We start from the raw sequence: 72,089 nt of genomic DNA, 5'->3' as shown, positions 1-72,089 counted from the left end.
CAGTAGTCGTTTATCTCTCTTTTTCTCAGCTTCTTTATTTTCCATCATTTGGTCTTCTATATCACTGATTCTCTCTTCTGCCTTATTTATCCTAGCAGTTAGCGCCCCCATTTTTGATTGCACCTCATTAATAGCCTTTTTGATTTCGACTTGGTTAGATTTTAGTTCTTTTACTTCTCCAGAAAGGGTTTCTCTAATAACTTCCATATTTTTTTCAAGCCCAGCTAGTATCTTTAAAGTGATGATTCTGAACTCTAGATCTGACATCATACTAATGTCCGTATTGAGTAGGTCCCTGGCAGTCGGTACTACCTCTTGTTCTTTTTGTTGAGGTGATTTTTTCCATCTTGTCATTTTGTGCAGAGGAGAATAGATTAATGAGAGAACAAAATGCTAGCAGAGTAACAACGTCCCCAGAAAATATACTCTAAGCAAATCAGAAAAGACCTGAAGCAGTGGAAAAAGAAATAGAAAGAGAGAGAAAAGAAAAAGAAAAAAAAGAAAAAGAAAAAGATAAAGATAAAAACAAACAAAAACAAACAAAACAAAACAACAACAACAACAAAGAAAACCAGATTGTGATCAAATATGATCAGGCTGGTATTTAGATCAGTGCCACACACTAGATTTGGGGTGTATTTTGGTCTTTTAGAAGAAAGTGCCTCCCAAAATTTTAAAGAAAGAAAAACTTATATATGTACAAAAATAAGGGTTGATATGATGAAGGGATGGAATATGACTGTAAAGATGGAAATTATAAAAAATTTTATAAAAGGAATTGATAAGAAGTTGTTTGAAAAAAAAAAAGAAGAGGATTTAAAAAAAGAAAAAAGAAAAAAAAAGGGAGAGAATGTGATCAGGCAGGGGAATAGAAAACACCATATACTAGAGATTTAGGGTATATTTTAATCTGTTAGAAAAAACTATCTCAAAATTTTAAAGAGAGAACAACTTATACATATGCCAAAAATACGGGTAACTACTATGAAGGGATAGAATATGACTCTAAAAATGAAAAATAAAAATGTTTTTTTAAAAAAGGGATTGATAAGATGCTGGTTGAAAAAGGGAAAAAGAAAAATTAAAAAAAAAAAAGACAGTTAAAAAAAATTAACTTTGAAAGACTAAAGAATCATGGTAAAAAAGCCATGAATTCTATGTGCATTATTCCCCTAGCACTGGATTTCTGCCATTCTCATTGATCGGTAAACTTGGTCTTGGCTGGCTGTTCTCGCTGATCTTCTGGGGAGGGGCCTGTTGCCGTGGTTTCCAAATGTCTTTGCCGGAGGCGGAATTGGCCCACCCTTGACCCCTCCCGGCTAAGTAATCTGCTCGGGTTTGCTCTCCGGAGCTTTCGTTCCCTGCGAGCTTTCTGTACAGCTTTGGAGGCGGAGAGTGAAAATGGCGGCCTCCCAATCTCTGCCCCGGAGGAGCCGAGAACTCGGGGCCCCGCTCCTCAGTGAGCCTCCAGAGAAACACCGTCAGTCACTCCCGTCTCCCCGGTCTCCGGCCACACTCCGTGCTCACCCAGCCTGTGACCGAGCGTTTCTGTCTCTTGCACCCGACCCCGGGTGGAGTTTCCAAACCCAGCAGATCCCTGCGGTGCACTTCCATGTGGCTCCTCCCGGGGGAGGATGGTGAGTTTCCCTGGATCTGCCGCTTGTTGGGTCCCTGCTGGAGGAGCAGGGGCCCGACTGTGCCGCGGATCACGGTTTATGGCAACCCCGAGCTGAGAGCCGCACCTGGGCTCTGCCTCTGCAGCCGGCTTCCCTGCTCCGATACCTGGGAGCTCTGCCACACTCAGGCACCCCCGGTCTTTCTGTGACCCGTGGGTCCTGAGACCACACTGTCCCGGAGGGTTCCACCCCTCGCTTAGCCACCAGAGTGACGTCCCTCAGCAGAGCAGACTTTTAAAAGTTCCGATTTTGTGCTCTGCGGCTCTATCACTTGCCAGAAGCGGCCACCGGAGGCCCCTCCCCCGCCGTCTATCCTCCCGAATATCGCCTCGGATTCACTTCTCCGCACGTCCTACCTTCCAGAAAGTGGTCGCTTTTCTGATGAGAGAGTTGTTGCTCTTCTTTTCTTTGATCTCCTGTTGAGTTTGTAGGTGTTCAGAATGGTTTGATCCCTATCCAGCTGAATTCCTGAGACCAGACGAAATCCAGGTCTCCTACTCCTCCGCCATCTTGCTCCGCCCCCGATATTTAAATTTTTAAAAACCTACTATTTCCACATGTACCTAAGTTTCTGGATGGAATTATAAAAGGGACATTTACTTTTTTTGAGAAATGACTATATTGTTGGCATAACCACATCCTTCTAAACATATCTATGTATTCTGTGTCCCTCTCTTTCATTCGTTCTCTCTCTCTCCTTGCCCCTAAACAGTGCTACTTTGAGGAGGCAATCTCTGTGAATGTCAATATGAAATATTTTTTTCAAGTTCTGTCATATGGGGGAGCTTTACAAAATCTTGTTTTGTAGTACATATATCAATGAAATTTACTGTTTAAATTGCATAATAACATTTATTTTTTTATTTATTTGTATTTTATATCAATTGACCAATATAACAAGAGTTTTGAGTGCATCAGAATCTCTTTTCTAGGGGCACCTGGGTGGCTCAGATGGTTAAGCGTCTGCCTTCAGCTCAGATCGTGATCTCAGGGTCCTGGGTTCCAGCCCCACATTGGGATCCCAGCTCAGCGGGGAGCCTACTTTTCCTTATTCCTCTGCCTCTCCCCCTGCTTGTGCTCTCTCTCTCTCAAATGAATATATAAAATCTTAAAAAAAATATCTCTTTTCTGGTCTTTCTTACTTCTGAAACTTCCATAATGCTAGTCATAGTCAACACCACTGATAAAATGCTGGAAAAGAGAAAAAGAGAGAGAAAAGTGGATTTAATCTTGAGGATTAATTGTATTTTAAATATATTGAATTTGTGATACTGTGTAGCTAAATAGCATGTCTACGATACCTAACCCTGCTTGATTCTGGCTCCAAGGAGAGTGGGTGGGGACTTAAATGCTCCCTCCTATGCAAGTAATGTGACCACATGACTACTTAGAGATTTTATCTTTTGAGTAGGCCATAGGGTATGTCCAGTATAAGAAGGAGGGAACTAGATATTAATATCAGACAGCATAACATACAGAACAGAAAGAACCACATTAATGTTAATAAGTTAAATTTACAAGGAAAACAAATTTAAAAAAAATTTTATTATGTTATGTTAGTCACCATACAATACATCATTAGTTTTTAATGTGGTGATCCATGATCCATTGTTTTCGTATAATACCCAGTGCTCCATGCAGTATGTGCCCTCCTTAAAAACCATCACTGGGCTAACCAATCCCCCTCCCCTCTAAAACCCTGTTTGTTTCTCAGAGTCCATAGTCTCTCATGGTTCATCTCTCCCTCCAATTTCCACCCCATTCATTTTTCCCTTCCTTCTCCTAATGTCCTCCATGCTATTTCTTATGTTCCACAAATAAGCGAAACCATATGATAATTGACTTTCTCTGCTTGACTTATTTCACTTAGCATAATCTCCAGTCCCATCCATGTTGATGGAAAAGTTGGGTATTCATCCTTTCTGATGGCTGAGTAATATTCCATTGTGTATATGGACCACATCTTCTTTATCCATTCATCTGTTGAAGGGCATCTCGGCTCTTTCCATAGTTGGGCTATTGCGGACATTGCTGCTATGAACATTGGGGTGCATATGGCCCTTCTTTTCACTACATCTGTGTCTTTGGGGTAAATACCCAGCAGTGCAATTGCTGGGTCATAGGGGAGCTCTATTTTTCATTTTGTGAGGCACCTCCACACTGTTTTCCAAGTGGTTGTACCAACTTGCATTCCCACCAACAGTGTAAGAGGGTTCCCCTTTCTCCACAACCTCTCCAACATTTGTTGTTTCTTTCCCTGTCCATTTTTGCCATTCTAACTGGTGGAAGGTGGTATCTCAAATGTGCTTTTGATTTGAATTTCCCTGATGGCTAATGATGATGAACATTTTTTCATGTGTCTGTTAGCCATTTGTATGTCTTCTTTGGAGAAGTGTCTGTTCATATCTTCTGCCCATTTTTTGACTTGATTATTTGTTGTTTGGGTGTTGAGTTTGAGAAGTTCTTTATAGATCTTGGATACCAGCCCTTTATCTGTAGTGTCATTTGCAAATATCTTCTGCCATTCTGTGGGTTGCCTCTTTGTTTTGTTGACTGTTTCCTTTGCTGTGCAGAAGCTTTTTATCTTGATGAAGTCTCAAAGTTCCTTTTTGCTTTTGTTTCACTAGCTTTTGGAGATGTATCCTGAAAGAAGTTGCTGTGGCCGATGTCAAAAAGGTTACTGCCTGTGTTCTCCTCTAGGATTTTGATGGATTCCTGTCTCACATTGAGGTCTTTCATCCATTTTGAGTTTATCTTCGTGTATGATGGTAGAGAATGGTCGAGTTTCATTCTTCTGCATGTGGCTATCCAATTTTCCCAGCACCATTTATTGAAGAGACTGTCTTTTTTCCATTGCATGTTTTTTCCTGCTTTGTCAAAGATTATTTGACCAGAGAGTTGAGGGTCCATTTCTGGGTTCTCTATTCTGTTCCATCAGTCCATATGTCTGTTTTTGTGCCAGTACCATGCTGTCTTGGTGATTACAGCTTTGTAATATAGCTTGAAATCAGGCAACGTGATGCCCCCAGCTTTGTTTTCCTTTTTCAACATTTCCTTGGCGATTCGGGGTCTTTTCTGATTCCATACAAATTTTAGGATTGTTTGTTCCAGCATTTTGAAAAATGTCATTGGTATTTTGATCGAGATGGCATTGAAGGTGTAGATTGCTCTGGGTAGCATAGACATTTTAACAATGTTTATTCTTCCGATCCATGTGCATGGAATATTTTTCCATCTTTTTGTGTCTTCTTCAAATTCTCTCATGAGTGTTCTGTAGTTCCTAGAGTATAGATCCTTTACCTCTTTGGTTAGCTTTATTCCAAGGTATCTTATGGTTTTTGGTGCTATTGTAAATGAATCGTTTCCCTAATTTCTCTTTCTACAGTTACGTTGTTAGTGTATAAGAAAGCAACTGATTTCTGTGCACTGATTTTTTATCCTGCCACATTACTGAATTGCTGAGTGAGTTCTAGTAATTTGGGGGTGGAGTCATTTGGGGTTTCCACATAAAGTATCATGTCATCTGTGAAAAGAGAGTTTGACTTCTTCTTTGCCAATTTGAATACCTTTTATTTCTTTTTGTTGTCTGATTGCTGTTGCTAGGACTTCTAGTACTATGTTGAACAATAGTGGTGAGAGTGGGCATCCTTGACATGTTCCTGATCTTAAGGGAAAGGCTCTCAGCTTTTCCCCATTGAGGATGATATTTGCTGTGGGTTTTTCATAGACGGATTTTAAGAAATTGAGGATTGTTCCCTCTATCCCTATACTCTGAAGAGTTTTAATCAGGAATGCATGTTGTATTTTGTCAAATGCTTTTTGTGCATCAACTGAGAGGACCATATGGTTCTTCTCCCTCCTCTTATTAATGTGTTCTATCACATTGATTGATTTGCAAATGTTGAACCACGCTTGCATCCCAGGGATAAATCCCACTTTGTCATGGTGGATGATCCTTTTAATGTATTGTTGGATTCTATTATCTAGGATTTTCTTGAGGGTTTTGGAATCCATATTCATCAGAGATATTGGTCTAAAATTCTCCTTTTTGGTGGGCTCTTTGCCTCGTTTGGGCATTAAGGTAATGCTGGCCTCATTGAATGAGTCCAGAAGCTTTCCTTCTGTTTCTATTTTTTGAAACAGCTTCAGGACAATAGGTATTATTTCTTCTTTGAATATTTGGTAGAATTCCCCAGGGAACCCATCAGGCCCTGGACTCTTGTTTTTTGGGAGGTTTTTGATCACTGCTTCCATCTCATTATGGTGATTGGCTTATTCAGGTTGTCAATTTCTTCCTGTTTCAGTCTTGGCAGCTTATTGGTTTCCAGGAAGGCATCGCCTTCATCCACATTGCTCAGTTTACTGGCCTATAGTTGTTGATAATAATTTCTAATAATTGTTTCTATTTCCTTGGTGTTAGTCGTGATCTCTCCCCTTTCTTTCATAATTTTATTAATTTGGGTCCTTTCTCTTTTCTTTTGGATAAATCTTCCAGTGATTTATTGATCTTATTAATTCTTTCAAAGAACCAACTTCTAGTTTCGTTGATCTGATCTACTGTGTTTCTGGTTTCTAATTCATTGATCTCTGCTCTAATCTTAATTATTTCTCTTCTAATGCGTGGCTTAGGCAATGTTTGTTGCTTTTTCTCTAGTTCTTTAAGGTGTAGAGTTAGTTGTTGAATTTGGGATTTTTCTATTTTTTTGAGTGAGGCTTGGATGGTTATGTATTTCCCCCTTAGGACCACCTTTGCAGTATCCCATAGGTTTTGGACTGATGTGTTTTCATTCTCATCGATTTCCATGAATTGTTTAAGTTCTTCTTTGATTTCCGGGTTGACCCAAACATTATTGAGCAGAGCAGTCTTTAGCTTCCAAGTGTTTCAATTTCTGCCAAATTTTTTCTTGTGATTGAGTTCCAGTTTTAAAGCATTGTGGTCTGAGACTATGCAGGAAATAATCTCAGTCTTTTGGTATCAATTGAGACCTGATTTGTGACCCAGTAAGTGGTCTATTCTGGAGAAAGTTCCATGTGCGCTCGAGAAGAATGAGTATTCTGTTGTTTTAGGGTGGAATGTTCTGTATATATCTATGAGGTCCATCTGGTCCAGTGTGTCCTTCAAAGCTCTTGTTCTTTGTTGATTTTCTGCTTAGATGATCTGTCCACTGCTGAGAGTGGAGTATTGAGGTCTCCTACAATTAACGTTTTGTTATCAATGACTCTATTTTGGTTAACAGTTGGCTTATGTAGATGGCTGCTCCCATGTTGGGGACATAGATACTTACAATTGTTAGATCTTCTTGTTGGATAGACCCTTTAAGAATGATATAGTGTCTTTCTGTGTCTCTAACTACAGTCTTTAGTTTAAAATCTAATTTGTCTGATATAAGAATTGCTATTCCAGCTTTCTTTTGAGGTCCGCTGGCATGGAAGATAGATCTCCATCCCTTCACTTTCAGTCTGGATGTATCTTTAGGTTCAAAATGAGTCTCTTGTAGACAGCATATTGATGGGTCCTGTCTTTTTATCCAGTCTGCAACCCTGTGCCATTTTATGGGAGCACTTAGGCCATTCACGTTGGGAGTGATTATTGAAAGATATAAATTAATTGTCATCATGTTGCCTGTGAAGACGTTGTTTTTATAGATTGTCCCTGTAAATTTCTGTTGTAGATCACTTGGGGTCTTTCTCCTTTTATCGAACCCCCCTTAATATTTCTTGCAGGGCCAGCTTAATGGTCACATATTCTTTCAGTTTCTGCCAGTCTTGGAAGCTCTGCATCTCTCCATCCATTCTAAATGACAGCCTTGCTGGATAAAGTACTCTTGGCTGCGTGTTCTTCTCATTTAGTACCCTGAATATGTCTTGCCAGGCCTTTCTGGCTTGCCAGGTCTCTGTGGATAGGTCTTACATTATTCTGATGTTCCTCCCTCTGTATGTAAGGAATCTCTTCACCCTAACTGCCCTTAAGATGGTTTCCTTGGTTCTAAGATTTGTAAGTTTTTACTATTACATGCCAGGGTGTTGGCCTATTTTCCTTGATCTTGAGAGGGTTCCTCTCTGCCTCTAGGACACGAATGTTTGTTTCATTCCCTAGATTAGGGAAATTCTCAGCTACAATTTGCTCAAATACATCTTCTAGTCCTCTCTATCTCTCCACTCCCTCCAGGATCCCAATAATTCTGACATTGAAATGCTTCATGGTGTCACTTATTTCTCTGATTTTATTTTCATGAATTCTGAGTTGTTTTTCCCTGTCCTCCTCTTTTCCCTTTTTATCTATTAAATCGTCTTCCAGGTTGCTTATTTGTTCTTCTGCCTCACTTACCCTAGCTGTTAGATTATCTAGATTGGATTAGATCTCATTGATAGCATTTTTAAGTTCTGCCAATTCACCTTTCATTTCTGCCCTTAGAGACTCTAGGTTGCCATTAATTGATTTCTCCATTCTAGCTATTGTCTTCACAGTTGCTAGCCTGAATTCCATCTCTGACATCTTGGTTATATCTGCATCCATTTGTAAATCTGTGGCATAAGTCATAATCTCTGAGTCTTTTCTATTTTGGTGGTTCCTCCTCCTAGTCATTCTGTTGATGGGTGGTTGAGGGAATGTATAGAGTCCAAATTATTGACCAGAACCCAAGCAAGATGCACCTGTTTTCTTGGGACCTTAGTGTTGTTGGCCTCTTGTTTTCCCAGCCTGTCTTCTGGGGGAGGGGCCTGCCATGCTTTTACTCAGGCAACCCTGTTTGGGCAGAGTTGCCCTGCCCTCCTGTGGTGGGGAATGGGCTCAGTGGGAACCAGTTTTTTGGGGCTTTTGTTCTCTGGCAGCTTTCCCTGGTGGCTTTCTGGCTTTCCACGTGTCTTCTGAGAGTCAGAGCAGGAGAGACCATTTCCAACCCTCTGCCTCAGAGCAGAGGGATTGCAGTCTGTTCTTCAGTGAGCTCTCCAGGCCACACTGTCTCTGTTTCTGTCTGTGTGGCTATAAACTGCAGCGCCCTGGGTTGTGCACCCCTCCACAGTGCTCCCAGTCCTGCCTCCAGGGCAGGGCACGTCTCTGCCCTTTGTGCTTCTAAAACCACCAGCCGCTCCCAGTTTGCACACGCAACCCCACCGCTCAGGGTTTCTGTCCCAGGGGCTGCCCTAAAGTCCTTTCCTTCCACTACTGGTCTGTGAGTCTGTGCCCTTTCCCCAGCGCGGGAGGCTGTTGCTCACTGTCAGTGTCGGATCCCCACAGCCAGGCTCCCTCCCGCTGCCATTTATCCTCCAATATCCTCCACAGATATCCTCCAATATCTGTGGAATTGGAAAACATAACTTATAAATAATGATGAATAGCAATGCATTAAATATAGAAGGAATATCCGTGAAACAGGAAGTACAGAAGCACAAGGAACAGAAAGAAACATACTTCTGGTAAGGGAATTTAATTCACCTCTCACATAATACATCAAGTTGACTGTAAATAAATAAGAATATAAAAAGACTAAAACGACATGATTAGTAAGATATGTCTGATCGCCTTTTACTAAATTCTGTATTTTTACATTGGAGAAAAATTTTTTTTTCAAAAACTCGAGGAACATTCACATTTACCCTCTATTAAGTCACAGAAACAAATTTCAATGTGTACAAAAAAGGACAAAAAGGAAGAAAGAAGAAAAGGTTCAGACAACACTTAAGCTACTTTTTACATTTTAATCATGATGATATTAATAAATGATTATTTAGTTAAGTAGTAAATTTTCTTCAAATTCCAACTTGATATTTTTCACTCAAAATTAAAGGAAGCTTCTGGAGCAAAATTGTTTTACATAATGCTTGTGCATTCCTTAAATGTTATTCATCATATAACCATGCAAGTCCATTTAAAGTAGGCAAGAGTGGGAGGCACAAAAATGGATCCTACATTATATGTTTTATGAGACTATTTTGGCAATCCTCTGGATGCAAGTAAGCTCTATTTTAATTCTAATTTTTTTAAGGATTTTAAAGATTTATTTATTTTGGAGAGAGAGCACACAGGAGTGGAAGGAGGAGTAAAGGGACCGAGAGAATCCTGAAGCGGACTCCCAGCTAAGCAGTGGAGCCACACTGGGCTTGACCCCGGGACCCTGAAATCATGACCAGAACCAGAATTAAGAGCCATCTGCGAAACTGATTGAGCTACCCTCGGTTTAATTATTTTTTTGTTAAGTACAACTGACAAGTAAAATTTTAAGGCATTTAAAATGCAGTATGAGAATTTGATGTACATATACATTGTGCAAGGACACCACCACACCAATTCAACACCTCCATCATCCCTTTCACCTTTTTTGTGTGTGAAAACATTTGAGTTCTACTTTCTTAGCAAGTTCAATTATAAATTACAGTGCTATCAATATGGTCATCACGTTATACCTTACATCTTCAGATACTATTCATCTTATAATTGAAAATTTGTATCTTTTACTGAAACTCCCTATTTCCCCACCTCCCAGGCCTCTGCTTGCAAGAGTTCAACTTTTTTTTTTCTTTTAAGTTCCATAGTAAGTGTGACTATACAGTATTCATCTTTTATGTCTGACTCATTTCACTGGCACAACACCTTCCATGTTATCAGAGATGGCAGGGTTTCCTTATTTCTTAAAGCTGAATAATATTCCACATTTTCTGTATTCATTTATCCATTAATGGACACTTAAAGTTATTTCCCTTCCTTGGCTATTGCAAATAATGCTGCACTGAACATATGAGTACATCTATCTCTTCAAGATAATGGTTTTATCTCCTTTGGATATATACCCAGAACTGGGATTTCTGGATCATATGGAAATCCTACTTTTAATTTCTTGAAGAACCTCCATACTGTTTACCATAAACCAATTACTGTAGCTGTAGTCATTTTTTGTTTGTTTCTTTTAGAAAAAGAGCACAAGCAGGGGGAGAAGCAGAGGGAGAGGGAAAAGCAGACTCCCTGCTGAGCAGGGAGCCCAACATGGGTGCCAGACCCCAGGACCCTGAGATCATGACCCAAGCCGAAGGCAGCCTCCTAACCAGCTGAGCCACCCAGGTGCCCCAGTTGTAGTGATTTTTAATAGTTTTTTCTTTTAACTTTCACACTAGAGTTAAAACCATTTACCCATCACCATTACAATATTAGAGTATTCTGAATTTAACTATATATTTACCTATCTCAGTGTGATTTATACTTTCATAATATGTTTTTCTGTTACTAGATAGTGTCCTATCATTTCAGTGTGAAGAACTGCCTTTAACATTTTTTTTGTAAAAACAGTCTACTGCTGTTGAATTCTTTCAACTTTTTTTTTTTTACTAGAAAACTATCTGTCCTTCAATTCTAAAGGACAACTATGCTAGGTTGAGCATTCTTGTTTGGCAGGTTTTGTTTTTTTTTTCCTTTCAGCACTTTGAATATGTCACCCCACTTTCTTCTGGTCTGCAAAGTTTCTACTAAAAAATCTTTTTATAGTCTATGGACATTCCCTTGTTTGTAAAAATTGTTTTTCTCTTGCTGCTTTTAAGAGTCCTTGCCTTTAATTTTTGACAAATTAATTATAATGTGTTTTGGTGTGGGTGTCTCAATTCATTTTGTTTACAACTTTCTGGGATTTCTTTATCTGGATGTCTATTTCTTTTTTTTTTTTAAGATTTTATTTATTTATTTGACAGAGAGACAGCGAGAGCAGGAACACAAGCAGGGGGAGTGGGAGAGGGAGAAGCAGGCTTCCTGCCGAGCAGGGAGCCCAATGTGGGACTCGATCCCAGGACTCTGGGATCATGACCTGAGCCGAAGGCAGATGCTTAACGACTGAGCCACCCAGGCGCCCTCTGGATGTCTATCTCTTTTCCCAGGTTAGAAAAATTTTCTGTCATTATTTCTTTGAATAAGCTTTCTGCTCTTTTTCTCTCTTTTCACCTTCTGGAACCCCTACAATGCGTATATTGGACCACTTCATAATATCCCTTTATCTTTATTCTTTTCTAATCTTTTTTCTTTTTGCTCCTTTAGTTGGATGAATTCTACTACCCTGTCTTCAAGTTGGCTGATCCTTTCTTCACTTGATCTAGTTTGGTATTTAACCTCTATGTTGCATTTTTCAGTTTAATTATTGTATTTGTTAGCTCTGTAATTTCTGTTTGGTATTTTTTAATATTTTCTATCTCTGTTGAAATTCTCACTTTGTTCATGCATTTTTCACACTCTGGGGTGTCTGCATGGCCTCTCCTGGAATAGCCAAGGGTAAGGCAGAAAGCATTTGTTCAGAGGTCAAAGAGTACCCCTGTTCCTAGGAAACTAGTTATTTTCCAAACTAGCAGTTCATCAGTTCCTCAATGGACAGTGCCTTTGTAAACCTACCCTAATGTCCTTGCTTGCTAATTTATGCATGATTAGTTATGTTTATTCCTGAATTAAAAACTCCTGAGCTTCTTGCTCCCCTTGAAACTCATGTTTTTATACATAAAGTGAAGCCATAAAACAATAAGATTTTTATTGAGTTTATGCGAATAATTATATTGACATGAAATGTAAGGAGACACAATAAAATAAGTGAATTCTGTGGAAGGTGAGAATCAGATATCAATTAAAAGTATTTAATTTCAGTTTACCAAAGTAAAGTCTACAAAATTGTTATGGATCACAATTAGATTAAAGTCATCAATGAGTGGTATGCAAGTGAATGTTTAACAACCAACTCTCTGGTAAACATGAACAAAACACTGATTTGTAACATTTGCCAGTTTCTGAAGTATAAATATTCCTATCATTGCTTATTTCAGCTACAAATATGATCCTACTGAACATGAAGTTCGGAAGAGATGGGCAGTAATAGCCCATTATATAGTTTCCCCTGTACTGATACCATAGCCATACCTTCCAAGGCATGGATTATAGTAAAACATAAAAAAAAAAAGGAAGTGATTCATTTTTAAGTATCTATTACCTTCATTTATAACATAATTTATTTAACTGTACGTTTATGTAACTTTTAGTAATGTCAGTTTTTAACAGCTGATCAAATATTCCTAAAATGTTAACAGCTGATTTCAGTACAGCACTCTATCTACCTTGTCATCAAATTATCCAACCTCTGGGAACTTATCCTACCTGTATACATGTACAATGACATGTAAACACACTTGCAGTATTGTTTCTGATAGAAGGAGATGAAAACAATCTAAGTTTCTATTTGTGAAGGACTTGTTACATAAACCCTGGTATATCCATAAAATGTAATGCTCTGAAGAAATTAAAACAATTTTTAAAAGAATAAGAAAACTGTATTGATATAGAAATATCTCCAGTGTGTACGCTACATGAAAAACACATGGTTCAGGACAATGAATATTTTTTGTGTAAAAATGTAGAGAAAGCACTTTAATTATATTTGCATAAAGGGATACAAAAAAAAGAAAGAACACAGAGGAAACTCAAAAAGTAGTTTACTTGTAACTGAGCATTGCTGGAGTGGTGGGGGGTGGGAGGGATGGGGTGGCTGGGTGATAGACATTGGGGAGGGTATCTCCTATGCTGAGCACTGTGAATTGTGTAAGACTGTTGAATCACAGACCTGTACCTCTGAAACAAATAATACATTATATGTTAAAAAAAAAAAAGAAGAAGAAGATAGCAGGAGGGGAAGAATGAAAGGGGGGAAATCGGAGGGGGAGACGAACCATGAGAGATGATGGACTCTGAGAAACAAACTGAGGGTTCTAGAGGGGAGTGGGGTCGGGGGATGGGTTAGCCTGGTGATGGGTATTAAAGAGGGCACATTCTGCATGGAGCACTGGGTGTTATGCACAAACAATGAATCATGGAACACTACATCAAAAACTAATGATGTAATGTATGGTGATTAACATAACATAATAATAAAAAAAAAGAAACTAATGATGTAATGTATGATGATTAACATAACATAATAAAATAAAATAAAAAGTAGTTTGCTTGTATGAGGTAGGGATAGAATAGGGGAGATAAAGATAGGATGGGAAGGAGCAAAACTTCTCAATACCTTTGTAAACAGTTTGGATTTTTGGTTCATTTTACTAAAGCAAGTAATAAACTTTTTAAACCAATAAAAAAGAATCTTTTTCTATATTAAACTATAAATGATATTTTGTTAATGTTTACCAACTAAACTTGATAAATTGTACTATATTTTTAATTGTATTACTTTCACATGTGTGATATAATCCTGTTCATATCAATTACTTTTCTTCAAATAAACATATTTGCAGTATGACACTTATTCAGTGTCTTTCTTTGACTTTACTGTGGAACTGACTAGTCTTTCCTTCTACTTACTGTAGTTGTCTAAATATAACCCCTTTTTTGGGGAGTTTAACATACTAACATTGGTGAAATTTTTCATAATAAATCCCATTGTGACCATTAGTCTCTGTTTCATAAAATATATTAACTAGCTCTTGCACAATAGACAATGAAGCCACAGTTCATACTTCAAAGTTAGAGCGAATACTTGACATTCTTCTCACTTTTTAATTTTACTCCCATGACTCATCTCTGCTTTCATTCAAACTAAAATTTTTGTGCATCCTGAAGAGGTGAAAAGATCACTGGGTGGGATTCAAAAGAATGATTCTATTTCTGGATCCTCCACTTACGAAATGATCATGGTTATGTGGCTTAAAACCTTGGAGCCTGTGTTTTAATCATAAAATAGAGATAGGGTTATTCTGCCTATAAAGAACATAGAGATTATCATATCCAAATGAAATATTATCATATGAAATACTTTGACAAAATCAAAGGCTTGGATATACGGCAAAGATTTTGAAATCAGTAAAAAACAGTACCTTTGAAGTCAAACTGGGTTTCAGTTTTGCTGTATTGCTGCAAATTTTTATATGTGAATTCTATTTTTATTTGCTTTTATCTCTTTACCCAAAGTAATATTTTATAGCACCTACTCCCTCTGCTGTTCAAATGTTTTTGCTTTCACTTTCTGTTAAACTGGGGTCGAGAGGAGGGAGAAGAGGTCAGGACTAAAAGCAAAGAAAATTCACCTCTGTGTCACCTGATATATTATGGCAATTATCTCTTTCTTAGTGAGGATTATTCAAACATTCTGTACTTTTTTTTCTTCTGTAGTTTGTAGAACTAAGATTTGATCTCCTTTTCAGATATCATCCTTTGAGTGTAGTCCACAGCCTTTAGTTTTAATGGCATATGCTGTAAAAATGCTAGAAATTGGAGCTCTTCTTCTTATAAAATGAAGGAGTCAGTCAGAGATGGTCAGGAGTTACTGTGGCTTCTCCACTCAGGAGATTTTATTTCTAGACCCTCAGTGCTAACTGGGTAATTGTGAAATTTGTTGCAAAACATGTGACATTTTTGGCAAGCATTGCCTTCAAATACAAAGCTTATTCTGAGTCTAAACTCTTTGGAGTCATGAACTTTGAAATTCTATTAAGCTCAGTGAGTATATTGATCTTAATAAATGTACACAATGCTACCTAAGATTCAAAGGAAACTACCAACTTATTTTCTCCAGATTTATTATCCCTTGAGTTCTGTCACTTTGTTCATAATTTTGCTTTAAGGAGTACATAAGAAAAAGGTAAAGAAAATGCTATTAAAGTATTTAATATCACCAAGGTGATATTAAATCAAATGTAACCACTGTCTCAAGTTAATGCTAACTTGCAAACACATGCTAAGATTCTGTCAGTACCTTTTCTGGTCTCAAGCCCATCCATCCACTTTTACTTCTTTATTGTGAAATGTAACTTATAACCCGCCATTATTCCTAATTCATTCAGTCAATATATGTTTTGTAGATGCCAGATACTATATTGGGACTATAGACAGTAATACCATTATGAATACTTATAAAATCAAAATATTTTCCACTCTTGGCATATAGAACAGTGAGTTTGGTGAGGTTGAGTGAGCCAGATGAGTGGGGAGGATGAGGGTTTGTGTTTGCGGCATGTACTGGCTACACTCTGGGGTGTCTGTTCAGCTTATCCTGAGCCATTCAGGGGGAAGACAGAAAGTGGCTATTTCTGGGAGCAAAGAGTCCCTCAGTTCCTGGGAAACCAGTTATCTTTCAAACTAGCTGTCGGTCAATTCCTCGGTTGACAGGCTTTTATAAACCTGCCCTAAATGTCCTTGCTTGCTACGTTGTCCCTCAGTAGTTATGATTATTTCTGAATTAAAAACTCCTGACCTTCTTGCTCTCCCTTGAAACTCATGTTTTTATGCATAAAGTGAAATCATAAGACAACTTGTATGAACTATGAGCAATACAAATTATATGCTCATGTTTTTAAAATGGCTCTTCTGATTCAGCTCTCAAAACACTACAGACCAGTGTTTTCAAGTAAAGAGGGGGCAGTAAAGATGGAAATGGAGAGGCACCCTCCTCTTCTCTAGACCAATTTGGGATGGATTGCATCAGAGATGAAGAGATGGTTCAGGAAATATCTATGAAAAGCATCCCCTGGGAGGATTCCCTTCTTACTATGTGTCTTCTAAGCCAAATGAGGGGCATACAAACACTGGGAAGAGAGCATAATTCCCAGAATAGCAGTCCTAGTAACAATTAATGTAAGGTGTTAATGTAAGGTGCTAGGGATCCATTGGTTTGATAGAAAACACATCAAACAGAGAAAAAGAGAAAAGAATCTCTTAAAATTCTAACATGTTTCTGCAAAAGGTTTTAGACAAATAAAATTATATGAGATATGATATTACTGGGAGTCACATGAAAATTTTCTAATTTCTACAAATAATTCACATAGTGTCTAATGAGCTGAGACACAATGTGGCTTCGATATGTGTGATCCCATGGCCTGGCAGGGTTAGATCAGTTGGCCATGTCTCTCCACAATAGCCAGTGAGGACACCCCTTGTTCACTACCCAGTCTGGTCATGACCTACAGTATGTGGAGTTGGAGTATGTTTTAACCTCAATGGAAACACACACAATGTTGATGATTAAAAGGGAGAAGAAATCTCTTCTTGGGAGACTTTGCATTGATGTTGTTTTGTGGCACTAATGCATTGTTTCATCCATTCTAAGACAACTCAAAGGTGAGCCAAGAAAGTCAAGGCTGGGCAAGACAGTATCTCTTCAGTTAATTAGGGCATTAGGGAAGGCAGATTATCAAACACAAAAGTATAATGTTTTGAAATGAACTGAAAGAAAGTTACAACCAACTTCCTTCTCTGTGACTGTGGGTCAAGCGTGACCAGGGTAACATATAAGTTGCTTCTGCCCAGATCCCTCCTTGCAGCAGGGTGTGTATAATTAGCAAAGAGCCTTGTGAATCAGGGAATGTGGGTCCCGAGAGTTACTGTAAACTTGGTAACTGAGAAAATTTATTTTTTTTAAAATTTTGTTTTAATTCCAGTTAGTTAACATACAGTGTTATATTAGTGTCAGGTGTGCAATAGAGTGATCTAACACTTCCATACATCACCCAGTGCTTATCACAAGTGCCCTCCTAATAAAAGGATATTTATAAGGTGTGGAAAGAGCTGCAGGAAATCAGGAAAGGATGAGTTGAGTACCTCAGTGAGACAAGCAGGAGGGAGGGAGTTTTTCCATCTTTTGGCATGACGGGCAAAAGGAAGGAAGAATTCTTGCAACTCTGAGAGGGCAGCTGTGTAGAGGGGGCTGCCATGCAGGAGCTGTGCCTTCACAGGGGAAACAGGCTGACAGAGGACACTAGTGGGAAAACCTTGGGACAAAAATAGGACTTCACTCTCCACCTGCCCTCTGATCTCTTGCCAGGCTGCCTCCCATACCTGGACCCAACCAGTAATTTCTAGACACAGAGCAGGGTGAAGAAGACAGAGAGTGGATATGTAGGGGCAAACACAGATTATCCACATGGTTCTGGGGAAACAGGAAAGCTGGTCTTCTCCTGCCTCAGAGCTGGGCCCTTGACTCCTGAACATCACATAAGCTGACAGCCTGGGACCTTGTCAATACAGAGAGGACATCTCCCACCCCACAGTGTGCACTGTTATCTCACCTGGAGACTGGCCCAGTAGGGACCCTTTCTGTGCCCACAGTGAGATCCAAAGCAAGGAATGGCCTTGGGCAGGGCAGAAAGCAGGTATCTTTTCCGCTAGCCAGCTGATGTAGTCCTAATCTCCAGAGTAAGAGTTCCTTCAACAGAGAACCCTAATTTCAAGTGGCTCTTCAGACTTTCATTATGTTTTATTGTCTGCTGATTTCTGTTCTAATGCTCAAATAGAAAGCACACCTTTAATTATAAATAATGTCAGGCCCCCAGTGACTTTTTCTTTGTCAAGTATCTTATTTTACATTCTCTGTCATGTGGACACTCTTGATCACCTCTCCTTAAAATTCTCTCTTCTCTAGATTTCCCTGACTCTGTTTCTCTTTCTCCTCCTTCATTTATGCCTATTATCAGTCCTCTTTGTGAGATCCCTATTCCTATGGTGTGGTTTCTCAGCATTGTCTCATCAGCTTGCCTTTCTTACCATCCTCACCCTGGCACCCTTATTCCTGTCCTTAGCTCTAACTGTCCTTCATCTCTCCAACACCAACTCTCCCCACATGTGACCTTGTATGTGATCCTGTACCACATACACAAACAAATGCCTCATGGGTGCCTCAAACACAGCTTTGAAAAACCTGGGCTCACTACATTCTCCTCCAAGCTTGCTGTGACTTCTCCTATATTTCTTATTTCAGTTAATGGTGCCGTCTTACACTTGGTCACCCAAGCATAAGCCTAAAGTAATCCCAGGCTCTTCCTCCTCCCTAACTTCTATATTCATTTTAAAACTACAAGTTTTGCCAATTTAATTTCCTAAATGGTTCTCAAAACTATCATGTTCCCTACTTGCTCAACAATTACCTTGCTTTAGGGTTAAATCATCTCTCACCTAGACCATTACAGTAGTTTTACTACTGTTTGGTCTTCAAATACACCCTCCGCAAACCCATCAACCACCACTGCCACCTTGCAATCTACTCATAACCCCTCAGTCTGTGTACCATTGTCCTTGGGACTCTCCATTTATGTCTTCCTCCATCCTCCATCTGGCTCTCACCTCAGTACCATCAGTGCTGCTAACACTGGGAACATGCCACCATGTGCCATTTATTGCCTTGTGTTGCCATAATTTCTCTCACTCCCCACCCTAGCACCTGACATGGGACTGACACTGAATTTCAAATCTGTGGATTCAGTTCGATCAAGTGCTTCAGTGTAAGCAGTTTCAGGTTTAAGACTCAGCTTCATGACCATGGGAAAATCCTCATTTTATCCCTCATTTATATAATACACAGGTATGTGTCACACTAAGGTGCCTTTTAGTGGTAGTGTACATGATGCTGATTCAGTATGGGACTTGTCACATCTGCTCTTGTCCCTTCCAATACAGTCTACAAATTAAGCGTGATATTTCAAAAATCCCAAATCTGAGCATATTATTCTCCTGTCTGAGATTCTTCACGTCTCTTCATGTGTCTTATGTTGAAATCCAAAACCTTCACCATATTTATTTGTTAGGGCTCAGTGTAATCTTTTGTTTTTTTTAAGGTTTATTTACTTTAAAAGAGAGATTGAGAGACAGAGGTTGAGAGAGAGAGAGAGAGAGAGGGAGAGATTGAGCACAAGCAGGAGGGGCAGAGGGAGAGGGAGAGAGAATTCCAAGCATACTCCGTGCTGAGTGTGGAGCCCACAGGGCTTGATAACAGAACCCCAAGATCACGACCTGAATGGAAACCAAGAGTCAGGTATTCAACTGACTGAGCCACCCAGGTGCCCCAGGGCTCAGTGTAATCTTGACCTTGACTGCCATTTTATCTTGTGCCACACTTCCCTTGGTCATCAGGCTCAGATACCTTGGACTCCCGTCAGTTCCATAAATGTGCTCCACTCCTGCTCATGCATGTTCTTCACATATGCTAGAATGTCCCTGCCTAGAATGTCCCTTTCTTCCTCTTCACCTGGAGAACTACCTGCAGTCTTTAAGTGTCAGCTTCAACACTAGTTGGTCTTGAAGGACCTCCCTGATGCTTTTGTCATGAGGAAGTTTCCCTGACATCTGGTCTTCAGGGCCCCCCTAAACATGCACAGGCTGTACACTTGAAATAGCTCACAGGATGTCTTCACGACAAAGACACGAAGGGGACTTACATCTTTATTATGGCAATTTGCCAATAGCATCTTGAAGAAGGGGAGCCTTTTATTTACTTTGCACAAACTTGCTGTATTGGTCATTGACCACCTTGTTTTATTAAACAGTTTTCCTATAAAACACCAGTTAACTCTACTTGTTATTACTTAATTATTCATAAAATTTTTAAAAATTAAGTTCTGTCTCACACACTAGATTGCATAACCTGTTTGGGAAAAGATTGCCTTTGTCTTGTTACTCCCTCAAGTCCTGCCTTCTCACCTGCCACTTGGGAACATTCAGTAATAACTGATCAGTGATGGACCTGGAGCCTGCTGCATTCTGGCTCCTCTTAGGCTGCACTGGCCACACCTGGGGTCTTAAGCAAATGTAGCTGCTGCCTTCAGCTTATACTTAGTGCAGGTTTATGTCTGTTTTTAGAGCCACAAGAAAGCCAGTTGATCAGTTTACTGGCAGGGTCCGTAGTCTATACAATAGAAATGCCAAAGTACCCACCACCCAAGACACTTCATAGGATGAAGCAATAAGAATCACTGAAAACACATTTTTCAGCTTTAAAAGTACTTACAGTTGTAAGCATAGTTTTAGCACTGAGCAGAATGGCAGGTAGCGATAAAGTGTAAGTTTAATAACATGTGCTTTATATCAGTGCATAATAGTGTATACCATTTTAGCAGTTTATTTCTTCTATTTTATAGCTTTTCTTCAATATTATTTTTATTTTTTTATTGTTATGTTAATCACCATACATTACATCATTAGTTTTTGATGTAGTGTTCCATGATTCATTGTTTGTGCATAACACCCAGTACTCCATGCAGAACGTGCCCTCTTTAATGCCCATCACTAGGCTAACCCATCCCCCGACCCCACTCCCCTCTAGAACCCTCAGTTTGTTTTTCAGAGTCCATCGTCTCTCATGGTTCGTCTCCCCCTCCGATTACCCCCCTTCATTCTTCCCCTCCTGCTATCTTCTTCTTTTTTTTTTTTCTTAACATATATTGCATTATTTGTTTCAGAGGTACATATCTGTGATTCAACAGTCTTGCACAATTCACAGAGCTCACCATAGCACATACACTCCCCAGTGTCTATCACCCAGTCACCCCATCCCTCCAACCCCACCCCCCACTCCAGCAACCCTCAGTTTGTTTCCTGAGATTAAGAATTCCTCATATCAGTGGGATCATATGATACATGTCTTTCTCTGATTGATTTATTTTGCTCAGCATAACACTCTCCAGTTCTATCCACATCGTTGCAAATGGCAAGATCTCATTCCTTTTGATGGCTGCATAATATTCCATTGTATATATATACCACATCTTCTTTATCCATTCACCGTCGATGGATATCTTGGCTCTTTCCATAGTTTGGCTATTGTGGACATTGCTGCTTTAAACATTGGGGTGCATATACCACTTCGGATCCCTACATTTGTATCTTTGGGGTAAATACCCAGTAGTGCAATTGCTGGGTCAAATGGTAGCTCTATTTTCAACTTTTTGAGGAACCTCCATACTGTTTTCCAGAGTGGCTGCACCAGCTTGCATTCCCACCAACAGTGTGGGAAGGTTCCCCTTTCTCCACATCCCCGCCAACATCTGTCATTTCCTGACTTGTTAATTTTAGCCATTCTGACTGGTGTGAGGTGGTATCTCATTGAGGTTTTGATTTGGATTTCCCTGATGCCGAGTGATGTTGGCACTTTTTCATGTGTCTGTTGGCCATTTGGATGTCTTCTTTGGAAAAATGTCTGTTCATGTCTTCTGCCCATTTCTTGATTGGATTCTTTGTTCTTTGGGTGTTGAGTTTGATGAGTTCTTTATAGATTTCGGATACTAGCCCTTTATCTGATATGTCATTTGCAAATATCTTCTCCCATTCGGTCAGCTGTCTTTTGGTTTTGTTGACTGTTTCTTTTGCTTTGCAAAAGCTTTTTATCTTGATGAAGTCCCAATAGTTCCTTTTTGCCTTCACTTCCCTTGCCTTTGGAGATGTTTCTAGGAAGAAGTTGATGTGGCTGAGGTCGAAGAGGTGGCTGGCTGTGTTCTCCTTTAGGATTTTGATGGACTCCGGGCTCACATTGAGGTCTTTCAACCATTTGGAGTCTATTTTTGTGTGTGGTGTAAGGAAATGGTCCAGTTTCATTCTTCTGCATGTGGCTGTCCAATTTTCCCAACACCATTTGTTGAAGAGACTGTCTTTTTTCCATTGGACATTCTTTCCTGCTTTGTCAAAGACGAGTTGACCATAGAGTTGAGGGTCCATTTCTGGGCTCTCTATTCTGTTCCATTGATCTATGTGTCTGTTTTTGTGTCATTACCATACTATCTTGATGATGACAGCTTTGTAATAGAGCTGGATGTCTGGAATTGGGATGCCGCCAGCTTTGCTTTTCTTTTTCAACATTCCTCTGGCTATTCGGGGTCTTTTCTGGTTCCATACAAATTTTAGGATTATTTGTTCCATTTCTTTGAAAAAAGTGGATGGTATTTTGATGGGGATTGCATTGAATGTGTAGATTGCTCTAGGTAGCATGGACATCTTCACAATATTTGTTCTTCCAATCCATGAGCATGGAACGTTTTTCCATTTCTTTGTGTCTTCCTCAGTTTCTTTCATGAGTATTTTATACTTTTCTGAGTACAGATCCTTTGCCTCTTTGATTAGATTTATTCCTAGGTATCTTATGGTTTTGGGTGCAATTGTAAATGGGATTGACTCCTTAATTTCTCTTTCTTCTGTCTTGTTGTTGGTGTATAGGAATGCCACTGATTTCTGTGCATTGATTTTATATCCTGCCACTTTACTAAATTCCTGTATGAGTTCTAGCAGTTTTGAGGTGGAGTCTTTTGGGTTTTCCACATAAAGTATCACATCATCTGCAAAGAGTGAGAGTTTGACTTCTTCTTTGCCAATTTGGATGCCTTTTATTCCTTTTTGTTGTCTGATTGCTGTGGCTGGGACTTCTAATACTATGTTGAATAGCAGTGGTGATAGTGGACATCCCTGCCGTGTTCCTGACCTTAGGGGGAAAGCTCTGGGGTGCCTGGATGGCTCAGTTGTTAAGCGTCTGCCTTCAGCTCAGGTCACGATCCCGGGGTCCTGGGATCGAGCCCCGCATCAGGCTCCCTGCTCGGCGGGAAGCCTGCTTCTCCCTCTCCCACTCCCCCTGCTTGTGTTCCCTCTCTCACTGTGTTTCTCTCTGTCAAATAAATAAATAAAATCTTAAAAAAAAAAGCTCTCAGTTTTTCCCCATTGAGAATGATATTTGCTGTAGGTTTTTCATAGATGGCTTTTATGATATTGAGGTATGTACCCTCTATGCCTATACTCTGAAGAGTTTTGATCAAGAAAGGATGCTGTACTTTGTCAAATGCTTTTCCTACATCTATTGAGAGGATCATATGGTTCTTGTTCTTTCTTTTATTAATGTATTGTATCACATTGATTGATTTGCGGATGTTGAACCAACCTTGCAGCCCAGGGATAAATCCCACTTGGTCGTGGTGAATAATCCTTTTAATGTACTGTTGGATCCTATTGGCTAGTATTTTGGTGAGAATTTTTGCATCCATGTTCATCAGGGATATTGGTCTATAATTCTCCTTTTTGACAGGGTCTTTGTCTGTTTTGGGGATCAAGGTAATGGTGGCCTCATAAAACGAGTTTGGAAGTTTTCCTTCCATTTCTATTTTTGGGAACAGTTTCAGAATAAGTATTAATTCTTCTTGAAATGTTTGGTAGAATTCCCCTGGGAAGCCATCTGGCCCTGGGCTCTTGTTTTTGGGAGATTTTTGATGACTGCTTGAATTTCCTTAGTGGTTATAGGTCTGTTCAGGTTTTCTATTTCTTCCTGCTTCAGTTTTGGTAGTTGATACATCACTAGGAATGCATCCATTTCTTCCAGATTATCGAATTTGCTGGCATAGAGTTGCTCATAATATGTTCTTATGATTGTTTGTATTTCTTTGGTGTTGGTTGTGATCTCTCCTCTTTCATTCGTGATTTTGTTGATTTGGGTCATTTCTCTTTTCTTTTGGATAAGTCTGGCCAGGGGTTTATCAATCTTGTTAATTCTTTCAAAGAACCAGCTCCTAGTTTCGTTGATCTGTTCTACTGTTCTTTTAGTTTCTATTTCATTCATTTCTGCTCTGATCTTTTTGATTTCTCTTCTCCTGCTGGGTTTAGGCTTTATTTGCTGTTCTTTTTCCAGCTCCTTTAGGTGTAGGGTTAGGTTGTGTACTTGACACCTTTCTTGTTTCTTGAGAAAGGCTTGTATTGCTATATACTTTCCTCTTAGAACTGCCTTTACTGCATCCCAAAGAGTTTGAACAGTTGTGTTTTCATTTTCATTGGTTTCCATGAATTTTTAAAATTCTTCTTTAATTTCCTGGTTGACCCATTCATTCTTTAGTAGGATGCTCTTTAGCCTCCATGTATTTGAGTTCTTTCCGACTTTCCCCTTGTGAGTGAGTTCTAGTTTCAAAGCATTGTGGTCTGAAAATAGGCAGGGAATGATCCCAATCTTTTGGTACCAGTTGAGACCTGATTTATGACCTAGGATATGATCGATTCTGGAGAATGTTCCATGGGCACTAGAGAAGAATGTATATTCCATTGTTTTGGGATGGAATGTTCTGAATATGTCTGTGAAGTCCAGCTAGTCCAGTGTGTTATTTAAAGTCTTTATTTCCTTGTTGATCTTTTGCTTAGATGATCTGTCCATTTCAGTGAGGAGGGTGTTAAAGTCCCCCACTATTATTGTATTGTTGTCAATGTGTGTCTTTGCTTTTGTTATTAATTGCCTTATATAATTGGCTGCTCCCATGTTAGGGGCATAGATATTTACAATTGTTAGATCTTCTTGTTGGATAGACCCTTTAATTATGATATAGTGTCCTTCCTCATCTCTTATTACAGTCTTTGGTTTAATATCTAATTTGTCTGAATTAAGGATTGCCACGCCAGCTTTCTTTTCGTGTCCATTAGCATGGTAAATGGTTTTCCAACCCCTCACTTTCAATCTAGGGGTGTCTTTGGGTCTAAAATGGGTCTCTTGCAGACAGCATATCGATGGGTCTTGTTTTTTAATCCAGTCTGATAGCCTGTGTCTTTTGATTGGGGCATTTAGCCCATTTACATTCAGGGTAACTATTGAAAGATATGAATTTAGTGCCATTATGTTGCCTGTATGGTGACTGTTACTGTATATTGTCTGCGTTCCTTTCTGATCTATGTTGCATTTAGGCTCTCTCTTTGCTTAGAGGACCCCTTTCAATATTTCTTGTAGGGCTGGTTTCGTGTTTGCAAATTCCTTTAATTTTTGTTTGTCCTGGAAGCTTGTTATCTCTCTTTCTCTTTTCAATGACAGCCTAGCTGGATATAGTATTCTTGGTTGCATATTTTTCTCGCTTAGTGCTCTGAATATATCATGCCAGTCCTTTCTGGCCTGCCAGGTCTCTGTGAATAGGTCTACTGCCAATCTAATGTTTCTACCATTGTAGGTTACAGATTTCTTCTCCCGAGCTGCTTTCAGGATTTTCTCTTTGTCTCTCTGACTCGTAAGTTTTACTATTAGATGTTGGGCTGTTGACCTATTTTTATTGATTTTCGAGTGGTTTTCTGTGCTTCCTGGATTTTGATGCCTGTTTCCTTCCCCAAATTAGGGAAGTTCTCTGCTATAATTTGCTCCAATATACCTTCTGCCCCTCTCTCTCTTTCCTCTTCTTCTGGGATCCAAATTATTCTAATATTGTTTCATCTTATGGTATCACTTATTTCTCGAATTCTGCCCTCGTGATCCAGTAGTTATCTCTTTTTCTCAGCTTCTTTAGTTTCCATCATTTGGTCTTCTACATCACTGATTCTCTCTTCTGCCTCATTTATCCTAGCAGTTAGCGCCCCCATTTTTGATTTCACCTCATTAATACCCTTTCTGATTTTGACTTGGTTAGAATTTATTTCTTTTATTTCTCCAGAAAGGGTTTCTGTAATAACTTCCATGGTTTTTTCAAGCCCAGCTAGTATCTTTAAGGTGATGATTCTGAACTCTAGATCCGACATCGTACTCATGTCCGTATTGAGTAGGTCCCTGGCAGTTGGTGCTACCTCTTGTTCTTTTTGTTGATGTGATTTTTTCCATCTTGTCATTTTGTCCAGAGGAGAATAGATGAATGAGAGAACAAAATACTAACAGGGTAACAACATCCACAGAAAATATACTCTAAACAAATCAGAAAAGACTGAAGCCAGGGGGAAAGAAAGAAAAAAGAAAAAGAAAAAGAAAAAAAAAGAAAATGAAAAAGATAAAAACAAACAAAAACAGAACAAAACAAAAAAAAAAAACAGAATATGATCAAATATGATCAGGGTGGTGCATAGATCAGTGCCACACACTAGATTTTGGATGTATTTTGGTCTGTTGGAAGAAAGTGCCTCCCAAATTTTTAAGAAAGAAAAACTTATATATGTACAAAAATAAGGGTTGATATGATGAAGGGATGGAATATGACTGTAAAGATGAAAATTATAAAAAATTTTATAAAAGGAATTGATAAGAAGTTGTTTGAAAAAAGAAAGAAGAGGATTAAAAAAAAAAAAGGGAGAGAATGTGATCAGGCAGGAGAGTAGAACAAATCCATACACTAGAGATTTAGGGTATATTTGGATCTGTTAGAAGAAACTATCTCAAAATTTTAAAGAGAGAACAACTTATATATATATATATATATATATATATATGCCAAAAATAAGGGTAACTACTATGAAGGGATAGAATATGACTCTAAAAAGGAAAAATAAGAATGTTTTTTAAAAAAGGGATTGATAAGATGTTGGTTGAAAATGGGAAAAAGAAAACTTCAAAAAAAAAAAAGACCGTTAAGAATAAAATTAACTTTGAAAGACTAAAGAATCATGGTAAAAAAGCCATGGATTCTCTGTGCATTTTTCCCCTAGCGCTGGAGTTCTGCTGTTCTCTTTGATTGGTAAACTTGGTCTTGGCTGGCTGTTCTCGCTGATCTTCTGGGGGAGGGGCCTGTTGCCGTGGTTTCCAAATGTCTTTGCCGGAGGCGGAATTGCCCCTCCCTTGCCCGGCCCGGGCTAAGTAATCTGCTCGGGTTTGCTCTCAGGAGATTTTGTTCCCTGCAAGCTTTCTGTACAGCTTTGGAGGAGGAGAGTGAAAATGGCGGCCTCCCAATTTCCACCCCAGAGGAGCTGAGTACTTGAGGCCCCACTCCTCAGTGCACCCTCAGAGAAAAGCAGTCAGTCACTCCTGTCTCCCTGGTCTCCGGCCGCACTCTGTGCTCACCCAGCCTGTGACTGAGTATTTCTATGTCTGGTACCCGACTCGGTGTGGAGTCTCCAAACCCAGCAGATCCCTTTGGTGCGCTCCCATGCCACTCCTCCCGGGGGAGGAAGGAGAGTCTCCCTGGATCTGCCACTTGTTGGGTCCCTGCTGGAGGAGCAGTGGCCCGACTGTGCCGCGGATCATGGTTTATGGCAACCCCGAGCTGAGAGCCCGCGCCTTGGCTCCGTCTCTGCAGTCGGCTTCCCCGCTCCAATACCTGGGAGCTCTGCCGCACTCAGGCAACCCCGGTCTTTCTGTGACCCCAACGCTCCAGAGACCACACTGTCCCACGAGGGTTCCACCTCCCGCTTAGCCACTGGAGCAACGTCCCTCAGCGGAGCAGACTTCTAAAAGTTCCGATTTTGAGCTCCGTGGCTCTATCACTTGCCAGAAGTGGCCGATGGAGGCCCCCTCCCCCGCCGTCTATTCTCCTGATTATCACCTCGGATTCACTTCTCCGCACATCCTACCTTCCAGAAAGTGGTTGCTTTTCTGTTCAGAGAGATGTTGCTATTCTTTTCTTCTATCTCCTGTTGGGTTTGTAGGTGTTCAGAATGGTTTGATCCCTATCCAGCTGAATTCCTGAGACCAGACAAAATCCAGGTCTCCTACTCCTACACCACCTTGCTCCGCCCCTCCTCGCTTTTCTCCAATATTATGATAAAATCTCATACTCCTGACAACCTGAATCCACATAAGCGGACTTCCTCACTGTGTTCAGAGACACAAGCGAGGTTCCCCTGGCAACCGCAACTGCCTGAAGGTTTTTTAATGCTCTGACCATTTTGGCTTCACTTTATTTTGGCCATTAGTTTGGTAAAAAAGAAAAAAAAAATAGGAGTACTCAAATGAAACAAAACTGCCTGTATCATAATTAGTAATTTTTGCCTTCAAAAGACTGTCCCAACTAGTAGAGGTTTCTTATTGGTGATCAGAATGAGAACATCACCTTATAATTTAGAAGTCTCAGGCTGAGTTCTGCATTCTGCTTTCATTATAGAAGTACCTGGCAAACCTCTCCATACACATACACTATGTATACATATGAGATGTACAGGGAGAGCAAAAGTTCAGGTTATTGGAATTGTACCAACTTGGAAACGTCTTTAAAGTTTTTTTACCTCTTTAAAACTGTTAGGGCACCTCAGTGGCTCAGTCGGTTAAGCCTCTGCCTTCAGCTCAGGTCATGATCTCAGGGTCCTGGGTTCCAGCCCCACATTGGGCTCCCTGCTCATCAGGGAGTCTGGTTCTCCCTCTCCCTCTCTGCCCCCCCATCCACTCATGCTCTCTCTTTCAAATAAATAAATCTTAAAAAAGAAAAAAACAACTTTACCTAAATCTTTTCAAGTAATACCTTTCCTGTTCTTTTTTGTCCTTGCCAAATAACCCTTTCTATATATATTTTGTCTTTTGGGGAAGAGTGGCTCTGCATTTGCTCCCTTACATGAAATCATTCTGTGCAATCAGCATATTGCAAGAGCCAGAAACACCTGTGTTTGAGCCAACTCAGTAATGTTACCAGCTGTGTGAGCCACCTGTGTGCTAAATACAACAACAACAAAAATTAACCAATGTGGTAAGTGCAAAAGGATAGATATTGTAAACACCCTTTCAAAAGTGTGTTGCACAGACAGTTGTATGTATGTTGAATGCATGAAATCATAAATAAATAGGTAGTAGACAGAAAGATAGATGGATAATTCTGTCTTTCTTAGCTATTTTACTTTAACATACTATTTTTACTTTCTTTCTTATTTGGATACTGCTTAGTTTTCAAACAAAACGTCTTCCTCGGTCGGTTTGATGGTAGTCTGGGATCCCTTTGGCAGGAAACAAACCCCCAGACATATGGAGATGATTCATCTGCCATCTTCCTAACAGAGAAGGACCCTCAGACACATGGAGATCCCATCATTCTGATGTTTTGTCATCTTCTAATGAAAATCTGCAATCAAAACCTAAAAAGATATGATTTGATAATAATTTTCAAAACACCAATGATCCCAGGGTTGGAGGGATTCTGTTGGGCAAAGGAGAGCTTTCCTGTTGTTCTTTGAATCAAATTGCTAAGAAGAGCTGTGCATTTTGATGTTGTTGTTAAGACTCTGGTGGTCAAATGCCTCTTTGGGAGTCACAATATCTTTTTTTTTCTCCATTCATCTGTTTTTTTTTTTTTCAGTTCACATTTGTTTATTTCATATTTTATTTATTTTATTTTATTTTATTTTATTATGTTAGTTGCCATACATTACATCATTAGTTTTTGATGTAGTGTTCCATGATTCATTGTTTGCGTATAACACCCAGTGCTCCATTCAGTATGTACCCTCCTTAATACCCATCACCGGGATAACCCATCCCCCCACCCGCCTCCCCTCTAAAACACTCAGTTTGTTTCTCAGAGTTCATAGTCTCTCATGGTTCATCTCTGGGGGTCACAATATCTTGAACAAGGTAAGAACTCTCTTCTGCAGTCAACTGATGAATGGAATGACTGTATCAGCATCTTGACTCCCATACTCAGTTGGGAGAGGGGAACTTCCCAATGTCCTTCAGGACCTTCACTTCAGTGGCTGAGTCCTGGCTCCCCTGTGCAACTTACCTTGGTCTTCCTTCCTTTTCTTCATTGTCTCCTGGGTCTCTGCCTGAGGGTGTCTTTCACCAGCAGAATCTGACAGCAATCCTTGACTGGTGGAGTTAAGCACAGAAATGATGACTGAATTCCTCTATGGGAGTTCAGGTTCTTGGGGGCTTCGTAGAGAAGTCACCCTAGGGACAGAAAAGTGATGATTGCAGGGATTAAAAAAAGAGAAAGAGACATTGTCAACTCCCTGGCCAACACTAAGGAGAGTGTTTTACTCATTCACAGGTAATACAACGAAATATAGGTAATACCTGTAAGGTGCAGTCTTTGTGTCATCTCAGAGAAGACTAGAAGGAATAGAATGCACAGGAATATTCTATTTATGTATACTAAATCATTAATATCTTATGACCTGGTCTTATTCTAACTGGATTATTTTGCTACTTTATTTGGATGGGTCATTCAAATAAAAGTATGCTTTTTCCCTTCTCTTGAAAGAAGACCTGTCTGGAGAATGAGGCCCACAGTAGTTCTAGACTTTATTTTGAATAATCCAGATGCATACTTGCACTGAGGCACACCCTTCCTTATTACTAAAGCTAAACGGCACAGCAGCTCAGTCTTAGGGCCATCCAAGAGAGGCTGATTGAGGCTCTGGGTAGTTGGTGCTCCCTGAGCCTCAGCTGGGGGCGCGGGGCTGGGTTTGGGTGGGCGGGACGGGGTGGGGCGGGCGCAGCCTGGGGCGGGGCGCCCTGGAGCTCTCCACCCAACCCGCCAGTGAGCCCCGCCGACTCCTAGAAGCAAAGGCCTGGCTGAGCCGCCACGGGTCGTGGGAGCCGCGCGCTGAGCTCGGCGACCGAGCTCGACTGAAAAGGTGCCTCTGCCAGAGCGCTGGGCTGCGGGTGCGCGGCGACTCCGAGAGCTGAGCGGCCCCGGGAGAGCGAGGTTCCGCAGGGACCAAGACGTCCCCTGGACCACTGTGCGGGTCTCCGGGAGCCGGAGGTGAGCTTTGGGCTTTTGACTTTCGAGGAGCAGTCCTGGGGAGCGAGGGCTTTGTGCTCGAGAGCTTTTTGTTCCTGGGGGCTCAGAGCAGCAGTCTGGGGACAATTCCACCAGGGGACCGTGCCTAGGAAAGGGTTGGAAGGGATTTCAGGAGCCCGGGAAGAGGAGCCAGCGCTGTCCGCCTCACCAGTACTCAGCTGCAGCGAGATGTCCGCCCTCCTTTTTCCTCCTCTGGGGACGTGCGCCGGGGTGGGCATCAGCGGGTCCCGGGCTCCCCGGGCTGCTGGCCTCCGCGCACTGGCCGGTGGGCGGGCAAAGTTTGCCTCTCCGGGTCCAGCTGGTTCTCTCGCTCTCGTGGCCCTGCAGGTTCTGCCTCTGCTTGCCCTCCAGCTGCACCCGCCTGACCATGGAGTCCCCGGTCCAGATCTTCCGCGGGGAGCCGGGCCCCACCTGCTCCCAGAGCAACTGCCTGCTCCCGAACGGCAGCGGCTGGCTGCCGGGCTGGGCCGAGACTGACGGCAACAGCAGCGGGGGATCCGAGGGCGCTCCGCTGGAGTCCGCGCACATCTCTCCCGCCATCCCTGTCATCATCACGGCTGTCTACTCCGTGGTGTTTGTCGTGGGCTTGGTGGGCAACTCTCTGGTCATGTTCGTGATCATCCGGTGAGTGCGGGGCCCGGGCGCCGCAGTGGCTGGGGTCGGGAGGGAAGGTCGGGCTCTGCCGCCAGGACCTGCGGTTGCGGCTCCCTCCAGGTTGCGGAAACTCCTTGCCCTCCGTGCAGGACTCTGGAGATTCTCAGAGGGTGGCCTCCTTGAAGTAAAGGATTTCCTGGAAGAGTTTTGGGTGGGGAACTGCGAGGTTCACAGGGGGCGAATCGAACAGCCAGGGGCGTTTTGAGCATTTGAATGACCCTCCACTCCCCCTCCCGCTTCCCCCCCCCACCCCCCAACCAAACCCCTACTAAGAACTGTGGTCAGGGAAAGTACTAGGGCGTGGAGGAATGTCAGCGTCTTCTGGAAGGGAAGCTAATTCCTTTTCCTGGCTTTTTTGCCTGGTTGCCCGCGCCAGTTCAGAGCACTTTGTTCTGTCCTTTGCAAATATTTCTTAAGGTAAAATTCAGGCCCATCGAATGCACTGGAGATATTCAGAATTTTCTGTGACTCATCAGATTGGGATTATGGTTTATGAGCAAAAGCCAGTATACTATTTAGGGTTGTTGGTATTCACGCATGAGCCCTTTTAGTACTGAAATGCTATCTCATTTATTTAGAATATCAGTGATTTTTGTAAATAAGCCATCCAATATTTATCCTCTAAACTGTGGGTTGTGGAGGTTTTCAAAAATTGCTTTACTTTTTATTTTCCACCGAGAGAAACCGATGGTTCTATTTTATTGTTCTTTGGTGGCATTACATTGAAGTCAACTTCTAATTATAAGTACCCAAATATCCACCTATATCTGCTAATTTTCTGGTAAGTGAAGTGATTCTTATTTTGACCTCTTTCAACAAAGAAAACAAGAAAAGAAAAAAAATCCCAACTTTGCTCTGGGTGCCCTTTGATAGATATGTATTTCCCTTTCTGGGAGAGTTAATGCTTTGGAAATACACCTTTGAGAGTGAATAAGGAGCTTACATTCCTTTGAGACGTCCCTGTAAAATAAGGGACATAAGTCACTCTTTTCAGGGACATTGAAGGGATGAAGAAAAACTACTTTTTTGTTTTTTAATTCTAATTTTAGTTTAGCTCTTTATTTATTATGAACCTTAAGAACATTACCTATAGTAGCATGAGTCTTGGGAAATCATCATAATAAAAAAATGCCCATTTATCTATCTAGGTTTGAGAATGTCAGGTCTTTTATCATCATCTGTGCTCTGGAACTAAAACCCATCTTTTAAGCCTCCAAATATATATTATAAAGCTCATTTCACCTACAATTAGTGTTTGTAGCTTGGTAGCCTTGGTTTCCATAATTGTGTATTGCATTTTATAGGCATTCTATCTGTGATGAGTAAAGCCTACAGAGGGAGAAAATATTTTAAAAGCACATTGTTTTTCCAAATCCTTAGTAATTTCAGGGCTGCTCTCCATTAGAGAGAAGATTATAGCAACCAAAAGACAGCTGTGTTCTCAATTACAATTAAAATTTTTAGGAGATCTTTGGTTCACAGGCTGTTGTTTTGTAATAAAACATTATTACACAAGAAGAAGATGCTAAGGAAAAAAAACAACTCTGTTCCTACTTATATCATATTTAAGTGCATGAGCAAAATAAATACATCTTATTGTTATTTGAATGAGCACCTGAAGTTTTGAGTTCGAGAAGAGCTTCTTAGTTGCTTAACAACTGTTTATTTATATAGCCCTGCAGAGTAGGATCAAAAGGAATGAAGAATCCTAAAATATGTGCAAAGACATATCTATGGGGAACAGTAGACATGTCAGAATGAAAACAGAATTATAGATTAACTAGGATTTTAATGTCAAATATGAATATGAAGAAATAGAAGTAGAAATGAAATATAAATATATATAATTACATGTAATTATACATAATGAATAATTACCATTATAAATAATAATATAGTACACTTACTAATTATTCATATATTTATATAACATATGCAATATATAATTATATATATGTGTGTGTGTGTGTGTATCCAAATGATATCCAGGGCTAAAATTTGTTAAAAGGAGATACATTTAGCTAAAAATACGAAAGAAGTTAGCTAGTTCATGTAACATCATCCGTCCTCCCACTCCACTCCCAACTACTTGGAGATGAAGTATGAAAAGTGAGGAGTTTCACTATCATCCTGGAATGCCAATGTACTGAAACATTAGTTTGCTTACATCTATAACTAAGAGGATTAAGGAGTATTTGGAGTTGGTTAAGACTGAGAGATGGTCAAAGAGTTGAAAAATAAAACCTCAAAAGAAAAGTTGGTGGATGTGGGTTTATTTCACTCGGGAGAAGAAGGAACTGAAGACTTGAGAGAGGTGGCTTTGGTGTACACACCAGGACTGAAAGCAGAACCGGAGTGAGGAACTCATATGCAGTTTTTATAATTGATGTTGAGAGCTAAGCAACACTGCTTGAAAAGATGGAGGATCACTTTTGAGAGGGACACTATTTTAAAATATTACACATTGAAAAGGGGCATGGTTCAGTCATCTAGGACATCATTCTAAAGATGCTTGGATGTTGGGGCAGGTGCAGGTCCGAGATGGCCAGTTCAGACCTGGGGAGGAAGTTAGGGTTGTGGAAAAAGCTTTGACTATTTTTAGACCTGTCTTACAAATAGCTTTCCCATCTTGGGTGCCTGAAATGCTGCCCAGTACCCTCTGAATATATTTATAATTTCAAGTGTTTCCATCATTTCATAGGTACCAACTGCCATAACTGCCTAATATTAGGGCATAGTAACTTTTCATTGTGAAAACCAGCCTCTCTTCTCACCAGGCTTTGGGGTTTGTGGTCCTGGGGTGGGAGGTTCTTACCTCAGCCCTGGATCTCTGCCTTTGGCTCTTATGACACCTCGGGTGTGCCCATGGGTGTAGCACTTAGGATCCTAAGCCTGTGTTCTCTCCACCTCTTCCTGTGCAGGTCCCCTGCAGTGAATGCTGTGATGCCCACCCACACCCACATCCTGGAACTTGCCAGGCAGTCTCACCTGTGACATCTTAAACCATTCTCCCACAACTTGCAAGCATATGACTGTCTCCTCCCCCAGCGGACATGACCAGAACCCAAGGGACACTAAATATATGCCAGGCCGGTAAAGCTCCCTATTGCACGTGAATCACAACTATAGGTGTCTTACCATCCCCATTTAACAGATGGTGAAAATGAAGGCAAAGTAAGATTAAATAAACTGACCAAGGTCACACCTTGCTGATTGTGGAGCCAGCCTGACCCCAGAGCCTGTGCTTTGGTTTACTGTTGAATTCATTGCCCTCTATAGCACTTCTGCAGACCTGTGGATACTTTCTTACCAGGCAGCCCTTCATTTTCTCCCAGATGCTCTTTTTTTTTCTTACCTTGCCTGGGCACCATAAACCATCACTGCAGTCTCTCTTGACAATACATTCGGCTACCTTGCCTTCTTGTCCTTCTGCCGTTGTCCGAACCTCAACCCTGGATCAAGCCTGTACCTTATCTTCCTATTCCTATTCCCAGCGAATTGAATGCTGCTGAATAAAATCAATTTTATCTTTGTAAAGATACACTTGAAGGCAAAGTCACCGCCTTCAAGTGTATCTGACCCCAAGTCTGCCTAGTGCTTTTATGTCTCTTTCCTATTTCCAGAAAGAGCCGATTTCTTTTCCCAATTGTCACTAAAAACAAACAAACAAACAAACAAAAAAACAACAACAACCCAACAAAAAGAACCTCAAACTAATTTCATTGGCACTAATTCCTAAACCCTCTCCCTGGCCATATTTCGTCATGGTCGGGGGATGGTCTTAACTCAGTGGTTCACTGTGACGCTAGAGTCTAGCTGCTGGGAATGCTCTTCCTACATATGTGCACTGGAAGCTGCCCTGCCTTGTATCATTCCATCTCTGTGGCGATGTTTCCTTCTTTGTATCCAGAGCAAATCCCTGCTCCTGAGAGTTGAATCTCATCACCTCCAGCTCTCCTGAGGTCTCTGCTGTGTTAGCTATCCCCTTTCTACGCTATTTGTAATCTCTTCACTGCTTTTGTCCCTTATGCATCTGGACATACTCAAGCATCTGTCATCTTACAGGTAATTAATATCCATGACCCTTCCATTTTTCTGAGTTCCCTTAGCTAATGTCTTTTCATCCTCCTGTGTGTTGTAGGTAAGTTTCTTGGAGGGATAAACCTTCTTCTTCATTTTCTTGTCTTCCACCTGTTCCTCAGCCCCATGTACTTGGGTTCCCTCCCTGAAGCTCCTTTACCAAAGCTAGAACATCACGTTTCAGCTGCTCATTTCGAGCTGACTGTCCCTTGATTTCTGTGGAGAATTGGCATGCTCGACCAGTCTTACGCCCTTCACTTTCTCTGATATCACCCTGTCCTTCACTTCCTGCCACATCCTTGGGGTTTCTCGTCTACAGCACAGACTCCTCTTCCTCTCTTGTTTCTTAAATGGTCATGTTTTCCAGAGCCTTCTCAGCTTTTCTGTCCTCACTTTGCACACTCTCTGTATTAGTCAGGATTCAATCAGAACAACAGGACCAATAGGAGATGTACATGTGAAGAGATTTGTTGCAAGGGCTTGGGTTATGTGACAGTGGGACTGGCTGAGCTAGTCTGAAACCTGGAGGGCAGGCATCAGCAGAGGTAGGCTGCTGACCGCAGGTGGAACTTCTCTCTGCTGCTCTGCTCTCTATTAGTGTGCTAGGGCTGCCATCAAAAAGTGCCACAAACTGGGTGATTTAAGCAACAGAACTTATTTTCTCACAGGGAGGCTAGAAGTCCAATATCAAGGTATTGTCAGGGTTGGTTTCTTCTGAGACCTCTCTCCTTGGCTTGCAGATGGCTGTTTTCTCCCTGTGTCCTCACAGGGTCTTCCTTCTGTGTGTGTCTGTGTCCTAATCTCCTCCTTTGATACAGACACCAGTCAAATTGGATTAGGTCCCAACCTCATGACCCCATTTTACCTTGATTTTGCCTCACTTTGCCTCTTTGAAGGCTCTATCTTCAAATACAGTCACATTCTGAGGTACTGGGGTGTTAGAACTTGAACGTATGTATCTGAGGGGACATAACTCAGCCCTAATCACTGCCAATCCCCTTTCTGTTCTCCTTAAGAAAACGCTCTCCTCAAGCTTCAATTTTCATGATAATTATGTATATATGTTCTCTTTTGTTTAATTTGAAGAAAAGCTTTATTCTTATAAAGGCATGCTTCTTTTTAAGTTAAGTGTAAGGATAAACAAGGAAAAAATTATTAGGACAAAAATAACAGGAATCAAAATTAGTTGGTTTTTGGTCTTAAGTTTTGCTTTTTGCTTTTTTCATTAGTTTTCATTAATTCACTGCTACCACAATAAAGACCTCTAGGGGGTCAGTCTTCTGCTACCATTGCCCTGAGAGTAGAAGACTTGTGCTTCCCTGTAGTTCAGCCTGGGCAGTGTTGAAATTTCCTAAGAAGGACAACTTTATAAGAGGCTTAGGAAAAAATCAACCAACCAACCAACCAAACCAAACCAAACCAAAACAAAACAAAACAAAAACCAAAACAAAACCACAAAAATACTCTGGAAATGTTTCCATTTCCTGAACTCAAATTTCTTCTCCAAAGGCAGCCAACCCACCCAAGCTTGCCGAGTACAGAGGTTGTTTTTTGCAAGGGTACCCGTTTTCTTGTTCATAAATTGGGGGACAGAGTGTTTCTTCTCCAAGTCACTGACAGAAGTCCCACTCTACAGAAACCATCTTAGGTCACATTGCATATACGGACTCAGGTCACCTCTGAGTTAGTCTGGGCCCCATGGCTGAACTTGTGTCAGTCCCAGGAAACTGTGTGGCTATCACCAAATTGGGGAGATATGGGAAGAAGTGAGGTGACCAATCAGAGTGTCTGATGCAGTGCCTTCTTTTCCATCCAGGGAAAAGTATCTGTTCCTTCTGGAAGTTCTCGTTGCAATCACAGCAGTTGTATGTACAAATATATTCCATATTCTCTCAAATGTCACCATAGCCTACCTTGGATAGTATCACCAGACTACACCTAGCCAGGCATTGAAGAAAAGGCAGGGGCATATTGGTATAATTAACCTGGTGCTGCTCCCTCTCTGACATCCATCTTATCTCAGGCTTTGATTGAAAAATATGTTCTCATTTATCCTGAGTCCTCTCTTGGAATCGTTGAACATTTCCTTAAAAGTAAGCATAGTGAAGATCCCTCCAGAAATTATTTTCAAAAGTGCCTATCTTGCACTTCTCCAAGTAATTTTATTATTTCACAAGCTCTTAAAAGAGAGAATTGGTTTCATTGCAACTGGTGATATGGATTAGCAAAATAGAATTATTTTCTTCCCTGTGGAACATATGATTGGAGCTGAAATCCAAATCCTTGTGTTTCAGAGATCAGAGACTAACCAGCTGCATCCCCCCCTCCCCCAAAAAAGGAAAAGAAAGAAAGAAAGAGAAAGAAAACCAATTTGGTCATCAGGCATAGAGCTCTTAACCTCTAACAGACTCTAGGCAAAATTGTAGTCTTCAAAATCACTTCTTGATTCTGTTCATTTTATGAGACTTTACAATTTTTCCTGGTGCCTGTCTTTGAATTAGTTTTAGGAGGGACTTATTTCTGGCTAGGAGATGGTTGCCCCTCTCCATCAGTCATTCAGCTGTATCTCTTGAGTAGCAGTATCTTCATATGAACTGTGCAGTTGGCACTTTCTTCACTCCAGATTAACTTCTGGATGCACTCAGTTATCATTGCCATGGGGGGCTCTGTCCTCAGTGCAAAAACCTAAAACTGTATGGCTGCAGGACAGTCTTTTTCCTAAGGTTTGGCTTACATGGTTTCAGTGGTGTAAGTAATGCAGGCTCAAAACTGTATTAACAAAACATTAATTCCTCCACAGAAAATCAGCCAACTTTTGTTTGTTTCTTTCTTTGGAGGGGATACTGGCTTATGTCTGAGACAAGGAAGACTGATGTAAGAAAGGAGATTTTAGGAGTGGGAATAATATTGTAAAAGGCTTCTGTGTGTCTGTGTGTGTGTGTGTTTAAACACTTACCCCTTCTCTGATCTAGCAAGTCAGAATTTAGATGAAAGATGAGAAGAACAGAAAGCACGTGATGAATATGTGATGAATTGAGATATCCCAAAGGACTGGTCTGAAGGTGGGGAAGGGAGCCTTCAGATTAACAACGGTTAGAATTTCAAGCATTTAGAGACAATGGGAACATTTTTCTGAGCTCCTACTAAGTATTAACTTACTTAACCTCACAAGACAACTAAACTCTCTCTGCTTACCACGTTGCTTTCCACCCAGTGAAGGGACCATTTCCTTCTGATAAGAGTGCAGAGAGGGAGGGTAATCTTGTCTCCTCTCTACCAGCATCCTGCGGCTCCCTTCGCTACGTCAGTTTTCTGTATAAAATTGGAAAAATCATTTAAGATATCTGTGTACTTCTAAATATCCAGATAGTTGTAGGCCAAGAAACAACATGTCAATCACATGAGATTTGTAATTTTTCTACTGGGTGTTGTCAGGCATGATAAACGCTCACCCTATGTGCACAGCTGAATACACTAGAACGTTCATTCTGGGTGTCAGGACCATGCCTACAGAGGACGAGCAGATCCTGGGCACCAGCTCTTGCAGTGAGATCACTATTCTACATTCTCTCACCACTCTGCATGGACAGCCTGCCCCCCATGCGATGCGATACCTGTCCACCATTCTGGCCGTCCATCACTGCCAGCATGGTCACCGAGGCTGTGTCAGTTGTGGAACTCGGGGACACATTCTGCTCCTCTGTTTTTTCTATAGCTTTTGCTCTTTGCATATGGGAGGGTAATTCTGGGGAACTGAAGGGGCCTGCCTGACATCTGAATGAATCTGTGGATTGACATAGTGAATGTGAATATAGTGAATGTAGTCAATTGCAGAGTCAGATCACTGGAGAAACAATAAATGAATTTCCTTTCCTTCCCTTAAAAATTAATAAGCTGGGGCCCTGGGTGGCTCAGTTGTTAAGCGTCTGCCTTCGGCTCAGGTCATGATCCCAGGGTCCTGGGATGGAGCCCCGCATCGGGCTCCCTCCTCAGCAGGGAGCCTGCTTCTCCCTCTCCCACTCCCCCTGCTTGTGTTCCCTCTCTCGCTGTGTCTCTCTCTGTCAAATAAATAAATAAAATCTTAAAAAAAATTAGTAAGCTATTGCCCCTTAGTAAAGAACCATAATTTCAATGGTAAATAGTCCAAAAAGACATAGCAACTTAATTTTGAGAGGAACTGAAACTTATCTGGAGAATTAATGAAGCAAACTCATTATGTTTTTGAATAAATTCTTCTGAAAATTCACATCAGTAAAGCCATCATTTCTGATCATTTAAAACGTAAAATCTGGAATGCTCTGTATCTGGAAAACATGCCCAGGAAAATGAATAAATCATGCTTGTTGGCAGCACAGAGAAAAGAGTGTCATTATGCTAGTCTTCCACTGTTGGTTTAAAAGGACTGCATTTTCCCAGGTATCATAGAAATTTCCTTCTACTGAGCTTGGCGTGTTGGGGGGTGAGTGGCCAGCTTCCTGTGGGTCAGGAGCGTTTGGTCACACTCCTTTTTTTTTCACCAGGACCAAACAGCGATTCTTCAGTTGTATTCTGTTGGCCCATAGGTATTTGCTATACTAAAGGGGTCTATTCAGAAAAATGACCATTAGGGTGTATGTTTGTTTGTTTCATTCTGTTGCAGCTGTGGTTTGATGGCTACAGATTTTTACTCCCTAAAGTCTCACTAATTTGTGGTCTCAGGCAAGCCATTTACTTCCTCTTTACTGTTTCCTCACCCAAAGGATGGGTATTGTTTGTGGAAAAACTGCAACACTATCTATAATGTACATGACAGCCTTTGTCCATGGATGGGCAGCGTGCTAGTGTTCAATATTAGTATTCCCTGACTCATGCCCCATTCCCTCATATCAAATGTTTTTTTTACCCTCATGATACGTATTTCACCACACTTATCGGAAAGCTTTTCAATCTTTAGCTGCTGGAAGGAGCAGAACTCACAGAATCACATTATTTCTCTGATAAAATTTCTGCCTCCTTAAGAAACTTTGGAATGACAGCCCTGAATTCCTTTACTGATTAGCTATGGACTCTGAGAACTCCTAAGAATCATCTCTAAGACTGCTTACTCTTCAGAAGAATTGGGGGCAGTGGAATCTTATGGGACTGTCAGGCAGGTTATTAGGACCGGTGCAGGTCATCAGTGACCACAGTAATGATACTAGCAGCAGCATTAATGACTGTGAGGGCTGGCATCCAGTGAGCAATCATCAAATACCAAGTCCTGTGCTGGGTACTTTGAGGGATTGTCTCATTTAGTCATCAAGATAACTCTGCCAGATAGAGTTCCCAAAACAGAGTCTGTCCCTAGTAAGCCCTCAATGAACACTCCACATGGTTTTGCCTCTTTGGTATTCAAGGTCCTCTGTGCCCTGACACCCCTTTTTCCAGCTCAGCCAGGTTCCCATTACTGTAGCCATGAAAGCTTCTCTCTCCAAATCCTTCTCAAAGCTCAAGATCCTGTCCAGGTTTTGTCTTCTTTATGATGTGTCCTGATCTCTTCACTACACGCTGATCCTGCTCTTCTGTCTATTCCTCTAGTTCACGTTGTAATTTTGACTCAGTCAGTTGAAAAATTCCCTGGGGCATGGTCTGTATATTGAGTTTTTCAATCATCCTCAATGCCCAGTATATCGCTGTATATGGAGCAGACACTTAAAAATGTGTTGAAATAATGAAATGATGAAGACAGGGGAGGAAGCTTGACTATAACCAGAGAGGAGAGAGGGTGTGTGTGTATTGTCAGCATGGGGGACAATTGCAGGTAAGAGCTAAAAATAACTTTCCAGTAAAATGGGAAACATGTATGTATTTAAAGATATATAGTGATTACCCATCAAGATTATGGGTTTATTATGCTGTCATAAAGCTAAAAAGGAGCTCCTGATTAAAGAAGCATCATTTAAATTTAAAATAAAGCACTCGGGCAATGAACCTCAACAGCAAGGGATGCTAATAATTCAAGAATGAGCTCTTCTACCTGCACAGTGTCTGAGCACAGCAGGCACATGGGAAGGACGGGAAGATGTGAGACTGCTGTGGCTCAAGGTTAGTGTTCCTCCCTCTGGCGCCTCATTTTCCTCCTGGCAAGTGCCAGGCTCTCCCAGAAACCCTGCCTGGTGACATTGTTTCCTGATAGCTCAGCAGATAACCTTGTGTGCATATGGCTGCCAATCCAGCAGACACCCCTCAGTTCTCTGTAAAGAGAACTCCAATAGGAAGGTCTTGAGTTAACGTATGATGAGGAGCATTTCTTACTCCCAGAGACACCCTCCGCCATGTAGCCGGGCGATGACCTTCCTCACAGCCGGCACCCTGGGTTCTCTGGTTGACCTCTCTTCCTGGCCTGCTCCTGGCATCCCGTCCGGTACACGTTACCATCGTTTTCAGGTGTAACATTGACAAGTGTAGTGAGGACAACCCCACAGACTTTGCTCTTTTAGTGCCATATACCCCTGTGGTATGTATGCTAAAAAGTGCAACCACTCGCTGCCAGCCCACCTCCAGCTTCTCCACACGAGCCAAAGCTTCCCACCCACATGGTGCCATTTTACTTGAAATATTTGCACATTTTTGTAAAGCAGGGTGGATGAAATGGAAAATCATTTCATATCTTATCATAGTAAGAAAGTGTACTTTTTTCTCCCCTCAGGGGACATTTGACTGAAAGGACTAGCTACTATCTCCTTTTGATTAAATGAACAATACCAGAGTGCTCAACAAGACTGTCTTTGAGGGTGAGGGTCTTACTATCACACTTTTTCACAGGATCCGGTCCAGTGTAGTACATAAAAGACTGTCAGTAAATATTTGTTGAACTCATAGTTTATTCACTGGTTTGAATTATACCTGTCAGTTCTCTCTTTCAGTGTGGTAGGTTTATAAGTATGTGTCTTCCAGAACCCTGGGAGAAGACCTTGCCCTTCTGCCCCTTCCAGGTCATGCCACCAAGGTCCGCCTTTGCCAACATTAGAAACATCACTTTAGAGTGCCTGGGTGGCTCAGTAGGTTAAGTGTCTGCCTTTGGCTTGGGTCTTGATCCCAGGACACTGGCATCGAGTCCTGCACTGGGCTCCCTGTTCAGCGGGGTGTCTGCTTCTCCCTCTGCCTACCCCCCCACCCCCCTGCCCCTGCTTGTGCATGCTCCTGCTCTCTCTCTCTTTCAAAAATAAATAAATAAAATCTTTAAAAAATAAATTAAAAAAAGAAAAAGAAACATCACTTTACTCATCTGAGTCTAACTTGCTTCACTAATATTAGGGAGAAGACATAAATCTCCTGGCTAAACTCAAGGAGTCGTTGTCTCGAGAATCAGATAAAAATGCATGGAGGTCAAAGTACTGGTCTTTGTAAATTATACAGTGCTGGGGGGATTTAAGAATGCAGAAACTGGCATCCAGCACCCAGGTTTGAGTCAGCAATGCTGTTTATAGCCATATGACTTTGAGAAATGCACATAACTCCCGTGATTCTCAGTGGTGTCACCTGTAGGTATCAGTATCCCTACCATGTGACGTTGTGGTGAGGACTGAATGGGATAAATATGTGGGATGTATACAGAGTCTGACACAGGGAGTGTTAGAAATAAATGGTTAGTAAGATCATCATCATTAACATGAACCATCTCAAAACGACAGTGATGCCCTGACATCGGGATGCTGGCAGATCCAAAGGTCTCCATGAAAGGAGGGTGCAGGTATGTCTCTAGGTCTCTGGTAAGTGTCTCTGGCCTTGGGGGATGGTGGCAGTGGTAGTCCCTACATGAATGGTCTGGCCAGAGCCTGTTTCTCTGGGAGCAGGAACCTTTGCTACAATTAGTATAGTTAAAATTAGTGTAATTTGTAGACATTTCTGTTATAGGAGCTCATCTCTCTTATTCTGAGATCTGATGACAGAATTTAAATTCTTTATAAGTTCAAGTCTTAAGCAATTTCATATTTATTTTTTAAAGTATTTTTGAAAAGCTAAGAGAAAATCACTCATCATTTTATGATTAAAGATGCATATTATATACATATTTTTGCATCAAATTTTTATTTACATTCTAGTTAGTTAACATATAGTATAATATTTGTTTTAGGTATAGAATTTAGTGAGTCATCACTTACATATAACACCCAGTGCTCATCACAAGTGCCCTCCTTAATGCCCATCCCCCATCTAGCCCATCTCCCCACCCACCTCCCTCCATCAACCCTCAGTTTGTTTTCTATAGTTAAGAGTCCCTTATGGTTTGCTTCCCTCTCTTTTTTTTCTTCCTCTATGTTCATCTGTTTTGTTTCTTAAATTCCACATTTGAGGAAATCATATAGTATTTGTCTTCCTCTGATTGACTTACTTCGCTTAGCATAATACTCTCTAGCTCCATCCACATTGTTGCAAATGGCAAGATTTCATTCTTGTTTACGGCTGAGTAATATTCCACTGTATATATAGACAACATCTTCTTTATCCATTCATCAGTCGGTGGACACTTGGGCTCTTTCCATAATTGTTGAATATTATATTTTATCATAACTCATATTTCATTCCATTCACATTCTTCTAGCATGTAAGGTCACAGACGTCATTTTTACTATTATCTTTCATATTCAAGCTGAACAATGGCTCTAACTAAAAACTAGGTTCCTTTTTTTCTTCTTGTGGTGACTGATGGCCACATGCATAAGGGAGGGAGAGGAGTTGAAGACCATGAAAAAAATTAGACATATTCTCTGGCTTAGGGGCATTCCATTAACTATCTCAGGAATTCTATGAGATAAACATTATATTTCCCATTTTATAGTTGAGAAACTGAAGCTCCATTTTTAGTAACCTCTCCAAAATCTTACAGTGGGAGGGAAAAATAAGGACTAGAACCTAGGTCTACCCAACTGTATGAGACAGGGGATGTCTGTCTAACTTCATAAAGTAAGAGGAGAGTATCAGGGTCACTAAATACGAGAGCAGAAGTCAAAGGTACTGCCCGCTACAATCTTTGTTAATATCAGGGATTCTTGGAGAGAAAGTTGACAGAATAGGAGGTTGGCTTATAAGATGTACTTTTCAAACACAAAACCATACCTTAAAGAAGACAACATTTGAACAGATAGCATTTCAGTCTTGCTCACTGGAAACATTTACTCTGTCTCGGGAAGTGGACTTCCCTAGTTATCTGTGCCTTTATAATGCTTATGCTCTGAGCATTGGCCATATACATTTAATCACTATTTATTTATTTATTTATTTATTTATTTATTTATTTATTTAAGAGAGAAAGAGCATAAGCATTGGGGGGAGAGGCAGAGGGAGCAGACTCCCCACTGAGCAGGGAGCTCAGCATGGGACTCGATCCCAGGACCCTGAGATCATGACTCAGTCGAAGGCAGATGCTTAACTGACTGAGACACCCAGGCACCCCACATTTAATCACTCTCTAAAACTTATAGGCCACTTAATAATATTTGAGTGAAAATTGTAAAGGTAAAACATAACCTATTTTAAAATAAACGTATTCTCCAGATTAAAGCACTCTTTAGATAGCAGAGCATAAAAATGGAAACCCAGATACTGACTCTGTGCCATTCTTTACCATGCATTCATCCAAGCACAGACAAACCATTTTCTAGCAAGAAGAAAAGAGAGGAGGGGAGGATTTGGGGGGAGGGTGAGTGGGATGCTGAGAGTGAAGTGTGATCCTGTGTGTCACACATTTTGAGTCAGGTCAACTACTGCCTTTACCTCGGGTACAACAATTTGGTTTTATTATCTTTATGTGACAGGACCTGAAACTCAGAAAATCATACACTGAATCCAGACTCTGGATGATCTGACTTCATAGAAGTCCTGCCTCCCAGGAGAGCCAAGGCTGTTCTGTCACTACATGTTTTAAAAGACATTTCTCATGTAGAAATTTATGTATTGAAAGATACGCTAGCAGGGATCAATAAAAAACATTGATATTGATTTTATAGCCAAAGCGGTAATTTTCCATAAGACAGTTCCTTATAAGTGACCTTTAATAACAGTCAAAGCCATAACATTAAGAAGGTACGTGGGGCATGACTGAGTTAATTGCGATAAGGTCTACAAATCTGAGGTGTGTAGAAAGTAATTAACATGGATTTCCCCTACATATTCAAAGGCATTTGGCCTCTGAAAACCTGCTGATACTGTTTGGAATGTTTCATGCCCTATAGATCCCTCAGGGAGCATTCTCTAAGTAAAACAATCTTCTTAATTCAGTTTTAGTTGAAAATGGAATTGTTCTCAACTTCATGTTATAATGGAAAGAATAATTTGGGCTTAAAGGCAATTTTTTTTTAAAGATTTTATTTATTTGACAGAGAGAGACCCACAGCAAGAGAGGGAACACAAGTGGGGGAGTGGGAGAGGGAGAAGCAGGCTTCCTGCGGAGCAGAGAGCCCAATGTGGGGCTCGGTCCCAGGACCCTGAGATCATGACCTGAGCTGAAGGCAGATGCTTAACGACTGAGCCACCCAGGCGCCCCAAAGGCAATGTTTTTGACCTGTTTCGAAAATTACTGTCCCCTCAGTTGGAAGAGGAAACAACTTATGTGCTTTAAAAATCTCTCAAAATGAGAGTGAAGAAAAACTGAGTTATTTCTCACCTACTGCGCTAGATTACATTTAGTGCTGTGATGTGTATAAGGAAGAACTCGGCCTGCTTTATTTACATAATGCATTTAAGATGAAAAACTAATGGCACACTGGCAAACAAAAATCAAACTTAGCTGTGTTTTAGCCATTGAAATTGAATGTATTTTAAAAATGAAAACCAGGGCGCCTGGGTGGCTCAGTTGGTTAAGCGACTGCCTTCGGCTCAGGTCATGATCCTGGAGTCCCTGGATCGAGTCCTGCATCGGGCTCCCTGCTCGGCAGGGAGTCTGCTTCTCCCTCTGACCCTCCCCCCTCTCATGTGCTCTCTCTCATTCTCTCTCTCTCAAATAAATAAATAAAATCTTTAAAAAAAATGAAAACCATTTCGAATTTTCAAAAAATGTAATTACAGTGATGGATTTCTCAAAATGACCCTAAGGAAAAGTTGAGTAAGCTTTATCTTTGTTTTACACAGGGAAAGGGAAGTAATAAAGTATGTAAAAAAAAATGCTTAAAGGCAAGCAACTCCGATAGGATTAAAATGAATTGTCAGTCACAAAAGAAAGACCTGTATTATGTGTAAGTCTGTCAAAAAGATCCGTATGTATATTTATCTATTTATCTATGCTATTTTCTTCCCCTTTTTAAATTTAAATATATTTTGAACAAAGCACTAGAATAAAAGCTAAGTCAAGTCAGAGATTTTTGTCCATTTTTCCTACTACCCTTAATAACTAGAAGAGTCTTTTATATATTAGATGCTTAATAAATATGTAAAGAATAAGTGAATGAAAAACAAATTTAATAATTCAAAGGTTGTTACAAATACATTTACCTCATGGACTTGACATAAAGTTGAAGAGAAATGATCTTGTTTCTTGTCTTTTAGATACACAAAGATGAAGACAGCAACCAACATTTATATATTTAACCTGGCGTTGGCGGATGCTTTAGTTACTACAACCATGCCCTTCCAGAGCACGGTCTATCTGATGAATTCCTGGCCATTTGGGGATGTGCTGTGCAAGATAGTCATTTCCATTGACTACTATAACATGTTTACCAGCATATTTACCTTGACCATGATGAGTGTGGACCGATACATTGCTGTGTGCCACCCTGTCAAGGCTTTAGACTTTCGCACACCTATGAAGGCAAAGATCATCAACATCTGTATTTGGCTCTTATCATCATCTGTTGGCATATCTGCGATAGTCCTTGGAGGGACCAAAGTCAGGGAAGGTAAGGGCAGTCATGTTCATCTTATTTTTAACCACCCTACTTCTAATTATACAAACTTTTAATTTGCAAGTGAGTAGGACACATATCTAGGGGAAAAACCAAAAGCTAGTGGAAATATAATTCCTAAATCCATGGATGAAAAACACAACAGTTTTGTGCTTTCCATATCTAAACATAGGATGGGATAAAGACATTACCCAAACACAGATGCCCAACCTATCTGCTATTCTGGAACTGCTTATCAGAATCTGGAGGGGTGAGGATGAAGCAGGGAACCATAGGCATGTAGATTTTTAGAATACAATCCATTGTATGCTGGCAATTGTAAGATACACCTACTCTCTCCTCTTCTTTCTCCCTGAAAAAGGGCCCTAAATCATTAGAGACCTATGCTGGCTCTTTACTCTTTTTCTTTAGGGGTTAATCTCCATGTTACTATCATAACAACTTCATTTGGCTGTAGGACATTCAGAATTGGGTTCACAGATGGATGATAGTACACATGAGCAAAACTTAGATTTTGGACATACTAGTTCTTACCCAATGCAAACAGGATACTAGATGTTTTCCCAGTATTGCTATGCTAGTGGTTCTCACTCCAGGCTGCCTGTTGGAATCACCTGGGCACCTCAGAAAATACAGATGATCCTTGAATAATGTGGCGGGCACCAGCCCCATGCAGTCAAACATCCTTGTATGACCTTTGACTCCCCCAAACTTAACTACTAATAGTCTACTGTTGACCCAGAAGCCTTACTGATAACATAAACAATTGATTAACACATATTTTGTATGTTTTATGCTTATATGCTGTATTCTTACAACAAAGTAAACTGGAGAAAAGAAAATGTTATGAAGAAAATCATAAGGTAGAGAAAATACATTTATAGTACTGCTCTGCAATGAAAAACAAATCTGCGTATAAGTGCACCTGTGCAGTTCAAACCCATGCTGTTCAAGAGTCACCTATATTGCTGCCTGGGTTCCCCCCTGGAGGCTCTGGTTTAATTGAACTGAGGCACAGTCTGTGTATCAAGATTTTTTTTTTATATTTTTTATTTATTCATCAGAGAGAGAGAGAGAGAGCACAAGCAGGGGGGAGGAGCAGAGGGAGAGGGAGAAGCAGGCTTGCCGCTGAGCAGGGAGCCCGATGCGGGCTCGATCCCGGGACCCCGGGATCATGACCTGAGCCGAAGGCAGACGCTTAATGACTGAGCCACCCAGGTGCCCCTCAAGATATTTTTATTTATTTTTGAAGGAGGGTGGGCATTGGGAGGGGGAGAGAGAAACCCAAGTGAACTCCATGTTGAGCGTGGAACCCAATGTGGGCCTCAACCCCAAGATCCTGGCTGAAACCAAGAGCCAGATGCCTAACCATCTGTGCCACCCAGGCACCCCTGGGTGTCAAGATTTTTAAGATGTCCCCAGGTCACTCTGACCTGCAGCCAGGGTGAGAGCTACTGTCATAGCAGTTTTGCTTTACTAGTAAAAGTAAAACTATGAAAATATCTTTGGTCTTAGTAGAAATTCATTGGAAAGAGGGGAGCAGAACTCTGGACTTCATAAATGCTATTTATTGCCGTAGCAGTTCTCCAAAAGGTCTAGTTTGTTAGGGAGGCTCATGATACCTGTAAATACAGATAATTGAATATGTGTAGTAGGGACTGCCCGATCATAGAAAGGGCAGGTGCTAAAATCATAGCTTATCTGGCATAGTCCACATTTGTAATGAAACACAACCTTTTCCCTCTGAAACTATAAAATGAATTTCCAGCTTAGCTGTGGAAGGTGTTAAGCTATAGCACTTGGTAAATTTTAAGATATGCCAAAATTTATCATTTTAAGTATAATTTATATTTTAAAGTATAATTAATTACACAGAGGATTTTGTTTCTTCATGCATACAACAAATGGAAATAAAGTTACAAGAAACTCTTCCGAGCTTAGGGTGTTGATACTTAATAACTGGATTCAAGAGGAAAGGCTGCATATACACCATGAGGACTAGAAGAATGGGCCATGTAATAAAAGAAGATGGCGATTTTACCCAGGGCAATTGAAGAACTGATTTTGATATTTCATGACATACTTGCAGGCTTAGCTACTACACTCCTCTAATCAGTGTCAGAAAAATGACATCCTAGAAGCAATGGATTTCAATTCAGTTTTTGAAAGATGAAATGAAGATAAATGTAGGTTTTCCAGGAAGGAGTTGCTGTAGATGAATGTGTGCAGACACCATGAAGAAAGGATTCACTAGTGTCAGGAGATTAATTTGTGCAGCAAATAGGGGGAAAATGGGATAAAAAGTAGTCTTGTAGAGAGCTCCCTTCTTTCTTTGTTTCTTTTATTTTCTAAAGCAGATTTTGTTTATGTGTTGAAAGGTTGTCTCTGAACCATTTAGTACGCTCATTTTTGAGTGCTGGGCGACAAGTCAATACTCTTGGATGACCAAGAGGAATATTAGAGTATGCAGTACAGCATCGATAGCTATAGAACCTATGTGGCATGGTAGATCTACAGAACTTTTTTACTTGCGTAATGGTACCCTTTGACCTTTGCCTCCCATCCCTCCTGCCCCAAGCTCCTGGAAACTACAGTTCTACTCTCTGCTTCTATGAGATTCCATATATAAGGGAGATCATATAGTATTTGTCTTTCTGTGTCTGGCTTATTTCATTAAGCATAATGTTCACCAGGTCTCTCCATGTTGCCACAAATGGCATGATTTCTTTCTTTTTAAAAACTGAGTAATATTCCATTGTGTGTGTATATATACACACCATATACCACATTTTCTTTATCCGTTCATCCATTGGTGGACATTTAGTTTTTTTTCCCACATCTTGGCTATTGTAAATAATGCTGCAGTGAACATGGGGGTGCAGATATCTTTGAGATATTGATTTCATTTCCTTTGGATATATACCAAGAAGTGGAATTACTGGATTATATGATATTTCTATTTTTAACTTTTTGAGGAACCTCCATATTGCTCTCCATAGTGGCAGCACCAATTTGTGTTTCCACCAACAGAGCTTCCCTTTTCTCCACATCCTTGCCAACACTTATCTTTTTGTTTATTTTTGATAATAGTCACCCTAACAAGTATGAAGTGATAGCTCATTGTGGTTTTGATTGGCACTCCTCCAATGATTAGTGGTGTTGAGCACCTTTTTATAATCCTGTTGGTAGTTTGTATGTCTTCTTTGGAGAAATGTCTATTTAGGTTCTTTGCCCATTTTAAATCAGGTTATTTGCTTTCCTGCTATTGAGTTGTATGATTTCCTTATATATTTTAGATATTACCCCTTATCAGATACATGATTTGCAAATATTTTCTTCCATTCTGTAGGTTGCCTTTTCATGTTGTTGTTTCCTTTGCTGTGCAAGAGGTTTTTAGTTTGTTTTGGATTTGTTTTTGTTTTTGTTTTTGTTTTAGTTTGAATTAATTTGGTGTAATCTCACTTTTTTATTTTTGGTTCTGTTGTTTGTGCTTTTGGTGTCATAGACAAAAAAAAAAAAAAAATCATTGCCAAGACCAGTGTCAAGAAGTTTTTCCCTTATGTTATCTTCTAGAAGTTTTATGGCTTTATTTACATAAGTCTTTAATCCATTTTGAGTTGGTTTTTGTGTATGGTGTAAGATAAGGGTCCAATTTCATTCTTTTGTATGTGGATATCCCATTTTCCCAGCACCATTTATTCAAGAGCCTGTCCTTTCCCCACTTTCTATTTGTGGCACCCTTATTGAAGATTACTTGACTGTATATGTGTGGGTTTATTTCTGGGCTTTCTATTCCATTCCATTGGAATATGTGTCTGTTTTTTATGCCAGCACCAGACTGTTTTGATTATTATAGCTTTGTAATATAATTTGAAATTGGGAAGTGTGATACCTCTAGTTTTGTTCTTGCTCAAGATTGCTTTGACTCTTCAGGGTCTTTTGTGGTTTCATATGAATTTGAGGATTGTTTTTTCTTTCTTTTTGTTTTGTTTTGTTTTGAGAGAGAGAGTGAGTGAGTGTGGGGTGGGGAGAGGCAGAGGGAGAGGGAGAGAGAATCTGAAGCAGGCTCCGTGCTCAGTGCGGAGCCTGACACGGGGCTCAATCTCACAACCCTGAGATCATGACCTGAGCTAAAATCAAGAATTGTACACTTAACTGACTGAGTCACCCAGGTGCCTCTGAGGATTTTTTTCTATTACATTGAAAAGTGCCATAGGGTTTTGTTAGAGGTTGCACTGAGTTTGTAGATTGTTTTGTGTAGTATAAACATTTTAACAATATTAATTCTTCTGATCCATGAATATAAGATATCTTTCTATTTATTTGTATCTTCTTAAATTTCTTTCATCAATGTTTTAGTTATCAGTATACAGATATTTTATATTTATTTACAGATTTATTTCTAAGTGTTTTATTCTTTTTGATGGTAAAACAAATGTATTGTTTTATCTCTTTTTCAGATAGCTTATTGTTAGTGTATAGAAATGCAACTGATTTTTGTATGTTGATTTTGAATTCTGCAACTTTGCGCAATTAGTTTTTTCTAATAGTGTTTTAATGGAGTCTTTAGGGTTTTCTATACATAAGATTGTGTCATCGCCAAACAATTTTATATCTTTCTTTCTGATTTGGATACCTTTTATTTCTTTTATTGCCTAAGTGCTCTGGCTAGGACTTCCAGTAATATGTTGAATAAAAGTGGTGAGAGTGAGCATCTTTGCTTTGTTCCTGATCTTAGAGGAAAAGCTTTCAATCTTTCACCATTGAGTAGGATGCTAGCTGTGGACTTGTCATATATGGCCTTTATTATGTTGAGGTACATTCCTTCTATACTTAATAGTTGAGAGTTTTAATCATGAATATATGTTGAATTTTGTTAAGTATTTTTCTGCATCTATTGAGATGATCTTTTGACTTTTAATCTTTCATTCTATCACATTATTTGATTTGTGTATGTTGAGCCATACTTGCATCCCAGGGATAAATCCCACTTGATTATAATATATGATTCTTTTCATGTACTGTTGAATTTGGTTTGCTAATGTTTTATAGGACTTTTGCATCTCTGTTCATCAGGGATATTGTGGTATCCTTGTATCAGGGTAATGCTGGCCTTGTAAAATGACTTTGGAAGTATACTTTCTTCTTCAACTTTTGCAAAAGTTTGAAATGGATGTTTAAATATCCTTTTTAAATGCTTGATAGAACTTACCAGTGAAACCACCTGGCACTTGGTTTTCCTTTGTTAGGAGGTTTTTGATGTAGTCTCAATCTATTTGTTACTGGTCTGTCAGATTTTCTATTTCTTTATGATTCAGTCTTGTAGGTTGTAAGTTTCTAGGAATTTATCCATTTCTTTTAGGTTATCCAATTTGTTGGCATGTAATTGTTTATAGTAGTCTCTTATGATCCTTTGTATTTCTGTGCTATCAGTTATTTTATTTTTATTTTTTTATTTTTATTTTTTTTTAAAGATTTTATTTATTTATTCATGAGAGACAGAGAGAAACAGAGGGAGAAGCAGGCTCCCAAGGAGCGGGAAGCCCGATGCGGGACTCGATCCCAGGACCCTGGGATCATGACCTGAGCTGAAGGCAGACGCTTAACCATCTGAGCCACCCAGGCACCCTGTGCTATCAGTTATTATGTCTTTTCTTTCATTTAGTCTTTTCTCTTTATTTCCTGTCTAACTAAGGGTCTGACTTTGTTTACTTCAAAAAGCAACTGTTTTTTTCTACCATTTTTCTGGTCTCTCATTTATTTCTCTTTTTTAAAATTTTATTTTATTATGTTATGTTAGTCACCATAGAGTACGTCATTAGTTTTTTTTTTTCTAATGTGATTTTTGCTTTTATTTTAAAAATATAAGCACATTCTGGATTATTTGGATGATTATTTTATTACCTGAGTACTATCATGATATTTCTTTTTTTAATTTTTTAATTTTTTAAATTTTTAAAATTTTATTATGTTATGTTAGTCACCATACAATACATCATTAATTTTTGATGTGGTGATCCATGATCCATTGTTTTCGTATAACACCCAGTGCTCCATGCAGTATGTGCCCTCCTTAATACCATCACTGGGCTAGCCAAGCCACCACCCCCCTCCCCTCTAAAACCCTGTTTGTTTCTCAGAGTCCATAGTCTCTCATGGTTCATCTCTCCCTCCAATCCCCCCCACCACCATTTTTCCCTTCCTTCTCCTAATGTCCTCCATGCTATTCCTTATGTTCCACAAATAAGCAAAACCATATGATAATTGACTTTCTCTGCTTGACTTATTTCACTTAGCATAATCTCCTCCAGTCCCATCCATGTTGATGTAAAAGTTGGGTATTCATCCTTTCTGATGGCTGAGTAATATTCCATTGTATATATGGACCACATCGTCTTTATCCATTCATCTGTTGAAGGGCATCTTGGCTCTTTCCACAGCTTGGCTATTGCAGACATGCAGCTATGAACATTGGGGTGCATATGGCCCTTCTTTTCACTACATCTGTGTCTTTGGGGTAAATACCCAGAAGTATAATTGCTGGGTCATAGGGTAACTCTATTTTTAACTTTTTGAGGGATCTCCACACTGTTTTCCAAAGTGGCTGTACCAACTTGCATTCCCACCAACAGTGTAAGAGGGTTCCCCTTTCTCCACAACCTCTCCAACATTTGTTGTTTCTTTCCCTGTCCATTTTTGCCGTTCTAACTGGTGCAATCTATACCTTCAATGCCATCCCGATCAAAATTCCAATGACATTTTTCAAAGTGCTGAAACAATCCCAAAATTTGTATGGAATCAGAAAAGACCCCGAATCGCCAAGGAAATGTTGAAAAAGAAAAACAAAGCTGGGGGCATCACGTTGCCCGATTTCAAGCTATATTACAAAGCTGTGATCACCAAGACAGCATGGTACTGGCACAAAAACAGACATATAGAACAATGGAACAGAATAGAGAACCCAGATATGGACCCTCAACTCTATGGTCAAATAATCTTCGACAAAGCAGGAAAAAAACCTGCAATGGAAAAAAGACAGTCTTTTCAATAAATGGTGCCGGGAAAATTGGACAGCCACATGCAGAAGAATGAAACTCGACCATTCTCTAAAACCATTCACAAAGATAAACTCAAAGTGGGTGAAAGACCTCAATGTGAGACAGGAATCCATCAAAATCCTAGAGGAGAACATAGGCAGTAACCTCTTTGACATCGGCCACAGCAACTTCTTTCAAGATACATCTCCAAAAGCTAGTGAAACAAAAGCAAAAAGGAACTTTGGGACTTCATCAAGATAAAAAGCTTCTGCACAGCAAAGGAAACAGTCAACAAAACAAAGAGGCAACCCAGAGAATGGCAGAAGATATTTGCAAATGACACTACAGATAAAGGGCTGGTATCCAAGATCTATAAAGAACTTCTCAAACTCAACACCCAAGAAACAAATAATCAAGTCAAAAAGTGGGCAGAAGAGATGAACAGACACTTCTCTGAAGAAGACATACAAATGGCTAACAGACACATGAAAAAATGTTCATCATCATTAGCCATCAGGGAAATTCAAATCAAAACTACATCATTAGTTTTTGATGAAGTGTTCCATGATTCATTTTGTTTGTATAACACCCATTCTCCATGCAATACGTGCCCTCCTAATACCCATCATTGGGCCAACCCATCTCCCCACCCCTCACCCCTCTAATACCCTCAGTTTATTTCTCGGAGTCCATAGTCTTATGGCTCATCTCCCCCTCCGATTCCCCCCCTTTATTTTTCCCTTCCTTCTCCTAATGTCCTCCATGTTATTCCTTATGTTCCACAAATAAGTGAAACCATATGATAATTGACTTTCTCTGCTTGACTTATTTCACTTAGCATAATCTCCTCCAGTCCCATCCATGTTGATATAAAAGTTGGGTATTCATCCTTTCTGGTGGCTGAGTAATATTCCATTGTATATATATGGACCACATCTTCTTTATCCATTCGTCTGTTAAAGGGCATCTCGGCTCTATTTCATTTATTTCTGCTCTGTTCTTTATTTCCTTCCTTCTACTAACTTTGGGGTTTGTTTGTTCTTCTTTTTCTAGTTCCTTAATCTGTAAAGTTAGCTTATTTATTTGAAAGCTTTCTTTTTTCTTAATGTAGGTGGTTATCACTATAAACTTCCCTCCAATAACAGCTTTTGCTACATCCCATAATTTTGGTATATTTTATTTCTATTTTTATTCATCTCAAGCATTTTTAAATTTTCCTTTGATTTCTTCTTTGACCCACTGGTTGTTCAGGAATGTATTATTTAATTTCTACAGATTTGTGAATTTTCCAATTTTCCTCCTGTTTAATGCCTATTTTTATGTGGTCAGAAAAGATACTTGACATGATTTTGATCTTCTTAAATGTGTTAAGTCTTGTCTTGTGGCATAACATATGTTCTATACTGGAGAATATTTCATGTGCAATTGAGAATAATGTGCATTCTGTTTCTCTTGAATGAAATGTTTTGTATATATCTGTGAAGTCCATTTTTTTTAAAGATTTTATTTATTTATTTGACAGAGAGAGAGATAGCGAGAGCAGGAACACAAGCAGGGGGAGTGGGAGAGGTAGAAGCAGGCTTCCCGCCGAGCAGGGAGCCCAATGTGGGACTCGATCCCAGGACCCTGGGATCATGACCTGAGCCGAAGGCAGATGCTTAATGACTGAGCCACCCAGGCGCCCCCTGTGAAGTCCATTTTATTTTTTTAAAGATTTTATTTATTTATTTATTTATTTATTTATTTATTTATTTATTTATTTATTTAGGTGGGGAGGAGCAGAAAGGGAAGGAGAGGGAGGAGAAAAGACTCTCAAGCAGATTCCACACTGAGTGCAGAGACTCACACAGGCCTCAATTTCATGACCCTTGTGATCATGACCTGAGCCAAACCAAGAGTCAGATGCTTAATCTACTGAGCCACTCAGGTGCCATTCCCCCCCCCCCATTTAATTTATAGTGTTGTTCAAGTCTGCTGTTTCCTAATTGATTTTATATCTGGATGATTTATCCATTGTTGAAAGTGGGATATAGACGTGCCCTATTATTGCTATTTCTGTCTCCCTTCAGTTCTGTTAATATATGCTTTATATATTTAGCTGTTCCAATGTTGGGTGCACATATATACTGACAATTGTTACATCCTTTAGATGACTTGGTCCTTTTATCATTATATAGTGACTTTGTTTGTCTCTTATGACAGTTTCTAAGTTGAAGCCAGTTTTGTCTGATGTAAGGACAGCTACTTCTGCTCTCTTTTGGTTTCCATTTGCAAGGAATATCTTTTTCTATCTTTCACTTTCAACCTATGTGTGTCATTAAAGTTAATGATGCATTCTTTTTCCTGAAAGAGAACATTTAATAAAAATGGTGCATGTGGACTTGAATTTCCTTGATGATTGCCTCAGTACTCTCCTTTCTATTTGTTGGTATAAGCTTAGCTTCACTGATATTTCTGGAGGATATTTCTAACCCTATCACTGAATGTTTTCCAAAGTCTTGTAAAAGTAGCTGTAGTTGATTATTTCACCCATTCAGCAAATATTTATTGAGCTCTTACAACATGCAAGACAATTTGTTCAAGAGGAAGCTGATTAAACATCAGCTCTTATGTTGCCTTACTTATCTCAGCAGATTGCTCTTCCATAATAACTACTGTAATCAGTCCCCATTTTCAAGGGTTTCCATGTGGTATTCATTTATTCACTTATTTAACGATTTGTACTCCTTAAGCACCTTATGTTCTTATTTAACGGTTTGTATTCCTTAAGCATCTTATGTTCTTGCCACCCTATGTGGCAGGGATTATATATTGAATAAAGCAGGCTGGTTATCTACCCTAAGGTAGTTTACATTCTGGATGGAGAGAAAAATGCCAGGAAAGGTTACCGAAGAGCTTCTGTCTAGCTTCTGTCATTATATAATGATTAAAAAATAAGTTGAGTATAATATATAGAGAGAATATAAGTTGCAAGGGAGAGAACTATTTAAATGGATCAGCCTCTGTATAAATGTCTATGGTGTAACATTTAAGCTGAGGCCAACCTCAAGAAAGAGACAATGTTGGAATACACAAAAGCTAAGCATGGAAAGGACAAAACAAAACTAAACGTGTTCCCTACCTTCAAGGAGACTAGATTCAATAGACAAATCAAATCCAGACTAGTATATTTTTAAAATTCAGATTTTTCGCAATGTGCACCTGTCAAAAGTTAATACTTTTTTCAATGATTAATGTTGATGATTTAAAAAAATGATTTTAACTGTTAATATTCCCATAAACACTAAAAGCACAGGGGCGCCTGGGTGGTTCAGCCATTAAGCGTCTGCCTTTGGCTCAGGTCATGATCCCAGGGTCCTGGGATCGAGCCCCACATCGGGCTCCCTGCTCCGCGGGAAGCCGGCTTCTCCCTCTCCCACTCCCCCTGCTTGTGTTCCCTCTCTCACTGTGTCTCTCTCTATCAAATGAATAAATAAAATCTTTAAAAAAACAAAACAAAAACAAAAACAAAAACCCACTAAAAGCACAAATTTAAAAAGATGCTTGTTTGTTTCTAATACTCTTCATAGTAATAGCACTTTAAACAATGATTTTTTTTAGAGAATCAAAAATTCTTGGAGCGCCTGCGTGGCTCAGTTGTTTAAGGGACTGCCTTCTGCTCAGGTCATGATCCTGGAGTCCCGGGATCGAGTCCCGCATAGGGCTCCCTGCTCGGTGGGGAGTCTGCTTCTCCCTCTGACTCTCCCCCTCTCATGCTCTCTCTGTATCACTATCTCTCTCAATAAATAAATAAAAATCTTTAAAAAAATTCTGAGTTATTCTGGAAGTTTGCATTTACTAATGAAAGTTTTGATCCGGTATCTAGTTGATAAAAGATAGGTTTCTAAGATAGTCATCTTTATTAATTGGGCAAAATGATTATATTCTTTGTATTATAAGTATGTCTAATTGAAATTCTAAGATGGTACATTTTGTTTTTACTAAGAGATATTTGATTAAGATCACATAAAAATATTTTAGAAAATATAAATAGAACTGTTTCACTACAAAATACTCTTGTCCTATTTTTGAAGCAGATTTTCCCAATATCAGAAGAAAATATCATAATAAAAATTATGCTCTTATTATTGCTCATGATTACTTTATTGGTAAGGAAAGATCAGATTAGGACAAAGAGTTTTGCCTGCTCTGAGCTCAATGACCTCTCAGAGGGAAGAGGAAAAAATGTGGACTGGTTGATGTTTGGGGAGGAAGGTAGCCCCCAAGGAAAGTATCAAAAAAGTGCTTATATTGGGTCTCTGTTCTTTCTGGTCTCTGCTCTTTCCACTATGAAGTCACTCCAAAGAGAATACTATCCAGCAAAGAGAAGCAGAGCAAATATATAATTTTCCAAGTAATCAAATAAAATATTTATTTTATCTGTTACATAGTCAGTGTTGGTAAAAATGAAAAATGTGTCTCACTTATGAATTTCCTTGATGATGGTGCTAATAAGGATGATTTTCTTCCTCCTTTTTCTACCTTCCCTTGTTCTGTTTTTTTTTTTCTTTTCTTCCTCCTTCTCTTCCTTCTCCAAAAGTTTACTCATGTTTCAACAACACCCTTAATCAATTGATTCCATTAAGTCACAACTCCTGGGTCATATTTAAACACACTTTGTATAAATTTTTACTGACCCACCTAATGCTTTCTTGTAAATCACTTGATGTTTTCAGACAAGTTGGCTCTTGCTAGATTTGGAATATTTAGTCATTTATTACAAATAGATACTAGCTTTTATTGTCAGAGCCTTAGGTCTGGGAGAATTGTTAATGAATGGAAATGCAAGTAAGGGCTTATGCTATATTACCAATTTAGCTCTTCTAAAAGTCATCCACATTAAACTGGTTTCCACAACTACATAATTCATATTGCTAGCTAGTAATATATATTTCATAGAATTGCATATGTTACCAATAAATGGTGACTTTCTGGCTTCATTGATCTAAGCACAGATAGGATGGTTAATATTATACATAGAATTCATTCCTAATTTGGTGATCTACTTCAGGTAATATCATCTCACCATAATTGGACCTTTGTACCCAAAAAACTCACTTTTAGAATACTGCAGCCACAGTAATAAGAAAATATTTTCTTTTTGTGCTTTTGTTTGTTTTGTTCACCTTATCCAGACATGGATGTCATAGAGTGCTCCTTGCAGTTCCCGGATGATGATTACTCCTGGTGGGACCTCTTCATGAAGATCTGTGTCTTCGTCTTTGCCTTTGTGATCCCTGTCCTCATCATCATCATCTGCTACACTCTGATGATCCTGCGCTTGAAGAGTGTCCGACTCCTTTCTGGCTCCCGAGAGAAAGATCGCAACCTCCGTCGGATCACCAGGCTGGTCCTGGTAGTGGTGGCAGTCTTTATCATCTGTTGGACCCCCATTCACATTTTCATCCTTGTGGAGGCTCTGGGGAATGCCTCTCACAGCACAGCTGCCCTTTCCAGCTATTACTTCTGCATTGCTTTGGGTTACACCAACAGCAGCCTGAACCCCATTCTCTACGCCTTTCTTGATGAAAACTTCAAGCGGTGTTTCAGAGACTTCTGCTTTCCAATTAAGATGAGGATGGAGCGACAGAGTACTAGTAGGGTCAGAAATACAGTTCAGGATCCTGCTTATGGGAGGGATGTTGATGGAATAAATAAACCAGTATGACTAGTCATGGAGATGTCTTCTTACAGTTCTTCGGGAAGAGAAGACTTTAATGATCTCGGATTAACTCAGATTAGTACTGAAGTCTGAGATGGAAGGTAGAATTTTTAACAAACTTCTAGAAATCTCATGGTCTGAAATTGTAAGATGCAGGCTGCGTTAGCCACCCAGGTCAGTGGAAGCCTCAAGGCTGTAGGGATGGAGTATAAAAGATTCAAGTAAGCAAATACAGCCCCTTTATAAGGCAGGGAAGCAAGGCTGACTCCCAGTTCCTTTGATGAACAAAGAAATAAGCCTTTTTCTTCTGGTTACCTAGATTTAGTCCAGGACCCATCTGCTGTGGCCTTTCCATGCATTGTGGTTCCAAAAGCTCTGTTTAAAAAAAAGGACAAGGAAAAAATTCTTGGTTTCAGAGGATAGTAGGTGTCCAATCCAGATGCTTTACATTGACAGCAACAACCTGAATAAAAACAAGAACCATTTCCAGGGCATGTGCCCAGCTCACTTTATGCTACATGGATACACATTTCCTGTGGCCGTATAGTGACGGTTCTGACTTAAGTATGGCTTGGACCCACACCTGAGGTATCTGATGTTCATGTATAATAGGAAATTATCTTGATATTTATGAAGTTACTTAAACATGCCAAAGGTGATTTCCAACATAGTTTAATTTCTTAAAAGACACAGTTTGTTTCACAGCATGCTATTCAGATAAATAATTTCATGATAAATCATGTCCTGATGTCAAGAAATATAAAGTGGTTTAAATATCACTGAAAGTATATATATTTCATCTGTAAATAATAGTATACGTGTAAATAAGGACCGGGCTTGCCTTCCAGTCAGGCACTTTCCCGAGGACACACTAACAATATTGCCTGAGTTAATGACGGTTGATGCGGAGACATTTTGTGGCAACATGAATTTCTTTCTGGGAATCAGTCAGATGCCGTCTCTTTCAGACCCCTGAGCACCATTTAGGCCTTCAGTGGTGCTCTTAAATCATGTGTTAAACAACCACAAAATATTCACTCATTCCCAGGTTATTGACTTGGCAGAATCTAATTTATATGCAGCATCTCTTCATGAACATATAGCTGTTACCAAATTTTCTATCTGTGGAGGGAGGGCGTTTTGCTCATGTTAATCTTGGGCTAGGATTTTGTGGCTTTTGGCAGGAAGTAGAAATGTTCCTAATTGTGGGCTGAACAAGGACATTATGTCACCCGTGGTGCTTGGACATACCTTGCGCTGTGTTCTGTGAAGAGCATACTAGCTGAGGATCATGCCACGAGTAGCACATTTAGGATAATTTTGCTAAAACTTCCAGATGATATATTAATTCCCTCATCTTTCCTCTGAAACTTATGATTTCAGAGGTAATGGCTTTTTCTGTAATTTGCCTGGGCAGAAGAAAGGGATAATTTAGAAATAACCCCTGTCTCTTCTCTTCTTTAAGCCTATATGTTATCAAGGCAGCACCCCCTGGAATTTAATGGGAAAACCAAATTTATAGACCTACATACTCATAGACATCATTACATCTTTAATTTCTGTTCACTGTGTACTTTCTGTCTTGTGTATATACTTGTTCCTTTTGGAAACAAACCTTGCATTGAAAGCTTTATATGTGGCTTCAGAATTTTACTATGATGATGTTTGTCTACACTCCAGATTTTCATGGCATCTAACATGACTTAAGGCAGAAAGGCAAAGTTCTCCTGAATGAACCCAAAGTGCTCTTTTGAGCATTTCTAAAATTTCAGTGATTTTCTTTGGTGTCCTTGTATTCTTATAACTAAATGTAAATGGGAATAGCTTAAATATTGGTTGGCATTCATCCCTTGGTTAAAAATCTTGGCTACCATATAGAAGGGATATTTATACAGAGAGTAACTTCAGGAACAAGCCCTACTGATGTGAGAAATATACAAATCTCTTTATGGAACAGTAAGACCCAGGAGATTTTCTTGAAGGATTCTTATGCAGTGCACAAATATACAATTATGGAATAAAATTATAGTAATTATAGTAATGGGTTCTCTTTCACTTAGCACCCCATGTACCCTTATGGCATCTGTTGCCATTATTGGAGTCTGAACTTTAGCCAGATTATCCTGCATGTCTTTTTATCTAAGTTTGCAGCCCATGGAGAGAGAGAAATAGCTGAGTGCCCATGAGAGATGTTCTCAGTTCTCTATTATTGTGGACACCAATTTCCCCAAACCGGAGGAAGAGGGAGTGGCTTTGTCATTTTAGGGCACTGCTTTTAGGAATGAAAAAGTGAGTCATATATGTTAGAGAAAATACCACTTACACAAAAGTATTCATTTGTCAAAAGTGTGTATGTGTGCACACGTGTGCATGCATGTGCGAGTAAGTGAGTGTGTGTCTGTGTGTGCATGTGTGTGTGCTCATGCGGGCATGCATATGTGAAAGTGTGAATATATGTCTTTCTGTGTGTGAATTGTGGGTGTGCATGCCTGCGTGTGTGTGTGTGTGAATATGTGTGTGATTGTTTATGTATGCACGTGTGAGTATACAAGTTTGTGCATGTTAGTTTGCATGAGTATATGTGTGTGCATGCATGTGTGAGTGTGACTAAATGTGTTTACATGTGTGTGATTGTGTGTGCACATGCATACATGTGTGTATGAGATGATGTATGTTTGTGTCCCATGTCTTGATATTCCTGCTCTCTCATCACAGCAAGGAGGGCACACAGTTTGCTGTGTCTCTTTGAGACCAGAACTGTGTGTATTGAACCTCAAGATCAACTCTACATATATTCCATCCTCCCACCCTGGTGACTTCTGGAAGATAAGATCTAGTGAGGGATCATAAAAAGATACAGAGAAATGAAACAGCCATGCAGGAGGCAGCAATGAGGGTGAAAACCCATAATTCTAACTGGGAGGAGACTGGCATTAGTGTCTCAGAAATACTCTTAAGAATCTAAAATCATCCCCTATGCAAAGAGCTTAAGTCAAAACTCAAAGCATAATGCTACAGAAGAAACACAGTTTAGAAAGTTAGTTTTGAAAAAATCAAGGAATATTTACATAAATCTTAAGAAAGTGGTTCCATTCTATGATGTATTACTGAGAAATACAAGTTCTTAAATCTGTAGAACCATTATCGGACAATTTATAGATGTTTTGTCTAGTATTGGGATGTAATAAGATGAATAACTAGAATAAGAGGAATACATTTTATTGGTATTCCTTATTGGCTGGCTTTAAATTAGACCTTTTTAAGGAAAAAACTATGACAAGCCTGTATGTCCATCCAATGAGATTTATTTTCTAAATAAGAACTGTTTGGAAGATTCAGGATAAATATGAAAATCCCATCCCAAAAGGACATAAACCTGTTTGTCCTGAGGCAGTTTTCTTCTCTGAAACAAAGTATAGTCATATATTCTTTATTGTATATAGTTATATCTTGTACTTTTGGAAGGTGATAATTATGCATTGTATATAAGATTGTCTGTCTTGCAATAAAATAAAAATTGCACCTGCTCAAAACACAGCAGTCAATTACTGTGGTAAATCATTTATTATTTAATGGCTTTGATGATGCTGTACTTCAGTAAGAACAGTGTTACCTGTTTCTCAAAACTAAAAACAGTCTCTTTGATTTTTAATCCATGACAATGTCATGGATAATTAATGGAAAGGAACAAAACATGTAAGGATCTAAACCATGATGCTAAATTCCAAAACCTACAATCACTTATGAAAATTCGCATCTTTCCACAGTTATGCTGTCAAGATCCCAGAATCAATATTACACACAGCCTTCCCTATGGAAAACCACTTTTTCATTATGGAAAATATTCAAATTCAAAATGAAACTTTCCCATCAATAAAAACATAAAGAAATCACACTCTCCTGCCCCTCTTCCAATACAACTACATTACCACCATAAATTACCTGTTTCTAAGCCTCATGGTATCTGTACACATAGAGAGTAATTTAAAAACTGGTATCTTGACAAAAGAAATATATATATATATATTTTGGTAAACAGAAACAAACTTAGGGAAGGGAAGTCAAAGAGGGACTCCTCTTGCTAATTGGAGAGAACACACTAACAGGTTCTATTTTCATTTAAAACAGCAAATTTCTTGTTACAAACTTTATCTTTGATTGATAACTCAATTTCATTTGGGATTGGATATCAAGTATAAGTTGGACTGGAGAGAAAACTATGCAGCAAATTTTAGGCATTATGATATCTTCTCCTCTCTGTAATTAATTTGCTGCACTGTACATTTCTACAGATAGTCTCGAGGTTTGTAGAAACTAGTTGATAACAATAAAAAACAAATATAACTAATTTTTTCAATAACTGTTGCTTGAGAGGATGTTCAATCATATTTGTGTCAGGAATTATGCCAGATTCTGCATAGATAAACAAAACAGACACAATTTGGATACTTATGTCTAAGAAAAACAAGCAATTAAGGAAATAATTACAATGTATTGCAATGAGAGCACAACCTAGTGGATACAACCTATTCTAAAAGGTTTATCCATTTATGTAGACATACTTTTAAAAATGCTTTATCTATGTCTATACACTGCACCTGGAACTACTAGAAAAGTTAGAGTAACAGTATTCTTACATATGAAGATAGTTAAAATGGCAACTACTAGTAAATAACATAAGTGACTTTGTGGGTTTTAAATAGTCGAGGAAGGCTATATGTTGAAAGCCAAATCAATTAGGAACAATATAGTCTTGGAATTATACCAGAGGATGAGACATTGATAATTATGAACTGTGCTATAAAGGTGTTCGTAAAACACAGACCAAACTACAGGGTCTAGTGTAGTTACTTTCAACAATTTTTAATGAAACTAAGGAGGAAAGAGTTAAAATAGCTGGTTTGCAACCAATTCATTCCCCTTGTGGAGGAGCCCTCTTTACAGGTGGGACAGGAACAAAGATCGTAACTGCCTAATATCCTCAACTGGACCTCTGATAAATAATGATTTTTGTCTGGTAGAAGACACCTTATCTATAGAATGTCCTTAGCAGGATGTCCCTGGCTAGAAGATTATTTGTAATAAACCAGTAATCTATAAGTTTATAGTTTTGAAGGGCATGAAGTGGGTATGTTTCATAAAGTAAACACTCCTTGTGGCGGCCTACAATTTCATCAGAAACCTCAACTGTTATTTAGGGAAAGAGATTCCATGTCAAATGTGGGAAAAAGGGACCAGGGACCACCCATGAAGTCTCAGATGACTCTCTACTTCATCAAAGTTGTCGATTTTCTGTATTCTTGAAAGTATAAATAAAAATTGATATTTCTGTGTCACACTGTGCCTCAACTGTAAATTTACACTAAAAATATGCTGTTCAAGCCTACAAGTTATTTACCAAGTATCAGTTAAGTTTTGATTTAAGTATCAGTATATAAGTATCAGTTAAGTTTTGATTTAAAACTAACAATGCTGCTATGTCTAGTACTAATAATTATAAAACCTCATATTTATTGTTACACTGAGTGTTTTCTATGTCCTGAGTTCCTACACTGAACGAGCCTATGAGTTAGTTGAAATGGAAAAGTCAAGTAAGTTTGCCAGTGTGACATAGTAAGTGGCAGAGATTATGACATGGAAAATGATGGGATTTCTCAGGATCAGCGTTCTTGGATGTTGGTAAGCTGCAACAAAAGAGATCGGGAGAGTAAACACTAGTAAACACTTAAATCGCAGTTCCAGTTGAGATTTGTGTGGTCGTGAGCAAGGTATTATTTTTTCTGCATGACAGTATCCTCTGTAAACACTGACAAAAAGAATACCTACTGCATAGAATTATTGGGCTCCTATAACTAAAGTCAGTACTCAACAAGTGTTAGTTAATATAATTACTACTATTCTCAATTAGCCCCACTGCAAAAACATTGGATTCCATGATTTCCATGGTTTCTTCCAATTCTAAAACTGCACAACTCTGCGATTCCCCGTGAGCTGCTTCACACAGCCATGTGACACATCATCGCCATGTGAGGTCCAGCAGGTAGTGAGGACACAACTCTGGAAAGAGAACTCCCACAGCTATCTACCACAGTACCCACCTCATCAAATCTTCCATTTTTTCCTCAGTGGCTCCAGAGGAAGAAAGGGGAAGAATCTGGTAGGAATAGAAAACCAGGGATAGTAGCATTTAAAGAAATGTGCATGTGAAAGGTATTCGCAGGTGGAGGTGGGGGTGAGGCGAGGTGTGGGATGGGGAGAATAAGAACAGCACTGTCATTTACCTTGGCTGCCACAGGGATGAGGGACATGGAGTTCTGACAGCTGCATCACTTCTTTCCTGTTCTGGGAATGGGGCTCCAGATTTATGTATAGCCAAGAAGAAAACCCACACTGAAAATATTTATATTCTTGAGTATTAATTCTAAATAGGAATTAGTATTCAAATTTACAAATTTTATATTAAAAAAGAATCCTTAAATAGTCTTCAATTTAGTAAGTAAAATTTAACACATAAGCCCCAGAATAAGCAATACTTTTGAAGGTTTTTTTTTTTTAAGAATTTATTTATTTATTTGAGAGAGAGAGAGTGAGAACAGGAACACAAGCAGGGGGAGTGGGAGAGGGAGAAGCAGGCTTCCCACTGAGCAGGGAGCCCGATGTGGGCCTCGATCCCAGGACCCTGGGATCATGACCTGAGCCGAAGGCAGATGCTTAATGACTGAGCCACCCAGGCACCCCCTTTTGAAGGTTTCTGACACTGACAATATTTTAGAAATAATACAAGGTGACATCTGTTAGAAAAAATGAATATTTGCAGATGTTAGAAATAACACTAAAAATGGCACTGCTAATAAAAAACACAATGTACAATTGCTTACCATGATGACTAAATTCATGCTTTTCTTATACCCTCCATATCTTCCATATCTTATACCTCCTTATATCTTGCATAACAATGAGACTTTGTCATACAGTGGCTATTTATACCCAAATTTATCCCACAACTATCAGGTTTAAATTAGACACCATTTGGAGGATGAGAGATCCAGGCATTTTACTGGCATGGAGAAGAGATTATGATACAGGGGAAATGAGAGAAAATGACTTCAAATAATGTGTCTTCAATCCATGTACAGATGGGAGAGTTTTGCCATTCTTCCTTGTAACCCCACACAAAGCCATGACATATGCCAGCTGGAGCATGCTTCCATTTGAGGGAAAATTAAGAGTGTTTATATTCTGAGATAATTTGAAGAATAGTGCACCCATAAACACTGAAAGATATTTTTTTGTAAACTAGAAGATATTTTTTGTAGCCTGTTTTCATTTTGGAATTCTGCTTAGATGAACATACTACAATAAGATGACCCTCTCAAGATCTTTGCCAGTATGCTTCCTTTATTCTATGCTACTTTCACACCCCTAACTTTATTTTCAGATTAAAAAACAAATCTCAGTGTTTCTTTAAGTTACATTTTGAAATTGTTCCTCTGTACATAAGGCTCTGTTTCTAAGGACTACTTTTTAAGGAATAGAGGGTATTTCCATTTAGATAGATATGTAGGCAAAATTTTTTTGACTTATGGACATTTTCTTGATTATGTAATTTAAATATTAGTTCAGTTATAAATAAGGACTTAAATAATACCAACCCATATATACATACACAAGACCTCAAATATTTTGTTAGGGATTAAAAAAAAAAAATGAAAGTCAACACTGTCTTTATTACTGAATTGTTTTGGTCAAGGCTTTCCAGCATTTCATTTTTTGTGATTCAGCTGCACATTGAACTGGGTTTTCTGGGTGATATCTACTTGAGCAGACTTTGCTAGTATCTTTCTTATCATTATTATGGAGTAGATTAAGAAATGACTGGCAGTCAATGGGTAAAGTATTAGCTGTTTACTAACACCACTCTTTCTATATCATAGGAATACAGAAGGAGCAAAGATCCAGTCATAAAGAGTGGACATACAGTCAACTTTCACTGGTCTCCAGGGGGAGGCCCATGGTATGGAACTTACAAATACCCCCAGACCATTGATTCTTTTCATACTTCTGCTGCTGGAAAACCACACAGCTTATAAAATAATGACAGTAATTTTTAAGATTTGACTCATTGTGGCAGACTGTATTTTCCAAATTGCCATGACTGTATCTTTCGTTCCAAGTAATCTTCACACAGTGTGAATATCTTGAAATTCTTCTCATCTACTGCGAGGTTTATGTCCCTCCCTTGAACCTGGATATATCAGTGTTACTGTCTCAGTCCACAGAATATGGTGGAAATGAAGCCATGTGATTTCTGAGATTAAATCATAAAACACCAATACTTCTGCCTTTCTCTCTTGGAGCCAGCTGCCATGTTGTGAGGAAGACCAAATAAGACCCTGCAGAGAGGCCGCATGGAGAAACTATGGGTCAGTGGAAGAGCCAGCTGAGGCCCAGCCAACAGGTGGCTTCAACTGTCAGACAAATGAAGATACCTCCCTGTGATTCCAGTCCCTAGCTGTACAGTCACTCCTGGCTGAGAACCCAAAGTGAAAAAAAGCAAGCCATCCTACTATCTCCAAATTCCTTACCCACAGTATCAGTGAGCATAATAAAATGCTCGTTTTACACCACGATGTCCTGCAACAATTTGTCATATAATAACCAGAACACACACAGATAAAAGCACTCAGATTTCATGACCGGCCTCCACTTAGAACCTCCCTGTTCACCTCTTCATACAGCAGATGCGAAAAACTACTCCTCTTTATGAGAAAAGGAATCATCCTGAGCAGTTAGCCTTTGTTCCAAACCTTGTTAGCTCACCAGTTCACATCTTTTCTAAAGAACAGAAATATATAAATGCTGAGGCTTCTAAGAAACTCATATCTCCTTCCCTCCAGCTACCACTGGACCATAAACAGCAGATAACAGACATAACTAAAAAGGCAGCTGTGGACTGGGAGATAATACTGCAATGAATTTATTAATAATGGAAATAAGCAATGAGTATAGAAATTTTATAAGAATACAGAAAATACATTTATTTTGGGTATGGATAGTTTCCCCATCATAATAGTTTGTAAAAAGTAAATTATCATTACATATTACTTCAGATTTCTAAATATTGTATCAAATTATACAAATGATATTACTGACAACATTGTGGGAATGTTGAAAGATCATGGTTTTGTGAGCCAGAGAAAGTGGGATTTGGAATCACCACCTCCATTTCCTGACATGTTATTTGACAGTTCTTTGTCTTGGTTTCTTTATGCACTAAAAACAGGGAAGATAAAAAAATGTCTACTTTGATAATCTGTTATCAAATTAGATTGTTTGAAATTTTGAGTTAAAAATCAGAAATACAAATAGATATGTCCTTTTTTGGTACAATGTTGAATACATTTCCTGAGGCAAATTGCATAAAGTTTAATAGGCTGAACAAAGCATCAAAGAGCCCATAATTATTTTTCTCTTAGAGTAATTTATTTATTTTATTTGTGTTTTATTCTGTTTGCATTAGTGGCAGGTGGGGTATTAGATTATATGACTGGGTACAGGAGCAAATTCGTTAAAGCTTTACAGAATAAAAAAGCCAGGAGAGCTTACAGTCAGCTCCTTAAAACTCAAAATATTTGGATTGTAGTTTACAGTAACTTTCATTTAAGACTTATGTGTTCAGGGGGGTGAAAGAGATGGGGTGGCTGAGTGATAGACATTGGGGAGTGTATGTGCTATAGTAAGTGCTGTGAATTGTGCAAGACTGTTGAATCACAGATCTGTACCTCTGAAACAAATAATACATTATATGTTAAAAAAAAAGAAGAAGAAGATAACAGGAGGGGAAGAATGAAGGGGGGGAAATTAGAGGGGGAGAAGAACCATGAGAGATGATGGACTCTGAAAAACAAACTGAAGGTTCTAGAGGGAAGGGGGGTGGGAGGATGGGTTAGCCTGGTGATGGGTATCAAAGAGGGCACGTTCTGCATGGAGCACTGGGTATTATATGCAAACAATGAATCATGGAACACTACATCAAAAACTAATGATGTAATGTATGGTGGTTAACATAACATAATAATAATAATAATAAATAAGACTTATGTGTTCAGACAGAAATGTAAGGTGAAAGGGATGGGAGGGAGAAGCTTCTATTTCCACTATTCTCCACAAATGAGACTATAACTTAAATACATAGGATCATTTATTTCATTATCCAACATATATATACATCTGTTATCTCTGTACTCACATGCACACACACACAAATTAAATTGTGGCCCTGGTATAGAGGCACAGACTGCAAATTCTTCCATACCATTTGGCAAAGAGCCTAAGAGGATGACCTTCCCAGCAGAGGCTGTGAGCTTGTGCAATGGCACAGAGGGGGAGGTGATAGCAGATGCAATGGGGTTGGCTGCCCCCCATGCTTCCAGGCTCCAGTTGGCAAGGGCACTGGAAGAGGAGGTGAGCCTGTGACATTGATGGGGGCACTGTGGGCAGGAGCATGGGACCTGTGGGAGATGCTAGTCCCAAGAGCAGACCCTCACTCCCAGCCCTTCCTTCACTGCAGCTCAGTCTGCATTGGACACCCAATGATGAGCAAGCAGTACAATCAACGGGTTACGTGGAAAAAAATTCTAAAATTCAAAAATGATTAAAATGACAATGATTGGAAATGATTAAAGTGACATGAACTTATATCATTTGGAAAGCAGTTTTATGTTACACACACACTCTTTTTTTAAAGATTTTATTTATTTGAGAGAGAGAGAGCACGAGCAGAGAGGGGAGAGAGAGAGAGATCCCCTGCTGAGCAGAGAGCCAGATGTGGGCCTGGATTCCCAAGACCCTGAGATCATGACCTAGGCCAAAGGCAGATGCTTAACCAACCGAGCCACCCAGGTGCCCCAAATACACAGTCTTATTTAGAAAATAAAAATAAATATAGTTTTAAGTATTTTGCTTTGGATATTGAATTTTCATATTAATTTACATTATTTTTTTTAAATACTTCTCAATAACACCCCTGCATGTATGTACATATTCATACACAGATATTTGAGATAAAGAGAGAACACCTGCATAAAATACTATCATCTGATTAGTAGCATTGTCCAGTTGTTAAATAACTGTCAAGAATTAACTTTAATAGCAGGGCATTTAATATGGTGTCTTAAGAGTTACCGCTCTTTATGAACCAAATGCTTGGTTTATAAAGTGTCTTTTTCAAATGGGATTGAGATTCATGTTGGCACTTAATGACTTTTATTGAGATACATAAGGCCACTTGTTTGACACTGCTCAGTTGTGGAAATCTCAACCTTATTGATCACTTCCACAGGAAATACTTTCTTCATCTTTACTGTGCCTGTGATATTCTTCTGTTTCATTCATATGATACTAATCTTAAACTATCTTCTTCTAGAAACACTTTGGAATATGTTCCAATCCCTTTCCCTTAGTCACCTGCATACAGTTACAAGCTCTTTCGAGTCCAGCTGCAGAGTCTTACACACATAATATGTATTTCCTCAGAGCCTAGCACAGTGCTTTGGAGTATAGTTTTGAAACCTTTTAGAAAAGCTTAGAAAAAAACTTAGAAAATTCCAAATTTCATCAGGTTTCTTTCCCAAAAAAGTCTCAATTCTTTCCCAACTTTATTGAGATAACATATAACATTTTAGAACTTTAAGGTGTACAACATGTTGATTTGATACACTTTTGTATTGTAGTATTATTACCAGTGTAGGGTTTGCTAATACCTCCATCATGTACCATAAATTTCCATTTCCTTTTTTTTTTTTTTTGTGGTGAAAACAATTAAGATCCATTCTCTTAGCAACTTTCAGGTATATTGTATAGTATTGTTATCAATTTTAAAAGTCATATCATAAAACACTGTGCTGATGTGACATGACTATATAACATTGCAATACCTGGC

General features: G+C 39.5%; 1 protein-coding gene across 1 annotated transcript; it reads left to right on the top strand.

The window, feature by feature from the left end:
- Positions 1–31,182: 31,182 nt before the first annotated feature.
- OPRK1 (opioid receptor kappa 1) lies at positions 31,183–60,154 on the top strand. The gene is made up of 3 exons (XM_021688277.1): positions 31,183–31,439; positions 47,052–47,404; positions 59,622–60,154. Exons 1-3 carry the CDS (start codon positions 31,183–31,185, stop codon positions 60,152–60,154), a joined length of 1,143 nt encoding a protein of 380 aa, XP_021543952.1.
- Positions 60,155–72,089: the final 11,935 nt, after the last annotated feature.

This window comes from Neomonachus schauinslandi, chromosome 4, assembly GCF_002201575.2.
Source record: "Neomonachus schauinslandi chromosome 4, ASM220157v2, whole genome shotgun sequence".
Classification (NCBI taxonomy): Eukaryota; Metazoa; Chordata; class Mammalia; order Carnivora; family Phocidae; genus Neomonachus; species Neomonachus schauinslandi.
Note: the sequence above shows the minus strand (reverse complement) of the source record. Positions and strands in the feature narration are given on the sequence as shown.

Bases quoted from the DNA above. Each gene is read 5' to 3' on its own strand.
- OPRK1 (XM_021688277.1), top strand. From the start codon at position 31,183: ATGGAGTCCCCGGTCCAGATCTTCCGCGGGGAGCCGGGCCCCACCTGC. The intron at 31,440-47,051 runs GTGAGTGCGGGG...CTTGTCTTTTAG, and splicing joins GTCATGTTCGTGATCATCCG to ATACACAAAGATGAAGACAG. The intron at 47,405-59,621 runs GTAAGGGCAGTC...CACCTTATCCAG, and splicing joins AGGGACCAAAGTCAGGGAAG to ACATGGATGTCATAGAGTGC.